The 69,217-nt window shown below is 59.3% G+C and overlaps 2 protein-coding genes and 1 pseudogene across 2 annotated transcripts in view; 1 reads left to right on the top strand and 2 right to left on the bottom strand.

Annotated features, from left to right (window-relative positions):
• Positions 1-6,862, top strand: part of FHIP1B (FHF complex subunit HOOK interacting protein 1B) — a gene marked incomplete at its 5' end in the record, with an annotated part of 7,575 nt that extends 713 nt beyond the window's left edge. Inside the window, 11 exon segments of the mRNA XM_078851862.1 lie at positions 409-578; positions 898-1,042; positions 1,044-1,206; positions 1,209-1,439; positions 1,441-1,806; positions 1,808-1,862; positions 4,340-4,518; positions 4,840-4,906; positions 4,909-4,967; positions 4,969-5,002; positions 6,443-6,862. Of these exon segments, the coding sequence (XP_078707988.1) occupies positions 409-578; positions 898-1,042; positions 1,044-1,206; positions 1,209-1,439; positions 1,441-1,806; positions 1,808-1,862; positions 4,340-4,518; positions 4,840-4,906; positions 4,909-4,967; positions 4,969-5,002; positions 6,443-6,699 (1,726 nt within the window).
• An 11,736-nt stretch (positions 6,863-18,598) lies between these two features.
• C1H11orf42 (chromosome 1 C11orf42 homolog) lies at positions 18,599-21,922 on the bottom strand. The gene is made up of 3 exons (XM_078852200.1): positions 21,851-21,922; positions 19,224-19,893; positions 18,599-18,723 (listed from the first exon to the last, which is right to left on the bottom strand). The coding sequence occupies exons 1-3, from the start codon at positions 21,920-21,922 to the stop codon at positions 18,599-18,601; spliced, it is 867 nt and encodes a 288-aa protein (XP_078708326.1).
• A 1,887-nt stretch (positions 21,923-23,809) lies between these two features.
• LOC144930424 (uncharacterized) lies at positions 23,810-32,494 on the bottom strand (annotated as a pseudogene).
• Between the last annotated feature and the right edge of the window lie 36,723 nt (positions 32,495-69,217).

Below are 69,217 nucleotides of genomic sequence, written 5' to 3' on the forward strand. Positions count from 1 at the left end.
AGCCAGCGGCGTGGGGGGCCAGGGCAGTCTGAGGGGGCCCGGAGCTGGCCGAGGCTGGGGGCCCTGGAGAGCCCCCAAGCTCCTGTTGGCGCCCCGAGCCCTTCGGGGCTGGTGGACAGGGCTGGAGGCGCTTCACCCGCGGGCACCTGGAGGGGAAGCTTGGAGCACAGCACCCCCTAGAGCCCACTCCTGGCATGGCTCTGCTCTGGCTGCCCAGGCAGCCTGGCCCTGGAGTGCCTGGGAACAGCGGGCGCGCTGCCCCCCGATAGGCTGGGAGCGGAGCCAGGTGAGCCTGGGGAAGCTGGAGGCAGTCTTGAGGCCTCTGCCCAGCCCTGGTGGGGAGCTGGGTCCCTGGCGGAGGGGGGCGGGCGGGGCCTGGTGTGACAGGGCTGCTCCCCGTGCCCCCAGGTACCTGATCCCCTGCAGCCACGTCATGCTGAGCCAGAAGCGGGCGGTGAAGGACCTGGACATCTACGGCAAGTCGGCCGACAAGTTCCTGTCGCTAATCCCGCGGTGCTGCCGGGCCGAGAGCCTGCCCGTGCCTGACCGGGAGGAGGAGCACGCCACCTGGGCCAAAGGTGGGCCGCCCCTGGCCCTACCAGAGCCGCCCGGCACTGGGCCAGTCAGGCTTCCTGCGGGGAAGGGGGGCACCGTCACCCCAGCAACTCGGGGGCCCCGGCGCAGTCTCTGGGGGTGCCTGTTGGCGGCTGGCACGCGGGAGTCAGGTGGGCGGGAGGTGCTGTCTGGCCTCACCTGGGGCCGTGCCCCCACCCGGGAGACAGGGGGGCTGCTTAGGGCGCCCAGCGGGTAGGTGTCCATTCCCCCAACCTGGGGCTGGGGTGCTCCGGGTCGGGGCCAGGCCCGCGGTAACGCTCCCTCTCGGCTCTCCTCTCGCAGCCCACGGGAGCCCCACCGTGGACACCTCCTCCGTGGTCACCGTGCCCAAGCCTTCCACGCCCTCCCGTCTCGCCTTCTTCATGCGCCAGCAGAGCTGCAGCTCGGAGGCGGGGAGCCCGGCGCCCCGCTCGCCCGGCCTGGCCACGCCCGGCGGGAGCCCCTGCCACCACCCCGGCCAGGTGGGAGGAGGTGGCGGAGCTGGACGGGAACTACCTGGAGTACCTGCGGGATGCGCAGCTCGGCGTGGAGCAGTGCGTGCGGGCCTGCCGTGTCTGGTCGGCCCCCTATGACGGGGAGCGGCCGAGCGCCGCCAGCCTGGCCCCCTCCCAGCCCGCCGGCCCCCGGGCCCCGCCACCCCGCGCACGAAGAAGAGGGGCCTGGCAGAGGAGAGGGTGGGGCTGGCCGGGGCCCCCAGCAGCAGTGAGCCCAGCACTGGCCCCTCCACGCCCGACGTCGAGGACTCAACCCCGCTCCTCAACGGGGCCCCTGGGGTGGAGTCGAGCCGGGCCGGCAGGCCAGCCGGGGCCGTGGCGGTGAAGAAGGTGCGCCGGGGTCCCCCCTCTGCCAGCTCGGAGCGGAGCGGAGAGGGCTCAAGGCCGAGGCGGAGAACGGCTCCCCCACCGCCCCGGCCCCGGCCCCGGCCTGGGAGCAGCCGTCCGTGGACTCCCTGATCGACGAGCTGCTGGCCCGGGCCCCAGCGAGCCCAACGGCGCCAGCCTGAGCATCGAGAGCTTCTCGCGGGAGCTGCGGGAGCTGGAGGCTGAGCTGCAGAGCGGAGCTGAGCAGCCCCCCGCCTCGTCCGCCGAGCCCCTCTCCCAGGAGGAGGAGGAGGCCTACGAGCGGTTCGCCTCGCCCCCCGAGCGCCTGGCTCTGGCCGCCTCCGGGGGGGGCCCCGGGCCCCCGGGCCCAACTCGTCAGCAGCCCCCTGTGTGCCCTAGGACAGCCGCCCAGCCAGCCCTTCACAGGTGAGTGTGGGCGGGGGAGCCCCTGGCCCAGCCAGCCGGCACCCGGCCTTCCCGGGGCGCCCACACCAGGGCATATCCCGGGTCCCAACGCCAGCCACCCGAGCCAGGGACACCTAGCTAATGGCCTTCGATGGACCTGCCCCCTCGCATCCGGGCCAGGGCGGGACTGGCTGGGGGGGGAGCGGGGCACTGGCTTCATGAAGCTCCCTCCTCTCTACTGAGAAGAGGAAGAGTGAGTGGGGGGCTGGAGGGCGGGACAGGGCTGAAGCCTCCAGTGGGCAGAGTGGGGGCCGGTGTGGGGTGGGGCTGGTGCCCCACTGGGAAGGGCAGAGTGGGGCAGGGGGACGGCCGGCGCCTGGCGGGCAGGGCAGGGGGGCGGCCAGCAGGCGCCGGCGGGCAGGGCAGGGCAGGGGGGCGGCCGGCGGGCGCCCGGCGGGCAGGGCAGGGCAGGGGGGCGGCCGGCGGGCGCCCGGCGGGCAGGGCAGGGCAGGGGGGCGGCCGGCGGGCGCCCGGCGGGCAGGGCAGGGCAGGGGGGCGGCAGGCGGGCGCCCGGCGGGCAGGGCAGGGCAGGGGGGCGGCCGGCGGGCGGCCGGCGGGCAGGGCAGGGCAGGGGGGCGGCCGGCGGGCGCCCGGCGGGCAGGGCAGGGCAGGGGGGCGGCCGGCGGGCGGCCGGCGGGCGGGCAGGGCAGGGCAGGGGGGCGGCCGGCGGGCGGGCAGGGCAGGGCAGGGCAGGGGGGCGGCCGGCAGGCGCCCGGCGGGCGGGGCAGGGCAGGGGGGCGCCCGGCGGGCGGGGCAGGGCAGGGGGGCGCCCGGCGGGCGGGGCAGGGCAGGTGGCCGGCGGGCGGGGCGGGGCAGGGCAGGGCAGGGGGGCGGCCGGCGGGGCAGGGCAGGGCAGCGGGGCGGCCGGCGGGCAGGGCAGGGGGGCGGCCGGCCGGCGCCCGGCGGGCAGGGCAGGCAGGGGGGCGGGGCCGGCGGGCGGCCGGCGGGCGGGCAGGGCAGGGGGGCGGCCGGCGGGCGGGCAGGCAGGGCAGGGCAGGGCAGGGGGGCGGCCGGCGGGCGGGCAGGGCAGGGCAGGGCAGGGGGGCGGCCGGCAGGCGCCCGGCGGGCGGGGCAGGGCAGGGGGGCGGCCGGCGGGCGGGGCAGGGCAGGGCAGGTGGCCGGTGGGCGGGGCGGGGCAGGGCAGGGCAGGGGGGCGGCCGGCGGGGCAGGGCAGGGCAGCGGGGCGGCCGCGGGCAGGGCAGGGGTGCGGCCGGCCGGCGCCCGGCGGGCAGGGCAGGGCAGGGGGGCGGCCCGGCGGGCAGGGCAGGGCAGGGCAGCGGGCGCCCGGCGGCCAGGGCAGGGCAGGGCAGGGGGGCGGCCGGCGGGCAGGGCAGGGCAGGGGGGCGGCCGGCAGGCGGCGGGCAGGGCAGGGCAGGGTAGGGGGCGGCCGGCAGGCGGCCGGCGGGCAGGGGCAGGGCAGGGGGGGGGCGGCCGGCGGCAGGGCAGGGCAGGGGGGCGCCGGCGGGCAGGCAGGCAGGGGGCGCGGCCGGCGGGCAGGGCAGGGCAGGCGGCCGGCGGGCAGGGCAGGGCAGGCGGCCGGCGGGCAGGGCAGGGCAGGGGGGCGGCCGGCGGGCGCCCGGCGGGCAGGACAGGGCAGGGGGCGGCCGGCGGGCAGGGCAGGGCAGGGGGGCGGCCGGCGGGCAGGGCAGGGCAGGGCAGGCGGCCGGCGGGCAGGGCAGGCGGCCGGCGGGCAGGGCAGGGCAGGGCAGGGGGGCGGCCGGCGGGCAGGGCAGGGCAGGGCAGGGGGGGCGGCCGGCGGGCAGGGCAGGGCAGGGCAGGGCAGGGGGGCGGCCGGCGGGCAGGGCAGGGCAGGGCAGGGGGGCGGCCGGCGGGCAGGGGGGCGGCCGGCGGGCAGGGCAGGGCAGGGCAGGGGGCGGCCGGCAGGCGGCCGGCGGGCAGGGCAGGGCAGGGGGGCGGCCGGCGGGCAGGGCAGGGCAGGGCAGGGGGGGCGGCGGCGGGCAGGGCAAGGCAGGGGGGCGGCGGCGGGCAGGCAGGGCAGGGCAGGGCGGCCGGCGGGCAGGGCAGGGCAGGCAGGGGGCGGCCGGCAGGCGGCCGGCGGGCAGGGCAGGGCAGGGGGGCGGCTGGCGGGCAGGGCAGGGCAGGGGGGCGGCCGGCGGGCGCCCGGCGGGCAGGGCAGGGCAGGGGGGTGGCCGGCGGGCGCCCGGCGGGCAGGGCAGGGCAGGGGGGCGGCCGGCGGGCAGGGCAGGGCAGGGCAGGGGGGGCGGCCGGCGGGCAGGGCAGGGCAGGGGGGGCGGCCGGCGGGCAGGGCAGGGCAGGGTAGGGGGCGGCCGGCAGGCGGCCGGCGGGCAGGGCAGGGCAGGGGGGCGGCGGGCAGGGCAGGGCAGGGGGGCGGCCGGCGGGCAGGGCAGGGCAGGGGGGCGGCCGGCGGGCAGGGCAGGGCAGGGCAGGGGGCCCGGGTGACGCCGCTCCCCGCGCAGGTCCCTTCGTGGCCGTGCTGCTGGCCAAGCTGGAGAACATGGTGCAGAACTCGCTGTATGTGAACGTGCTGGTGACTGGGCTGGTGGCGCGACTGGCCTGCTACCCGCAGCCCCTGCTCCGCTCCTTCCTGCTCAACACCAACCTGGTTTTCCAGCCCAGCGTCAAGTCCCTGCTGCAGGTACGGCCCGGGGCGTCTGTGTGTGCCAGCCGGGGGGTGACGGCAGCCCGGGCATGGCCCCTGCCCGCTCCCGCTGGGCCTGGCTGGCAGCTCCTGTTCCCTCTGGGCCTCTCAGCTCGGTGGCACAGCAGTGACCCACGGGCGGGGGTGCCCAGATTGCTGGGGGGGTCACAGGGTTCAGGCTGAGCCAGCAGGGAGCCCTGGCCCCAGGCCTGCATGCTCTGGGGTCCCCCCTACGCTGCCCCTTGGCATCTCGGCAGCTCCCCTGCAGCCTGGCCGGGCCCCCTGCCCTCGGTGGGCACTGACCCACCTGCCTTGCAGGTCCTGGGCTCGGTGAAGAACAAGATCGAGAGCTTCGCCGCCAGGCAGGAGGACTTCCCCACCCTGCTCTTCAAGCCCGCAAGTACCTGCTCGCCCGCGGCCAGCTGGACTGGGCCGACACCCCCGAATGCCGCGCCTGCCCTGCGCCGCTCGGAGACGCTGGGTAGGGCCAGGGGCACAGGGGGAGGGGCCCTGGCAGGGGGCTGCCGCCTGCTTCGGGCCTGCCTGGCACCGCGCTCAGCCTGCATGTAGCAGGGTGTCCCGGAGTCCCCGGCGACGCTCTGGAACAGCTCCCTGCGGAGCCAGGCAGGGCTCGGGGAGCCTCCTCTCCCCAGTGCAAGAAGCTCACACAACTTCCACCATCCTGGGGCTGACCTCGGAGATTCAGCATCCCCGTCCACACCGTGCGCTTCCCACCGCAAGTCCGTCCAGGCGGGGTCCTGGGGGGGGGCCAGAGGGCCCTGCCCCCCAACTCCGCAGTCAGACCTGATTCTTAGCCAGCCAGTAAAACAGATGGTTTATTAGATGACAGGAACATGGTCCAAACTGGAGTTTGTAGGTACAGAGACCAGGACTCCTCAGTCAGGTTTGTCTTGGGGGTAGGGAGCCCAGAGCCCCATCTGGGCCTCCCTCTATTTCCCCGGCCAGCTCCAAACTGAAACTCTCCAGCCCCTCCTGTGGCCTTTCTCTCTCTCCCGGGCCCGGAGGCCACCTGATCTCTCTGTTCTCCAACCTCTCCAACCTCCAACCTTTGCAGAGGAGGGGCCCAGGCCACCAGTGGCCAGGAAACAGGGTGTCGCCCATTCTCTGTGCAGATGGCATCACACCTGCCCTCTCGGGCTCTGCAACAATCACACACCCTGATCCCACCACCTAGAGACTTAAGAACTGCCTAGGGGAAACTGAGGCACCCCCACAGTATTCAGAGAGAACATTAAGAACATTCCCACTTCATCACAGAGGGCTGCCAAGCGGGCCCTGCCTCCGGCCGCTGTGCCCCCAGATCCCTCGCCTGCTTTCGGGACAGTCCCTGGCAGGCCCCCTGCAGGCATCAGCCCCCTCCGGGTCACACTCGCCGTGGTCAGCCCCTCGGCTCCCCCCCTCCTGGGACTGACCCTCGGAGCCCCCAGCCCCCGCCTCACGCTGGGAGCTCCCTCGGCAAGTCCCCCTGGGTGGGGCCCCCGTGGGAGACTTGTACCCCAAGGGAGCCAGGCACCCCCCTGCCTGACTCTGCAGTGACTCAGCCAGCGGGTAACAGCAGGGGGGTGCCTGGGGGTCTGGATCCAGCGCAGAGAGTTAGAGCCTGGGCCAGCCGGGTCGGATCAGAGCCCAGAGCCCCCCGGCCCCTCTGTAATCCCTGTCCAGGAGTGTGTGTCCAGCTGCCTACACTAGTCATACCCAGGGCCCCTCATGTCTTCTGGGCTTATCATGGGCGCGGGGCCCTGGCCCGCCTGGTGTCAGTCACACCCGGGTCCCTACGAAGAATAACCACCTCCCCCAGTAGCCAGGCAGCGCATGGGGGACACTGAGGCACACACAGCATTTCCCTGTGCTCTCTGCCCCCCGGGAGCCGGGCCCGGCTGACTCCACTCTCTGCCCGCAGTGAAGAGCCGGAAGCCGTCCATCGGGGAGCTGATCCTGCGGCATGCCAACAGCCCGACGCGGGCGCGGCAGGCGGCCCAGCTGGCCCTGCAGCAGGTGCGGGAGGCCCCGGTGGGCGCAGAGAAGCAGAGCGAGGCGCTGCGGGTGAGGAACGCCGTGTACAGCGCCGTGATCTTCAGCGAGTTCCTCAAGGAGCTGGCGGCCATTGCCCAGGCCCATGGGGTCACCTCGCCCTTCCTGCTGGAGCCTGAGGAGTGAGGGGCGCTGGGCCGCACCCCCTGCCCACCGGCCCCGTCCTCCCGCTGGCCGGGCGCTGCCGGGACTCGCCTTTTTAACCTGCCCTCGGGACACGGACCTTAATTTATTGGGGGTGCGGGGGGGAGGGGGGGCTGCACTGTGGATAAAGGAGAGTGTCCCTCTGGCTGGTGTGTGTGTGTAGGGCCCCCGCGACCTCTGGGCTGTCCCCACTGTCCCCTGCCCTTCAGCTGCTCCTGTGATCCCCTGCCCCACGGGCTGCCCCCTGCGACCCCCTGCCCCCCAGGCTGCCACCCACAACCCCCTGCTGCAGGCTGCCCCCCCCATCTACCCCCATGACCCCCTGCCTTCAGCTGCCCCCTGCTCTGCAGGCTGCCTCCCCACAACCTCCTGCTGCAGGGCTCTCTCATCTACCCCACGACTCCCCTGCCCCACAGGCTGCTCCACCACTGCCCCTCATGACCCCCTGCTACTGGCAGCCCCCTCTGTCTACCACCATGACCTGCAGTCTTTTGGCTGCCCCCATGACCCCCTGTCTCACAAAGGGCCTGGCAGCTTAGAAAGGGACCCAGAAGAGCGGCAGGAACATTGGGGGGCTGGACCCTGCTTGGCAGTGGGGGGTGCTCTGTGCCCAGGCCTGGTCTGCCCAGTGAAGGCTAAGGGGCGCTGGGTCACCGGCTAAAGGTTCCTGATTCCTGCGGGCAGCTGGCAGTGCCAGGCCAAGGCAGGGTGAGCCCCAGTGGGATTGTGTGGGGCAGGGTCAGCTCAGCCCCCTCACCCTTCATCTCCGCTGCCCACCCTGTGGCAAGGTGCCTGGCTGGGCCCTGCGCTGCCCGCCGTCTGCTCCCCCGCCTCAGGCTTTCGCTCCCCCGCCAGGGGGACCACGAGGAGGGGCTCAGGACTCTTGGGTTCTTCTTCAAGGGCTTGCTCATATCGATTCCAATTCGGTGTGCGCGCCGCGTGCCCCGTCAGCGGAGAATTTTTACCCTAGCAGCACCCGGTGGGTCGGCCGTGGAGCCCCCTGGCGTGGCGCCTTCATGGCGTTGGATGTGTGCCCCAGCTGGCCCAGCGCCCCCCCAGTTCCTTCTTGCCGCCCGGGACGGCCGTTGGGACTGTGCAGCGCGGCGTAGCTGTCCTCCACGCCCCCTAGCTTTCCCCTTCCCTTTCTTCCGCAGTTCTCATAGCTGCAGCACTTGTTATAGAGATAGTGATAAGTTTAGACTTAATTTAGTGGGTTGGAAGGGGTCCTTCCCCTCCTCCCTTCCCGCCGCTTGGGCTCATGCCCAAGGCTCTGGGTTTCAAGCCTTGCTCAGCCTGCCAACGGGAGACCCCCACGACTCCTGTCTGAAGTGCCTCGGGGAGTCTCACCAGGCTGACAAGTGTAGGATCTGTACGGCGTTCAGACCTTGGTCCAAAAAGGAGCAGGACTTTAGACTCAAGCCGCTCCTTACGGAGGCGGCCCTTAGCCCGGGCCCTCCATCGGCGCGCCAAGTCCCGGCACCGGGCGCTTCGGTGCGCAGCGCCCCGGCGGCAGCATCAGGTACTGCACCGCGGTTGGACTCTGAGAGAGGCCCGCGGCACCGGACCTCTCCGGCAGCACAGCCGGTACAAGTGACCCGGCGCCGTTCTCTGCCTCCAGGCCAGAAGAGACCGCGCAAGCCGGAGACGACTGTCCCACCTCAGCAGTCGCCAGCACCTCCCATACCAGCCTCGGAGTCGCGTCCAGCGCCGGAGCGACTGATATCGGCGCCGTTGACTCTGGCACCGAGAGAGGAGCTGTTGAGTCCGGTGCGCACAGGCTCCCCGACCCGGACCGTGGTTGAGCCCCAGCTTCCGTCAACGCCGGAGACGTTCGCAGCGGCGCGAGAGCTCATCGCCCTCACAGAGCCGGCATCATCGCAGACCACTGCACCGCCTCCGACTCGTGCGGTACCGTCTAGGGGCAAGCCAACCCTAATAGGTCCGCCATCGCCGCGCGTGCAAACACGGCACCGCTCCCGCAGGCGGTCGTCGTCATGGTCCAGATCTGGATCCAGGTACCAGCCTGGTCATCGGCACCGATCTCAATCCCAGCACCACTCTCCCGCGACCCGGTACCGATCCGCACCACGCCCCGGAGAGTCGACGCAGGCACGCTCCTCACCACCTTGGCCCTCGCGCTCTGCCTCATGGTCGTCACAGTCCAAGGGCAGCTCGCGCTCAGCCTACCCTGCTCCAAGCCACGGCGAGGGTGATGTGGGTCACTGGCAGGAGGAAGGCCTAGACCCTAATCAGGAGCTTTCACAATGGTCCTTCTGGACCCGTGGGCGTACCACCAAGCCCAAGGAGTGCCGTCAGGGGCCTCCCGCTCAGCCCACTGAGAACCCCAGGTACCAGAGGCCACCATAAGTCGTTCTCCTCCGTGGGGTAGGGAAGCGACTGCACCTACCCTAGTGCAGGCCCCAGACCCCAGTGTAGCGGATCCTGGGCAACAGGACCCTTCACAGCAGGTTCTGCCACAGGATCCCCTGGCCCCTGTGGCATCCTTCTCGTCCTCTCCAGAAGAGGCAGTGGCAGGGACAACAATCTCGGGTCCTCCCCCGATAGACCTTCATGCCCACCAAGACCTTCTACGTAGGGTGGCATGTAATATGAACCTCCCAGCTGAGGAGGCAGTGGAGTTGGAGGACTCAGTGGTGGACATCCTTTCAGCGGAGGCCCCATCCGAGTGGCTTTGCCCATTATCTGCACCATCCCAGACCAATGGCAAGACAATCTGGCAAACCCCTGCCTCCATCCCACCGACGGCCAGAGGAGTGGAGAGGAAATACTTTGTCCCCTCCAAGTTGTATGAGTATCTTTATACTCACTCTCAGCCCTGTTCACTAGTGGTGGCCTCGGTGAATGAAAGGGAGCAGCATGGTCAACAGGCTCTGGCACCCAAATCGAAAGACACCAGACGTCTCGATTTGTTCGGGCGCAAGATTTACTCCTCAGGGGGGCTATAGCTCAGGGTCGTGAACCAACAGGTGCTCCTGGCCGTTATGACTATAATCATGGAGCTCCTTGTTGAAATTTAAGGAGTTAGTTCCTCAGGAATCCAGGGCTGAGTTTGGGGCCTTAGTGGAAGAGGGCAAAAAGGGGGCTAGGACCTCCTTGCCGGCCTCCTTAGATGTGGTAGACGCTGCGGCTAGGACCCTTGCATCGGGCACAGCCATGCAACGCATCCCATGGCTGCAGGTCTGCCTTGCCGCCAGAGCTACAACAGACTCTGCAGGACCTTCCATTTGATGGGCAGGGCCTGTTTTCGGACAAAACGGACTCTAGACTACAGAGCCTGAAAGATTCCAGGGCTACCATGCGCTCCCTGGAATGCACACGCCAATTACCCAGCGCAGACCCTTCGAGCCGCAGCCTCAACGGTCCTACCCCCCCATCCTCAACCGAGGCAGGACTTCTATAGATGGTGCGGGCGAGGAGGTAGGAAGAGATCTGCCGGCCACCAACCCGGTCAGAATCGGGGCCCTCCCAAACCACCGGCGGGGCCGAAGCAAAACTTTTGAAGGTGCGCCCGACTATCCAGGATCTTTCCCCTCCATTTCGAATCGTCTCTCCTATTTCCACTGTGCATGGTGCCGTATAACTTCAGACCATTGGGTTCTTCGCACGTGGAAAAGGGATATTCTCTTCAGTTTTCTTTCTCCCCTCCCTCCCATCCTCCCTCCCCATCCCTCTTCAGGGACCCTTCTCACAAGCAACTCCTTACAAGTCCTCCTTTTCTTTTTGTGGATACAGACTAACACGGCTGCTACTCTGAAACAGGCGGTCCAAATGCTCCTGACCATGGGAGCGATCGAGGAGGTTCCAAGGGAGCTAAGGGGCAGGGGTTTTTACTCCCATTACTTCCTAATCCCCAAGGCCAAGGCGGGCTTCGACCCATCCTAGATCTGCGCAGACTCAACAAATTCATGGTAAAGTTGAAGTTCTGCATAGTTTAACTGGGGACCATTAGTCCTTCCCTGGATCCTGGAGACTGGTACGCTGCCCTCGACATGAAGGACGCGTACTTCCACATAGCAATTCATCCAGCGCACAGATGTTTCCTTCGCTTTGTGGTCAATCACGAACACTACCAATTTACTGTCCTTCCCTTCGGCCTGTCCACGACTCCCAGGGTGTTCACCAAGCATGTGGCCATTGTGTCAGCCTCCCTTCATCAACAGTGGATCCAAGTGTTTCCGTATCTCGACGACTGGCTTATTCGGGGCCGCACCAGGGGACCAAGTACAATCCCACGTTCGACTTACCACAGACATGTTCCATCAGCTGGGCCTCCTGCTCAACACCGAAAAATTGTCTCTGGAACCAACCCAGAGAATAGAGTTTATTGGGGCAGTCATAGAATCATAGAATATCAGGTTTGGAAGGGACCTCAGGAGGTCATCTAGTCCAACCCCCTACTCAAAGCAGGACCAATCCCCAATTAAATCATCCCAGCCAGGGCTTTGTCAAGCCGGGCCTTAAAAACCTCTACGGAAGGAGATTCCACCACCTCCCTAGGTAACACATTCCAGTGTTTCACCACCCTCCTAGTGAAAAGGTTTTCCTAATATCCAACTAAACCTCCCCCACTGCAACTTGAGACCATTACTCCTTGTCCTGTCCTCTTCCCCACTGAGACTGTTTAGATCCATCCTCTTTGGAACGCCCTTTCAGGTAGTTGAAAGCAGCTATCAAATCCCCCCTCATTCTTCTCTTCCGCAGACTAAACAATCCCAGTTCCCTCAGCCTCTCATAAGTCATGTGCTCCAGTCCCCTAATCATTTTTGTTGCCCTCCGCGGGACTCTTTCCAATTTTTCCACATCCTTCCTGTAGTGTGGGGCCCAAAACTGGACACAGTACTCCAGATGAGGCCTCACAATGTCGACTAGAGGGGAACGATCACGTCCCTCGATCTGCTGGCAATGCCCCTACTTATACATCCCAAAATGCCATTGGTCTTCTTGGCAACAAGGGCACACTGTTGACTCCTATCCAGCTTCTCGTCCACTGTAACCCCTAGGTCCTTTTCTGCAGAACTGCTGCCGAGCCATTCGGTCCCTAGTCAGTAGCGGTGCATTGGGTTCTTCCGTCCTAAGTGCAGGACCCTGCACTTGTCCTTGTTGAACCTCATCAAATTTCTTTTGGCCCAATGCTCTAATTTGTCTAGATCCCTCTGTATCCTATCCCTACCCTCCAGTGTATCTACCTCTCCTCTCAGTTTGGTGTCATCAGCAAACTTGCTGAGGGTGCCATCCACACCATCCTCAAGATCATTTATGAAGATATTGAACAAAACTGGCCCCAGGACTGACCCTTGGGGCACTCGCTTGATACTGGCTTCCAGCTAGACATGGAGCCATTGATCACTACCCATTGAGCCCGACAATCTAGCCAACTTTCTATCCACCTTATAGTCCGTCCATTCATCCAGCCCATACTTCTTTAACTTGCTGGCAAGAATACTGTGGGAGACAATGTCAAAAGCTTGCTAAAGTCAAGGAACAACACGTCCACTGCTTTCCCCTCATCCACAGAGCCAGTATCTCATCATAGAAGGCAATTAATTAGTCAGGCATGACTTGCCCTTGGTGAATCCATGCTGACTGTTCCGATCACTTTCCTCTCCTCTAGGTGCTTCAGAATTGGGGACCTGCTCCATGATTTTTGCAGGGACTGAGGTGAGGCTGACTGGCCTGTAGTTCCCAGGATCCTCCTCCTTCCCTTTTTTAAAGATGAGCCCTACATTGCCTTTTTCCAGTTGTCTGGACTTCCCCGGATTGCCATGAGTTTTCAAAGATGATGGCCAATGGCTCTGCAATCACATAGAATCATACAATCATAGAATATCAGGGTTGAGAAGGGACCCCAGAAGGTCATCTAGTCCAACCCCCTGCTCGAAGCAGGACCAATTCCCAGTTAAATCATCCCAGCCAGGGCTTTGTCAAGCCTGACCTTTAAAAACCTCTAAGGAGGAGATTCTACCACCTCCCTAGGTAACGCATTCCAGTGTTTCACCACCCTCTTAGTGAAAAAGTTTTTCCTAATATCCAATCTAAACCTCCCCCACTGCAACTTGAGACCCATTACTCCTCGTTCTGTCATCTGCTACCATTTAGAACAGTCTAGAGCCATCCTCTTTGGAACCCCCTTTCAGGTAGTTGAAAGCAGCTGTCAAATCCCCCCTCATTCTTCTCTTCTGCAGGCTAAACAATCCCACCTCCCTCAGCCTCTCCTCATAAGTCATGTGTTCCAGTCCCCTAATCATTTTTGTTGCCCTTCGCTGGACTCTCTCCAATTTATCCACATCCTTCTTGAGTGTGGGGCCCAAAACTGGACACAGTACTCCAGATGAGGCTCACCAATGTCGAATAGAGGGGAACGATCACGTCCCTCGATCTGCTCGCTATGCCCTACTTATACATCCCAAAATGCCATTGGCCTTCTTGGCAACAAGGGCACACTGCTGACTCCTATCCAGCTTCTCGTCACTGTCACCCTAGGTCCTTTTCCGCAGAACTGCTGCCTAGCCATTCGGTCCCTAGTCTGTAGCTGTGCATTGGGTTCTTCCGTCCTAAGTGCAGGACCCTGCACTTATCCTTATTGAACCTCATCAGATTCCTTTTGGCCCAATCTTCAATTGGTCTAGGTCCTTCTGTATCCTATCCCTCCCCTCTAGCATATCTACCACTCCTCCCAGTTTAGTATCATCCGCAAATTTGCTGAGAGTGCAATCCACACCATCCTCCAGATCATTTATGAAGATATTGAATAAAACCGGCCCCAGGACCGACCCCTGGGGCACTCCACTTGATACCGGCTGCCAACTAGACATGAGCCATTGATCACCACCCGTTGAACCCGACAATCTAGCCAGCTTTCTACCACCTTATAGTGCATTCATCCAGCCCATACTTCCTTAACTTGGTGACAAGAATACTATGGGAGACCGTGTCAAAAGCTTTGCTAAAGTCAAGAAACAATACATCCACTGCTTTCCCTTCATCCACAGAAGCAGTAATCTCATCATAAAAGGCGATTAGATTAGTCAGCATGACCTTTCCCTTGGTGAATCCATGCTGGCTGTTCCTGATCACTTTCCTCTCATGCAAGTGCTTCAGGATTGATTCTTTGAGGACCTGCTCCATGATTTTTCCAGGGACTGAGGTGAGGCTGACTGGCCTGTAGTTCCCAGGATCTTCCTCTTCCCTTTTTTAAAGATTGGCACTACATTAGCCTTTTTCCGAAGTCATCCGGGACTTCCCCGGTTTACTCTGAGATAGCGCGTGGTTTGCCACGAGTTTTCAAAGATAATGGCCAATGGCTCTGCAATCACAGCCGCCAACTCCTTCAGCACTCTCGGATGCAACTCGTCCGGCCCCATGGACTTGTGCACGTCCAGCTTTTCTAAATAGTCCCTAACCGCCTCTATCTCCACAGAGGGCTGGCCATCTCTTCCGCATTTTGTGATGCCCAGCGCAGCAGTCTGGGAGCTGACCTTGTTAGTGAAAACAGAGGCAAAAAAAGCATTGAGTACATTAGCTTTTTCCACATCCTCTGTCACTAGGTTGCCTCCCTCATTCAGTAAGGGGCCCACACATTCCTTGGCTTTCTTCTTGTTGCCAACATACCTGAAGAAACCCTTCTTGTTACTCTTGACATCTCTGGCTAGCTGCAGCTCCAGGTGCGATTTGGCCCTCCTGATATCATTCCTACATGCCCGAGCAATATTTTTATACTCTTCCCTGGTCATATGTCATCTGCCAACTCCTTTAGCACTCTCGGATGCAACGCGTCCGGCCTCATGGACTTGTGCTTGTCCAGCTTTTCTAAATAGTCCCGAACCACTTCTTTCTCCACAGAGGGCTGGTCACCTCCTCCCCATGCTGTGCTGCCCAGTGCAGTAGTCTGGGAGCTGACCTTGTTTGTGAAGACAGAGGCAAAAAAAGCATTGAGTACATTAGCTTTTCCCACATCCTCTGTCACTAGGTTGCCTCCCTCATTCAGTAAGGGGCCCACACTTTCCTTGACTTTCTTCTTGTTGCTTACATACCTGAAGAAACCCTTCTTGTTACTCTTCACATCTCTTGCTAGCAGTCTTAGACTCCAGACTCGCCCAAGCTCTCCTACCGGACGCCCGCTTTCAGTCGCTGGCGAACATCGTCCACAGCCTTCAACACTTCCCGACTTCAACAGTAAAGACATGCCCGAGCCTTCTGGGGCACATGGCTTCATGCGTGTACGTAGCCAGGTATGCCAGACTTCAGCTTTGCCCACTTCAGGCCTGGCTGCCAACAGTATATCGGCTAGGTAGAGTCAGCTTGAGCATGGTGGTCACTGTCTCAGAAGCGGTTTTAACCTCCTTCCACTGGTGGTTGGACCCCAAGTTAGTGTGCGAAGGGGTACCATTTCACGCCCCACAACCCTCCTTGTCCCTAGTTACAGATGCGTCATCTCTGGGGTGGGGCACTGTCACGGAGTCCCTGGGCGATGCTCTGGAGCTGCTCCCCATGAAGCCAGTCAGGACTCTGGGGCCGTCGCCTTCCTGTGAGCAGCCTGTCTGCAGGACACACAGCTTACCCGGCTTCCACCTTCCTGGGTCTGACCTTGGAGCCTTCAGCCTCCTCTGCCCCTCCGTGCGCTTCCCACAGCGAGTCTGCCCAGGCGGGGTCCTGGGGAAGCCAGAGGGTCCTGCCCCCCAACTCCACAGGCAGACGTGACTCTCAGCCCGCCAGTAAAACAGAAGGTTTATTAGACGACAGGAGCATGGTCTAACACAGAGCTTGTAGGTGCAGAGAACAGGACCCCTCAGCTGGGTCCATTTTGGGGGGCAATGAGCCAGACAACCCCGTCTGCCCTTCACTCCATGTCTCCAGCCAGCCCCCAACTGAAACTCCCCCCAGCCCCTCCTCCTCTGGGCTTTGTCCCTTTCCCCGGGCCAGGAAGTCACCTGATTCCTTTGTTCTCCAACCCTTTAGCTCTCACCTTGCAGGGGGGAAGGGCCCAGGCCATCAGTTGCCAGGAAACAGGGTGTTGGCCATTCTCTGTGTCCAGACCCCTGCACACACCTGCCCTCTAGGGCTTTGCAACGATCATACATCCTTACCCCACTACGTAGATACTTAAGAATTGCATAGGGGAAACTGAGGCACCCCCACAATATTCAGAGGAAATGTTAAGAACAGTCACACTTCGTCACAGGCACCCACTCGGGGACCTCCGAACGCAGGGTTTATGGACCACATCCGAGCTATCTCTTCACATCAATGTGCGAGAGCTGATGGCAGTGTGCTTGGTGCGTCAGGCGTTTCGCAGGCACCTACATGGCCGTTGTGTGCCGGTCCTCACAGACAACACCACGGCCGTGTTCTACATCAGCAAGCAAGGGGGAGCCCGGTCATCCCCCCTCTGTCAGGAAGCCATTCGCCTGTGGGAGTTCTGCATAGCCCACTTGATCCATCTGGTGGTGTCGTTTTTCTGGGGGGTTCAGAACACGGTGGCGGATCGCCTCAGCAGGTCCTTCCAGTCTCACGAGTGGTCGGTTCGCCCAGATGTCATCCACTCCATCTCCCTGAGGTGGGGGTTTCCCCAGATCGACCTGTTCACCTCGCGCAACAATCGGAAGTGCCAAGTGTTCTGTTCTCTCCAGGGACGTTCCCTGGGTTCCCTATCAGACGCCTTCCTACTTCCGTGGAAAGACCTTCCCTCCGTTCCCGCTAGTCCACAGGGTCCTGCTCAAGTTACGCAGGGACAGAGCACGCCTGATTCTGGTCGCCCCGGCACGTCCCAGGCAGCACTGGTATACCACGCTTCTGGAGTTACTGGTAGACGCTCTGATCACACTCCTGCTGTGGCTGAACCTGATCTCACAAGACCATGGCCGCCTCTGTCACCCCAACCTGCAATCTCTCCACCTCACGGCGTGGATGTTGCATGGCTAACTCGGTCAGAGCTGCTCTGCTCACCCTCGGTGCAGCAGGTACCGCTAGGTAGCAGGAAACCCTCCACCCGAGCCATGTACCTGGCCAAAGGGAAACTGTTTTCCTGCTGGTGTGCTCCAAACGGCACGCCCCCGCTGCAGACTTCGGTGCCTTTCATCCCGGATTCCCTCCTGTCCTTAAAACAACAAGGTTTGGCTGTATCGTCGATCAGGATGCACCTGGCAGCCATTTGGGCTTTCCATTTGGGGCAACATGGTCACTCGGTCTTCTCCAACCCTATGGTCGGCAGATTCCTTAAGGGACTGGACTGTCTGTATCCGCAGGTGTGACAACCGGTTCCCACGTGGGACCTTAACTTGGTCCTCTCCAGGCTTATGGGGGCCCTGTTTGAGCCAATGGCCACCTGCTCGCTCCTGTACCTCTCCGGGAAGACAGCCTCCCTTGTGGCTATCACCTCTGCGAGGTGTGAGTCCGAGCTCAGAGCCCTCCTGTGGGAACCACCATATACGGTGTTGCACAAAGACCAGGTACAGCTGCGACCTCACCCTGCCCTTCTTCCCGAAGGTAGCGTCAGCCTTTCACGTCAACCAGGACCTCTTCCTTCCGACCTTCGTTCTGGCACCGATCCTGGGTAAGGCTTGGGAGTCACCTGATTGGAATCGATATGAGCAAGCGCTCGAAGAGGAACAGACGGTTACTTACCTTTGTAACTGTTGTTCTTCGAGGTGTGTTGCTCACGTCCATTGCACACCCGCCCCCCTCCCCCTGTCGGAGTAGCCGGCAAGAAGGAACTGGGGGGGTGCTGGGCCGGCTGGGGCACACATCCAGCGCCATGAAGGCGCCACGCCAGGGGGCTCCACGGCCGACCCACCGGGTGCTGCTAGGGTAAAAATTCTCCGCTGACGGGGCACGCGGCGCGCACACCGAATTGGAATGGACGTGAGCAGCACATCTGGAAGAACACCGGTTACAAGGGTGAGTAACTGCTGCAGCGGGCTCACCCCAGGCCCGGCTCCGGGCACAATTCCAGGGGCGGCCAAACCTGGAGCCGGCCCTGGCTAACCCCCAGGCTGGGAGCGGGAAGGTGACTGGCTCCCCATGCACCCAGCCTGGCCACGGGCACCGGACTCAGCCGGCGTCGCCCGGGCTGGGGACCGCGGCCCCCCACCCCCCCGCCCCAGGGAAAGGGGCCTGTGGCAGCAGGGGGAGATGAGAGCCGTGGGCTCAGCTGCTGCAACGCCAGGGCAGACACAGGGCCCTCCCCCGCAGCTGGGGTTGAAGGGGGGCTGCCAGGCGGGGAGGAAAGGGCCTGGCCTGAGGGAGCTGCCACGGGCAGCCCCCCCCCACCGTGTGTGTGTGTGCGGGGGAGGGGGGGCGGGACGACGACGACACATTGGCCTAGGGCCCTGCCCGGCCCTACCCTGAGCCCTCAGCTCGGTCCCACCCTGCCCTGGGTCCTGCCCTGCCCTGAGCCCTGCCCAGCCCTGAGCTCGGCCCCACCCTGCCCTGGGTCCTGCGCTGCCCTGAGCTTGGCCCTGCCCTGCCCTGCCCTGAGCCCTGCCCAGCCCTGAGCTCGGCCCAGCCCTGGGTCTTGCCCTGCCATGCCCTGCCCTGAGCCCTGATCTCGGCCCTGCCCTGCCTTGGGTCCTGCCCTGCCGTGCCCTGGGTCCTGCCCTGCCCTGAGCCCTGATCTTGGCCCTGCCCTGCCTTGGGTCCTGCCCTGCCGTGCCCTGGGTCCTGCCCTGCCCTGAGCTGGGCCGAGCCCTGCCCAGCCCTGAGCTGGGTCCCGCCCTGCCCTGAGTCCTGCCCTGCCCTAGGCCCTGCTGTGCCTTGGGTCCTGCCCTGGCCAGAGCCCTGCCCTGGCCAGGAGCCCCCCAGGAGACTCAGACGCTCAGCTGGGTTCAGTGCAGATGCCGTGTTGCATGGCGGGTTGGGGCCCGGTTCAGCCGTCGCTCTCGGACTCGGTGCTCAGGCTCTGCAGCAGTGGCAGGGACATGGCGTGCCGGTCCGGGTCCCCGCGGCTGGGGGCGGCTGGCTGGGCGCGGTTCCTGGTGAACGGCCACTTCCCTGGGGACAGAGAGGGGGCTGGCGTTGCAGTGCCCTTGTGGGTCCCTATTGCCCTAGGGTGGGCACTAGCTGGGCACGCTCCGGCACAGAGCTAAGGGGAGCTGAGCCAGGCTGCCGAGGGGTACCGCGGAGCCCCAGGGTCACGCTGCCCTGGCTGGACCTGCAGGGGGCTCCCTGAGACTCCCAGAATCCCCCACCCATGGGCCGCCCTAAATGACCTCCCAAATTGGCAGATGTCCCCCAGACCGGGCAGGGTCAATGTTTGGGGCCTGTCTGCCCATGACCCCCCAGCCCCCAAGCCAGGAGACCCCCAGGGCTGGCCTCAGTCCAGTGCTGCCTGCCCCAGAGTGAGGGCCAAGGCTCCCCAGTGCCCACAGCCCCCAGTTACCTGTCCCCAGGTGGTGGCCAAGGCTGGGGCTGGCCCTATGAACCCCACGGCCCCCCCCAAGGCCCATGGCCCCCCAGCGCCTCCCGGCCTCTGCCCACGCCAGCCCCCTTACCTCTCCTGGAGGCCCGGCGGAAGGGGCTCTGGCCCTTGGGGCTGCTGTTGGTGGGAGGCACCGGGGGCTCCAGCGACGCCAGCTTGAGCCAGGCCACCCTGGCGGGCAGCGCGGGGCCCACGGGCTTCTGGGGCCCGAGGAGGCCGTGGGGGCCGAGGCCGAACTTGAGGCAGCCGAAGGCGACGGGGCAGGGCCCCGGCAGGTGCAGGGCGTGCTGGGCCTGCCCCCGGGTGACGGCCAGCACCAGGCCGGAGCAGCAGAAGACCTCGTGCAGGAGGTAGAGGCTGCGCAGGCCCCGGAGCCAGGGCAGGTCGGGGCGCAGGGCCACCTGGCCGGGGCGCAGGGCCAGGAAGGCGACCTTCTTGTGCACATTGGCCAGCTGCAGGCGGATGTGGCAAGGGGCGCCCTCCACCAGCCGCGTCTCCTCGTAGCGCGCCTCGCCCCGCGCCCGGGCGCTGTATTCCTGCGTGCAGCACGCCAGCTCCGCCGGCTCCACCCCCCGCTCTGCCAGCTGTGGCAGCCCCCCCACCGGCACCAGGGGCCGGGCCCGCCCCAGCAGCCGAGCCGCCCGGCCCGGCCTCCTCACCAGCACGCTCAGCAGGTCGTAGGCCGCGGCGTCCTCCAGGAAGGGCACGGGCACCACGGCGGGGCCAAAGCACTCCTCCACCACCTGGCGGGACGGCGCGCTTAGAGGGGCTGGGGACGGGGACCCCCCATGGGCCACCGAGCCACGTGCAGCCTGAAGGCCGTATGGCTGAACCCCCCGGCCTGGCCCGGAGCGTGGGGCAGGGGGCTGGTTGTGCAGGGACTGGCCACGCCCGGAGCTGGGGCTGGCTCTGGGGCAGGGCGGCGGGCGGGTTGTGCAGGGACTGGCCTGGCCCGCAGCTGCGGCCAGCTCTGGGGTGGGGCGGGGGGTGGGGCGGGTTGTGCGGGGACTGGCCAGGCCTGGAGATGCGGCTGGCTCTGGGGTGGGGCGGGGGGCTGGTTGTGCAGGGACTGGCCACGCACGGAGATGCGGCTGGCTCTGGGGTGGGGCGGGGGGCTGGTTGTGCAGGGACTGGCCATGCACGGAGATGCGGCTGGCTCTGGGGTGGGGCGGGGGGCTGGTTGTGCAGGGACTGGCCATGCACGGAGATGCGGCTGGCTCTGGGGTGGGGCAGGGGGCTGGTTGTGCAGAGACTGGCCATGCCCAGAGATGCGGCTGGCTCTGGGGTGGGGCAGGGGGCTGGTTGTGCAGGGACTTGCCACGCCCGGAGATGCGGCTGGCTCTGGGGCAGGGCGGGGGGCTGGTTGTGCAGGGACTGGCCAGGCCCAGAGATGCGGCCGGCTCTGGGGCGGGGCGGGGGGCGGGTCGTGCAGGGACTGGCCCGGTCCGGAGATGCGGCCGGCTCTGGGGCGGGGTGGGGGGGCGGGGCGGGTCGTGTGGGGACTGGCCCGGCCCGAAGATGCGGCTGGCTCTAGGGTGGGGCGGGGCGGGTGGCGGGTCGTGCGGCGACTGGCCGGGCCCGGAGATGTGGCTGGCTCTGGGGTGGGGCGGGGCGGGTGGCGGGTCGTGCGGCGACTGGCCCGGCCCGGAGATGCGGCTGGCTCTGGGGCGGAGCGGGTCGTGCGGGGACTGGCCTGGCCCGGAGATGCGGCTGGCTCTGGGGTGGGGTGGGGTGGGGTGGGTGGCGGGTCGTGCGGCGACTGGCCCGGCCCGGAGATGCGGCTGGTTCTGGGGCGGGGCAGGTCGTGCGGGGACTGGCCCTGCCCGGAGATGTGGCTGGCTCTGGGGTGGGGCGGGGGGCGGGTCGTGCGGGGACTGGCCCGGCCCGGAGCTGTGGCCAGCTCTGGGGTGTGGCGGGGTGGGGGGCGGGTTGTGCGGGGACTGGCCCGGCCTGGAGATGCGGCCGGCTCTGGGGTGGGGCGGGGGGGTGGGTTGTGCGGGGACTGGCCCGGCCTGGAGATGCGGCCGGCTCTGGGGTGGGGCGGGGGGCGGGTCGTGAGGGGACTGGCCCGGCCGGCTCTGGGGCGGGGCGGGGCGGGTGGCGGGTCGTGCGGGGACTGGCCCAGCCCGGAGCTGTGGCTGGCTCTGGGGTGGGGCGGGGGGCGGGTCGTGCGGGGACTGGCCCGGCCTGGAGATGCGGCCGGCTCTGGGGCGGGGCGGGGTGGGGGGTGGGTCGTGCGGCGACTGGCCCGGCCCGGAGATGCGGCTGGCTCTGGGGCGGGGCGTGGTGGGGACGGGTCGTGCGGGGACTGGCCCGGCCCGGAGATGCGGCTGGCTCTGGGGCGGGGCGGGGGGTGGGTCGTGCGGGGACTGGCCCGGCCCGGAGATGCGGCCGGCTCTGGGGCGGGGCGTGGTGGGGACGGGTCGTGCGGGGACTGGCCCGGCCCGGAGATGCGGCCGGCTCTGGGGTGGGGTGGGGGGCGGGTCGTGCAGGGACTGGCCCGGCCTGGAGATGCGGCCGGCTCTGGGGCCTACCCCCAGCACTGGAGGGGTGCTGTGGTCGCAGCACATCTCAGGGGCTCCCTTCCCAGCCCTGATTAGCCCTGGCCTGGGCTGCCCCCGGGGTGGACATGGGGCAGGGCATGTGACCCCCTGCAGGAACCCCCCGGAACCCCACGCCCCACACCGGCCCTGCTCCCACCTTGTCTTTGATCAGTGCCCAGTTGGTATCGGCCTCTCCGATGTCCAGCGCCGAGGCCCCACCGTCCGCCATGTTCAGGGGCCGGCGTGGGGGCTGCACTGGCCCTGCCCGGAGAGCCCAGGCCTGGGGCCCCAGCTGGGCATGGGGCCCGGCTGTGAGGTCACAAAGCCACTGGCTCCATCAGCCCCCTCCCCTGGCCAGTCCCACCCTCCTGCCTCACGGCCACAGCCCAGGGCTCGCCCAGGACCAGCACCCCCGGCCCTGGGGTGCCCCCTGGGGGGACGTGGCTGCGCCCCGGCCCTGGGGTGCCCCCTGGGGGGACGTGGCTGCGCCCCGGCCCTGGGGTGCCCCCTGGGGGGACGTGGCTGGCGCCCCTGGCAGGGGGTGTGTGTCAGACCCTGCTAGTCACCCCCCTGGGCCTGCTCGGTGCCTGGCTGGGGGGACCTGGCGGTGGGGACCGTTGTGCAGTGGGTACGGCACTGGGGTAGTGGGTGGGGCTGCAGCCAGTCTCCCGGCCCCCGTCGGTGCAGGCCTGTCAGCACAGGGTCTGCATTCCCCCGGGGGGTGCCGGCGAACGGAGCGGGGCGGGCAGGGTCACCGCGTCACCGCCCCACGGCTTGGGGGCTGCAGCCGGCGCCAGGCCCTGAGCCCAGACCTTGGCCTGGAGCTCTGCCCCATCCCATGGCACTGCTGCAGGGGTGGGGCACAGCAGGTGGGGGGCAGAAAGGGAGGGGGGCAGCGGCGGGCGAGGGGGTCCCTGTATAACCAGCCCCCCATGCCCCACCCCAGAGGTGGCTGCCCTGTCCCAGCGGCGGGCGAGGGGGTCCCTGTATAACCAGCCCCCCTGCCCCACCCCAGAGGTGGCTGCCCTGTCCCAGCGGCGGGCGAGGGGGTCCCTGTATAACCAGCCCCCCCCCGCCCCACCCCAGAGGTGGCTGCCCTGTCCCAGCGGCGGGCGAGGGGGTCCCTGTATAACCAGCCCCCCCCCCGCCCCACCCCAGAGGTGGCTGCGTCCCAGCGGCGGGCGAGGGGGTCCCTGTATAACCAGCCCCCCCGCCCCACCCCAGAGGTGGCTGCCCTGTCCCAGCGGTGGGCGAGGGGGTCCCTGTATAACCAGCCCCCCCGCCCCACCCCAGAGGTGGCTGCCCTGTCCCAGCGGCGGGCGAGGGGGTCCCTGTATAACCAGCCCCCCCGCCCCACCCCAGAGGTGGCTGCGTCCCAGCGCTTTAAGGCCCATTTCCAGCAGGTGAAGGGGGTTGCTGGTGCTGGTGTGGGGGCTCCCAGGCTGCCCCCACAGGCTGGCGCTGGGTGCAGAGGACACAAGCAGGGGCGCTGCCCGCAGGGGGCCGGTGTGGGGCTGGCGGAGGGGCCTGGGGCGCAGCAGGGGGCAGGCCCAGGCCTCCGGGTCTGGGGGCAGTACCTGGAACCTGGCAGGAGGGAAGAGTCGGTGCCCGGTCAGCAGCCCCCCTGCCCTCGGGGCCCCTGCGTGGGGCAATGCCAGGTGTGACCAGGGCTTGGGCTCCCCCTGGCCTGGGGCGGTGATGGGACAGCGGGGGGGGGGCACTCAGAGCCAGGGCCCAGCTCCCCCCCGGGGTCCTGGGGCTCCTCATCCCACCCCTCCCCATTCCGGGGTCCCCCCCAGCAGCCTGTCCAGGCCATGGTGGCGGAGGGGGCTGGGCAGGCGGTGGCCACCCTGGGCTCCCACCAACCTTTGGGCGGCTCCTGGCCCCTGCCAGGTGGGCCCCCCACCCTGTGTCCCCGCAGCAGCATCGGGCAGGGAGGGACCCTGCTCCCAGGGGCCTGGCCCCAGACCCTGCAGGCCACTCCCCGTGCTGCCCCCGGCCGTGGGGCCCGTCCAGGGGGGCACAGCTGGGCCGACATGGGGACAGCGCAGGGGCCAGGTCAGGGATGTGACCTGGCCAGCGGGAGAGAGCTTGGCTCCCCCAGCACCAGGGGCCTCTAGCCGGCTCCCACCCCCCTGCGAACGGCCACCTGGGGCTGGGCCCCCATTCCGGCCGGTTCCTGCCCCGTCACCCTCGGGCGCCAGCCGAACCCACCGGCCCCGTGACGCGTCTGTCTCTGTGCTCTGCCCTGACTCGAGCCCAGGCCCCCCGCGTGGGGCTGGCGCGAGCCGGGGGCAATCGGGGCTGATGGGCCTGTTGCGTGGAGAGGGGGGATTCGGGGTCCATGAGCCCATTGCATGGGGGGGGCGGGGAGTGCCCAGCGGGCTGAGGGAGGGGAGGCTTGGGGGGCTCTGGCCCCCCACCCAGGGTGCAGCCCCCCCACCCCACAACGCCCTCTGGCCCCACGGGGCAGAAGCTGAGAATAACCCAGGTTCCGTACGGACCCCCAGCCAGGGGGCTGGTACCAGGGGAGCTGCCCCACAGCTGCCTCGGCCCCCTCATTCCCGTGCCAACATGCCAGAGCAATGTGGGGGGTATTTATTATCGTTATGCAAATATATGCAAATTAAGTGCAGCCCACAGCCTCCTGAGACATTGTAACAGCACCAGGTACAGCCCCCAATTGAGCAGGACCCAGGCAAGGAGGGGAGAGGAAGGGGGCGAAACGGCCCCAGCCCCCCGGCCTGGCTTCAGCGGCTGCTTCCAGTCACTGACACTGCCAAAATAACAACCCCCCAGCCCCCCCACTCCCGACCTGCAGCCTCCCGGGCTCCCCCTGGCTCCCCCAGCGCCCCCACTCCCGACCCGCAGCCCCCTGGGCTCCCCCCGGCTCCTCCGGTGCCCCTCACTCCCGACCCGCAGCCCCCCGGGCTCCCCCCAGCCCCCCAGCGCCCCTCACTCCCGACCCGCAGCCCCCTGGGCTCCCCCCAGCGCCCCTCACTCCCGACCCGCAGCCCCCTGGGCTCCCCCCGGCTCCTCCGGTGCCCCTCACTCCCGACCCGCAGCCCCCCGGGCTCCCCCCAGCCCCCCAGCGCCCCTCACTCCCGACCTGCAGCCCCCCGGGCTCCCCCATAGAATCATAGAATCATAGAATATCAGGGTTGGAAGGGACCCCAGAAGGTCATCTAGTCCCACCCCCTGCTCAAAGCAGGACCAATTCCCAGTTAAATCATCCCAGCCAGGGCTTTGTCAAGCCTGACCTTAAAACCTCTAAGGAAGGAGATTCTACCACCTCCCTAGGTAACGCATTCCAGTGTTTCACCACCCTCTTAGTGAAAAAGTTTTTCCTAATATCCAATCTAAACCTCCCCCACTGCAACTTGAGACCATTACTCCTCGTTCTGTCATCTGCTACCATTGAGAACAGTCTAGAGCCATCCTCTTTGGAACCCCCTTTCAGGTAGTTGAAAGCAGCTATCAAATCCCCCCTCATTCTTCTCTTCTGCAGGCTAAACAATCCCAGCTCCCTCAGCCTCTCCTCATAACTCATGTGTTCCATTCCCCTAATCATTTTTGTTGCCCTTCGCTGGACTCTCTCCAATTTATCCACATCCTTCTTGAAGTGTGGGGCCCAAAACTGGACACAGGACTCCAGATGAGGCCTCACCAATGTCGAATAGAGGGGAACGATCACGTCCCTCGATCTGCTCGCTATGCCCCTACTTATACATCCCAAAATGCCATTGGCCTTCTTGGCAACAAGGGCACACTGCTGACTCATATCCAGCTTCTCGTCCACTGTCACCCCTAGGTCCTTTTCCGCAAAACTGCTGCCTAGCCATTCGGTCCCTAGTCTGTAGCTGTGCATTGGGTTCTTCCGTCCTAAGTGCAGGACCCTGCACTTATCCTTATTGAACCTCATCAGATTTCTTTTGGCCCAATCCTCCAATTTGTCTAGGTCTTTCTGTATCCTATCCCTCCCCTCCAGCGTATCTACCACTCCTCCCAGTTTAGTATCATCCGCAAATTTGCTGAGAGTGCAATCCACATCATCCTCCAGATCATTTATGAAGATATTGAACAAAACCGGCCCCAGGACCGACCCTTGGGGCACTCCACTTGATACCGGCTGCCAACTAGACATGGAGCCATTGATCACTACCCGTTGAGCCCGACAATCTAGCCAGCTTTCTACCCACCTTGTAGTGCATTCATCCAGCCCATACTTCCTTAACTTGCTGACAAGAATACTGTGGGAGACCGTGTCAAAAGCTTTGCTAAAGTCAAGAAACAATACATCCACTGCTTTCCCTTCATCCACAGAACCAGTAATCTCATCATAAAAGGCGATTAGATTAGTCAGGCATGACCTTCCCTTGGTGAATCCATGCTGGCTGTTCCTGATCACTTTCCTCTCATGCAAGTGCTTCAGGATTGATTCTTTGAGGACCTGCTCCATGATTTTTCCAGGGACTGAAGTGAGGCTGACTGGCCTGTAGTTCCCAGGATCCTCCTTCTACCCTTTTTTAAAGATTGGCACTACATTAGCCTTTTTCCAGTCATCCGGGACTTCCCCCATTCGCCACGAGTTTTCAAAGATAATGGCCAGTGGCTCTGCAATCACAGCCGCCAATTCCTTCAGCACTCTCGGATGCAACTCGTCCGGCCCCATGGACTTGTGCACGTCCAGCTTTTCTAAATAGTCCCTAACCGCCTCTATCTCCACAGAGGGCTGGCCATCTCTTCCCCATTTTGTGATGCCCAGCGCAGCAGTCTGGGAGCTGACCTTGTTAGTGAAAACAGAGGCAAAAAAAGCATTGAGTACATTAGCTTTTTCCACATCCTCTGTCACTAGGTTGCCTCCCTCATTCAGTAAGGGGCCCACACATTCCTTGGCTTTCTTCTTGTTGCCAACATACCTGAAGAAACCCTTCTTGTTACTCTTAACGTCTCTCGCTAGCTGCAGCTCCAGGTGCGATTTGGCCCTCCTGATTTCATTCGTACATGCCCGAGCAATATTTTTATACTCTTCCCTGGTCATAAGTCCAACCTTCCACTTCTTGTAAGCTTCTTTTTTATGTTTAAGATCCGCTAGGATTTCACCATTAAGCCAAGCTGGTCGCCTGCCATATTTACTATTCTTTCGACTCATCGGGATGGTTTGTCCCTGTAACCTCAACAGGGATTCCTTGAAATACAGCCAGCGCCCCCACTCCCAACCCGCAGCCCCCCGGGCTCCCCCCAGCCCCCCAGCGCCCCTCACTCCCGACCCGCAGCCCCCTGGGCTCCCCCCAGCACCCCCTCACTCCCAACCCGCAGCCCCCTGGGCTCCCCCCAGCACCCCCCCACTCCCGACCCGCAGCCCCCCGGGCTCCCCCCAGCCCCCCCGGTGCCCCTCACTCCTGACCCGCAGCCCCCTGGGCTCCCCCCAGCGCCCCTCACTCCTGACCCGCAGGCCCCTGGGCTCCCCCCGGCCCCCCCACTCCCGACCCGCAGCCCCCCAGGCTCCCCCCGGCCCCCCCACTCCCGACCCGCAGCCCCCCAGGCTCCCCCCAGCCCCTCGGCGCCCCTCACTCCCGACCCGCAGCCCCCTGGGCTCCCCCCGGCCCTGCCAGTGCCCCTCCCCTCATTTTGCTTAGGGGAGCAGTCTCTGCCTCATCGCCCCATCTGTGCCGAGGACCCCCTGCCCTGGGGTGCAGCCCTCCTCCCCAGTCCATGGCAGCTTGTGCCAGCCAGCAGCTGCTGCAGGTCCTGTCCCTGCTCGGCCTCGTCTCCGGCCCATGGGGCTGTTCTCCGTGGGTGGCTCTGCCTGCAAAGGCAATGGAGGTGGGGGGCCCCTGCGGCCCCCACCCAGAATAATCTCCCCCCAGCAGCACAGCTGCCCCCTGGCTGGAACCGGCTCCTGATGCTGCCAGGGGCCCCCACAGATAACCCAGCCCGGTGCTGCCCCTCCCTTGTGACCCCCAGCCCGGTGCTGCCCCCGCCCCCCAGCCCCTGTGGGGGTGGCCCTGCTCCCTTCACCTTCACAGCGGCGTCTCCTTTCGGGGGTCGCTGCAGCAGGTGGCCCCTCGAAGCGCAGCTTGACGGCTCGCTGGAGGCGCAGCTGGGGGTCCGGCGTGGCGAGGGAGGTGAGAGGGAGGGGCCGCGTCGGCCCCTGCCTGGTCAGGGCAGGAGGCCGTTGGGCTTGATGTCCCACTCGGGGGATGGCTCCTCCCGCCCTGGGCGGGCTGCCTGCGGCTGGGGGTTCCTGGGGGCCGGGGCTGGGGGGCCGGGCCTGCGGCTGGGGGCTCTTGGGGCTGGGGGTTCCTGGGGGCCAGGGCCTGGGGTTCCTGGGGGCCGGGGCCGGGGGGCCGGGGCTGGGGGTTCCTGGGGGCTGGGGGTTCCTGGGGGCCGGGCCTGCAGCTGGGGGCTCCTGAGGGCTGGGGCCAGGGCTGGGGGGCTGGGGCTGGGGGTTCCTGGGGGCCGGGGGGCCAGGGCCGGGGCTGGGGGGCTGGGGCTGGGGGTTCCTGGGGGCTGGGGGTTCCTGGGGGCCGGGCCTGCGGCTGGGGGCTCCTGGGGGCTGGGGCTGGGGGTTCCTGGGGGCCGGGGGGCCGCGCCTGCAGCTGCTGGGTGAAGGTCGGGCGGCCGGCCGGCACCGTCTGTGCCGTGGCCAGCGAGTGGCAGGTGGAGACACGGGAGCCGTGCAGGGAGGCGTCGGGCAGCTGGCCACGCTGGGTCACAGACTCTGGCAAGGCCGAGCCGGGACCCTGGCTGGGGGCGGGGGGCCGCCGGGGGGCTGCTGCCGGAGCTGCCGGAGGAGCGGCTGGAGGCGCCCAGCGGGGAGCTCTGCAGCAGGTGCAGGATGGCGGCGTGGCCCGGGCGGGCGGCCACGGGGCTGGGCGTGCGCCCGTCCCGGTCGGTGTGGGTGGGGTCGGCGCCCTTCTCCAGCGGCGCCCACGCCACCTCGCAACGGCCCTCCTGGGCGGCGATGCCCAGCGCCGTGGCGCCCTGGATGCAGGCCTGGTCCACGTGGGCCCCACACTCCAGCAGGAAGGCCACGGTGCCGGCGTGGCCCTGCCAGGCGGCCGAGTGCAGGGCTGAGCGCCGCTCCGTGTCCGGCGCATTGACATTGGCGCCGTGGTGCACCAGAGCCCGCGCCGCCTCCAGCCGCCCCTCCAGCAGGAGACGTGCAGCACCGTGCACCCGGGCACCCCGCGCCTCCAGGTCACTGCCGCTTGCCAGGAGCAGCTCCAGCAGGTAGGCCAGGGGCCGCCCCTTGGCATCCAGCAGGTTGGGGGCGGCCCTGTGGCGCAGCAGCAGCTGAGCTGTGGCACGGTGCCCCCCCAGTGCAGCCGTGCCCAGCGCTGTGCCCCCATCATGGTCCCAGTGATCCACGGGTGAGCCGCTCTCCAGCACCAGCTGCACGCACTCGCCGCAGCCCCCCTGGGCTGCCAGGAGGAGGGGGGTGCGGCCGTCCCGGTCCTACTGGGCCAGGCGGGCGCCATGCTTGGCCAGTGCCCCACAGGCCCCCGCGTGCCCCTCGCTGGCGGCCAGGTGTAGCGGGCTCCAGCCCATGGCGTCCTGGTGGTTCTCGTCCAACCCGCGCTCCAGCAGGGCCCGCACCACGTCCTGATTGCCCTGGGCAGCCGCCAGGCTCAGAGCTGTCCGGCCCTCGCCGTCCTCGGCACCCGTGGCCGCGCCCCACAGCAGCAGGGTCTGCACCACGGCGCCGTGCCCCATGGCAGCGGCCGCCAGCAGTGGGCTGCGCCCCACGGTGTCCACCGGCTCCATGTCGGCCCCGTGCTCCAGCAGCAGGCTCACCATCTCGAGGTGGCCGCGGCTGGCCGGCACGCACAGGGCCGCCAGGAACAGGGCCGAGCGCCCGTCCACATCGGCGTGGTTGATGTCGGTGCCGTAACGGAGCAGCTGCTCCGCAATCTCACGGCGCCCCATGCAGGCGGCAGCGATCAGGGCCGTGCGCCCCTTGGTGTCGGCCCGGTTCACCTGGGCACCGTGCGCCAGCAGCATCCGCCCGATGTCCTCGTGGCTCCCCCAGGCGGCTGCCCACAGCGCCGTGCGGTCCTCCGTGTCCTGGCTGTCCACGTCCGTGCCCGCCACGGTCTCGGCGTGCCCACCCCAGGCAGCCGAGCGCAGCGCTGTCCAGCCCTTCCGGTCAGCGTGGTTGACATTGGCGCCATGGGCTAGCAGGCAGTGCAGGACCTTAGCGTGGCCCTGGTGTGCGGCCAGTGTCAGCGGGGTCTGCCCGTGCCAGTCAGGGGCCTCCACCTGTGGGCAGCACTGGCCAGCCGGGTGCACCCGTTGGCATCCCGCTGGCTGGCACTGGCCCCGTTCTCCAGCAGCATGCGGACCGAGTCCTCCCGCTCCAGCGCCTGGTGCAGCAGGGCCCCCACGCCGGCCTCCCGCTCGCCCAGGCCTGCCCCCGCCAGCACCAGCAGCTGCAGCACCTCCATCTCAGGGGCAGTGTCGGCAGGTCAGCCTGCAGGCAGTGGGCCACGGGCACGTCCTGCCACACCACCCAGAGCGCCAGCTGGCAGGGCGGCAGGTGCAGGCCGGCGCCCAGCAGGTGGGGGGCCAGGCCGTGCACCTCGTGGGGGCGCGGCCGGCGGCGCTGATGGCCAGCAGGCCGTGGCCCTCGGCCGCGCTGCACAGGGAGCGCTGGGTGCAGAACTTCACGTCCAGCAGCCACTCGGCGAAGCTGGCGTGGAAGAGGATCCGGGTGCCGCCTGGGCCGTCCAGCAGCAGCGTGGCCAGGCTGTCTGTCGAGCTGGCACTGGAGCTCCTCCCAGCTGGGTCTGGGGCCGGCCTGGCGCGCCCAGAGGGTGGCGTGGAGCTGGTGGGGGTGCAGCGGGCGGGGCGCAGCCAGCAGCATGTTGAGCAGCGGCCGCAGGCGGGCGAAGAGCTCGGCAGTGACGAGGCGCTGGCAGAGCCACAGGTAGAGGCCGTTGAGCCTGCCGGGGATGTGGCGGGTCTCCCGCAGCGCCACCGACCCTTCAGCCACCCCGTCCAGCACCCGCTCCAGGTACAGGATGCAGCCATTGCTCTTGATGTGAGCAATCTAGTTGAGCATCGCGGCCGTCTCGTGGGTCTGCTCCAGCCGGCCCAGGACGTATCGCTGCCGGCCCCACACCGCCGGCGCCCCCCGCAGGTCGTCCAGGCCGATCCGCCGGAACCCTGGGGGCAGGCGGGGGGGGGGGTCAGCCGGGGGGTGCCACAGGCCTCCCCCGCCGCGTGCAACCAGCCTCCCCCTGTGTGCAACCGCCACCCCCCCAGCGTGCTGCCGGCCCCCATCTGAATCCAGCCCCCACCCCCATCCCAGCCGGGCCAAGCAGACGAGCAGCAGCCAGGGGGGCAGCAGCCGGGCGTGGGTGGCGCTGCGCCCCCCCGGCTGTCACGCGCTGGCCCCCCAGGGTGCTGCCCGTGTCCACCAGCAGCAGTCGCCTCTGGGGAGACCCAGGGGTCAGAGGGGAGACCAGACCCCCAGGGCGACAGGAGGGGTTACAGGGGCAGCCCCCCGAGATGTGGTTGGGGAGAGTCTCTGCCCCCCCAAGATGATGTGAACTCCCCTACAGCTCCCCCCCATCCTCACTGGGCCTCACTGGCCCTCTTCAGCTCAGGGATGGGGGCCCATCTCCCCCCACCACCCAGGGGCTCAGCCCAGCCCAGCCCCACAGGCAGATCTGCAGAGAGGGTACCACGTGGTCTCGGGTGTACTAAGGGGACAGGTGTGCCATGGGGTTTGGGAGTATCAGGGTGCTGGGGGGCTCATGGGGCAGTCTGGGGGCGCTGGGGGCACAGGGCACAGTCTGGGGGGTGCTGGGGGCTCAGTCTGGGGGTACAGGGTGCAGTCTGGGGGTGCTGGGGACACAGGGCGCAGGCTGGGGGCGCTGGGGGTGCAGGGCACAGTCTGGAGGTGCTGGGGGCACAGTCTGAGGGCGCTGGGGGCGCAGGGCACAGTCTGGGGGTGCTGGGGGTACAGGGCGCAGTCTGGGGGTGCTGGGGACACAGGGCGCAGTCTGGGAGTGCTGGAGGCGCAGTCTGAGGGCGCTGGGGGTACAGGGTGCAGTCTGGGGGTACAGGGCACAGTCAGGGGGCGCTGGGGGTGCAGGGCACAGTCTGGGGGCGCTGGGGGCGCAGGGCGCAGTCTGGGGCGCTGGGGGCTCAGGGCAGAGTCTGGGGGCTACTGGGAGTGCAGGGCACAGTCTGGGGGTACAGGGCGCAGTCTGGGGGCGCTGGGGGTGCAGGGCGCAGTCTGGGGGCGCTGGGTGCACAGGGCACAGTTGGGGGGCGCTGGGGGTGCAGGGCACAGTCTGGGGGTGCTGGGGGCGCAGGGCGCAGTCTGGGGCGCTGGGGGCTCAGGGCGCAGTCTGGGGGCTACTGGGAGTGCAGGGCACAGTCTGGGGGTACAGGGCACAGTCTGGGGGTGCTGGGGGCACAGGGCGCAGTCTGGGGGCGCTGGGGGTGCAGGGCACAGTCTGGGGGCGCTGGGTGCACAGGGCACAGTTGGGGGGCGCTAGGGGTGCAGGGCACAGTCTAGGGGGTGCTGGGGGTGCAGGGCACAGTCTGGGGGCGCTGGGGGTACAGGGCGCAGTCTGGAGTTACTGGGGGTGCAGGGCGCAGCCTGGGGGCGCTGCTCCGACGTGGGCCACAGCAGCTCCATGCACAGCGCCGTCTTACCGCTGCCGGCCCCCCGTGAGCAGCAGCCCCCCGGCCTGTCCCACGCCAGCCCCCGTGCCAGCCGCTGCAGCGCCCACTCCCGGCAGTGGAAGGGTTTGCCCCGCAGCAGGCTCTCCCCCCCCGCCATGCTGCCCCACGCCGGGCCCAGATCCGGGCAGCCGCGCCCTGGCCACCGTGTTCCGCGGGGGCAGCACGGCCGGGCTCGGGCAGACCTGTGGGGGGACAGGAGACTTCACCCAGCGATGCCACGACTGCCCAAGTGTGCTCCTGCCACGGCCCCACGCCCACCCTGCCATGGCCCCATGCCCACCCCCCATGCCCGTCCCCTGCCCTACCATGGTGCCATCTGCCCTGCCACGGCCCCACGCCCACCCCCTACCCCGCCACGGTGTCATCTGCCCTGCCACGGCCCCACGCCCACGTCCCACACCCCCCACGCCCATCCCCTGCCCTGCCACGGTGCCGCCTGCCCTGCCCTGGCCCCACCCCCACGCCCATTCCCTGCCCCACCGCGGTGCCATAGAATCATAGAATATCAGGGTTGGAAGGGACCCCAGAAGGTCATCTAGTCCAACCCCCTGCTCAAAGCAGGACCGATCCCCAACTAAATCATCCCAGCCAGGGCTTTGTCAAGCCTGACCTTAAAAACCTCTAAGGAAGGAGATTCTACCACCTCCCTAGGCAACGCATTCCAGTGTTTCACCACCCTCCTAGTGAAAAAGTTTTTCCTAACATCCAACCTAAACCTCCCCCACTGCAACTTGAGACCATTACTCCTCGTTCTGTCATCTGCTACCATTGAGAACAGTCTAGAGCCATCCTCTTTGGAACCCCCTTTCAGGTAGTTGAAAGCAGCTATCAAATCCCCCCTCATTCTTCTCTTCTGCAGGCTAAACAATCCCAGCTCCCTCAGCCTCTCCTCATAAGTCATGTGTTCCAGTCCCCTAATCATTTTTGTTGCCCTTCGCTGGACTCTCTCCAATTTATCCACATCCTTCTTGTAGTGTGGGGCCCAAAACTGGACACAGTACTCCAGATGAGGCCTCACCAATGTCGAATAGAGGGGAACGATCACGTCCCTCGATCTGCTCGCTATGCCCCTACTTATACATCCCAAAATGCCATTGGTCTTCTTGGCAACAAGGGCACACTGCTGGCTCATATCCAGCTTCTCGTCCACTGTCACCCCTAGGTCCTTTTCCGCAGAACTGCTGCCGAGCCATTCGGTCCCTAGTCTGTAGCTGTGCATTGGGTTCTTCCGTCCTAAGTGCAGGACCCTGCACTTATCCTTATTGAACCTCATCAGATTTCTTTTGGCCCAATCCTCCAATTTGTCTAGGTCCCTCTGTATCCTATCCCTCCCCTCCAGCGTATCTACCACTCCTCCCAGTTTAGTGTCCTCTGCAAACTTGCTCAGGGTGCAATCCACACCATCCTCCAGATCATTAATGACAGGTTTCAGAGTAACAGCCGTGTTAGTCTGTATTCGCAAAAAGAAAAGGAGGACTTGTGGCACCTTAGAGACTAACCAATTTATTAGAGCATAAGCTTTCGTGAGCTACAGCTCACTTCCTCAGATGCATATCGTGGAAACTGCAGCAGGCTTTATATATACACAGAGAATATGAAACAATACCTCCTCCCACCCCACTGTCCTGCTGGTAATAGCTTATCTAAAGTGATTTCCAGCACAAATCCAGGTTTTCTCACCCTCCACCCCCCCCCCCCACAAATTCACTCTCCTGCTGGTGATAGCCCATCCAAAGTGATAACTCTTTACACAATGTGCATGACAATTAAGCTGGGCTATTTCCTGCATAAATCCAGGTTCTCACATCCCCCCCACCCCCATACACACACAAACTCACTCTCCTGCTGGTAATAGCTCATCTAAACTGACCACTCTTCAAGTTAAAATCCAAGTTAAACCAGAACATCTGGGGGGGGGGGTAGGAAAAAACAAGAGGAAACAGGCTACCTTGCATAATGACTTAGCCACTCCAAGTCTCTATTTAAGCCTAAATTAATAGTATCCAATTTGCAAATGAATTCCAATTCAGCAGTTTCTCGCTGGAGTCTGGATTTGAAGTTTTTTTGTTTTAAGATAGCGACCTTCATGTCTGTGATCGCGTGACCAGAGAGATTGAAGTGTTCTCCGACTGGTTTATGAATGTTATAATTCTTGACATCTGATTTGTGTCCATTTATTCTTTTACGTAGAGACTGTCCAGTTTGACCAATGTACATGGCAGAGGGGCATTGCTGGCACATGATGGCATATATCACATTGGTGGATGTGCAGGTGAACGAGCCTCTGATACTTTGTGACTTTGTCCTTACCCATAACTACTTCACATTTGGGGACAATGTATACCTGGATTTGTGCTGGAAATCACTTTAGATAAGCTATTACCAGCAGGACAGTGGGGTGGGAGGAGGTATTGTTTCATGGTCTCTGTGTGTATATAAAGCCTGCTGCAGTTTCCACGATATGCATCCGATGAAGTGAGCTGTAGCTCACGAAAGCTCATGCTCAAATAAATTGGTTAGTCTCTAAGGTGCCACAAGTACTCCTTTTCTTTTTGCAGATCATTAATGAAGATATGGAACAAAACCGGCCCCAGGACCGACCCTTGGGGCACTCCACTTGACACCGGCTGCCAACTAGACATGGAGCCATTGATCACTACCCGTTGAGCCCGACAATCTAGCCAACTTTCTACCCACCTTATAGTGCATTCATCCAGCCCATACTTCCTTAACTTGCTGACAAGAATACTGTGGGAGACCGTGTCAAAAGCTTTGCTAAAGTCAAGGAATAACATGTCCACTGCTTTCCCCTCATCCACAGAGCCAGTTACCTCATCATAGAAGGCGATTAGATTAGTCAGGCATGACCTTCCCTTGGTGAATCCATGCTGACTGTTCCTGATCACTTTCCTCTCCTCTAAGTGCTTCAGAATTGATTCTTTGAGGACCTGCTCCATGATTTTTCCGGGGACTGAAGTGAGGCTGACTGGCCTGTAGTTCCCCAGGTTCTCTTCTTTCTCCACAGAGGGCTGGTCACCTCCTCCCCATGCTGTGTTGCCCAGCGCAGCAGTCTGGGAGCTGACCTTTTTCGTGAAGACAGAGGCAAAAAAAGCATTGAGTACATTAGCTTTTTCCACATCCTCTGTCACTAGGTTGCCTCCCTCATTCAGTAAGGGGCCCACACTTTCCTTGGCTTTCTTCTTGTTGCCAACATACCTGAAGAAACCCTTCTTGTTACTCTTAACATCTCTCGCTAGCTGCAGCTCCAGGTGTGATTTGGCCCTCCTGATTTCATTCCTACATGCCCGAGCAATATTTTTATACTCTTCCCTGGTCATATGTCCAAACTTCCACTTCTTGTAAGCCTCTTTTTTATGCTTAAGATCCGCTAGGATTTCACCGTTAAGCCAAGCTGGTCGCCTGCCATATTTACTATTCTTTCGACTCATCAAAAAGACCCCATCTGCCCTGCCACGGCCCCACGCCCACCCCCACCCGCTACCCCGCCATGGTGCCATCTACCCTGCGATGGCCCCATGCCCACCTCCCACACCCACCACGCCCACCCCCTGCCCTGCCACGGTGCTGCCTGCTCTGCCACGGCCCCATGCCCACCCCACACACTGCCGCCTGCCCTGCCCTCCCCTTCTTTTCTACGCTGAGAAATCCCAGTCTGATTAATCTCTCCTCATACGGAAGCTTTTCCAGACCCCTCATTGTTTCTGTTGCCCTTTTCTGAACCTTTTCCAATATATCATTCTTGAGAGGGGGCGACCACATCTGCGCGCAGTATTCAAGCTGTGGGTGGACCAGGGATTTCTAGAGAGGGAACACGACGTTTTCCATCTCATTATCTCTCCCTTTCCTAATGATCCCCAGCACTCTGTTCGCTTTTTGGCTGCTGCTGCCCATTGAGTGGATGCTTTCAGAGAACTGCCCACAATGACTCCAAGATCTCTCTCGAGTGGTAACAGCTAATTCAGACCCCATCATTGTATAGTATACTTGGGATGATGTTTTCCCATGTGCGTTACTTTGCATTTATCAACATTGAATTTCATCTGCCATTCTGTTGTCCAGTCACCCAGTTTTGAGAGACCCTTTTGTAGCTCTTCGCAGTCTGTCTGAGACTTAACTATTTTGATTAATTTTGTAACATCTGCAAAGTTTGCCACCTCACAGTTTACCCCTTTTTCCAGATCGTTTATGAATATGTTGAATAGGACTGGGCCCAGGACAGACCCCTGGAGGACACCACTATTTACCTCTCTCCATTCTGAAAACTGACCATTGATTTCTACCCTTTGTTTCCTCTTTTAACCAGTTACCGATCCACGAGAGAACCTTCCCTCTTATCCCATGACAGCTTACTTTGCTTAGTCTCTAAGGTGCCACAAGTACTCCTCATTCTTTTACTTTGCTTAAGAGCCTTTGGTGTGGGGCCTTGTCAAAGACTTTCTGAAAATGTACGCTAGATCCACTGGATCCCCTTTGTCCACATGCTTGTTGACCCCCTTAAAGAATTCTAGCAGATTGGTGAGGCGTGATTTCCCTTTGCAAAAACCATGTTGACTCTTCCCCAACAAATTATGTTCATCCATATGTCTGACAATTTTGTTCTTTACGATAGTTTCAACCAGTTTGCCCAGTACTGAAGTGAGGCTTACCAGCCTGTAATTGCCGGGATCACCTCTGGAGCCCTTTTTAAAAATTGGCATCACATTAGCTATCCTCCAGCCATCTGGGACAGAAGCTGATTTAAATGATAGGTTATAGTCTACAGTCAGTAGTCCTGCAATTTCACATTTGAGTTCCTTCAGATCTCTTGGGTGAATCCCATCGGGTCCTGGTGACTTGTTACTGTTTAGTTTATCAATTTGTTCCCAAATCTTCTCTAATGACACTTCAATCTGGGACAGTTCCGCAGATTTGTCACCTAAAAAGAACGGCTCAGGTTTGGGAATCTCCCTCATATCCTTGGCCGTGAAGACCGACGCAAAGAGTTCAGGGAGTTTCTCCGTAGTGGCCTTATCGTCCTTGAGTCTCCTCCTGCAGCTCGCTCCTTGTTTAACGGCTTCCTGCTTCTGATGCACGTGAACAATCACTGCTGCTTCCAGCTACTTGCTCTTGGAATTGTGCCCTGGCCCCCGAGTCACAGACCTACAATCCTAGAGCTGCCCGCCCACCCCCCGCCACACAGCGCCCGCTGCCCCGTCTACCTCCCCCTCCCCCGCGGCTCCACCTTCCCTCCCATGCTCCTCCCCCTCCTCCACCACGTCTACCTCCCCCCACGGCTCCCCCTCCCCTGCCCCCGCCACGCTCCTTCCCCTCCCGCGCCATGTCCCTCCCCCTCCCCTCCCCACCACACCCCCCCCATGGCTCCCCCTCCCCCTCCATGCCCCTGCCCCTCCCCCGCCCCGTCTACCTCCCCCTCCCCCGTAGCTCCCCCCCTCCTCCACCACGCCCCTTCCCCTCCCCCTATGGTTCCCCCTCCCCCTCCATGTCCCGCCTCTCCCCCGCCACACCCCTGCCCCTCCCCCGCCCCGTCTACCTCCCCCTCCCCCGTAGCTCCCCCCTCCTCCGCCACGCCCCTCCCCCTCCCCCTCCCCTATGGCTCCCCCTCCCCCTCCACGCCTCTGCCCCTCCCCTGCCTCGTCTACCTCCCCCTCCCCTCCCCCACCGACCTCCCCCTCCCCCGCGGCTCCCCCCTCCCCCGCCACGCCCCTCTCCCATGTCTCCCCCTCCCCCTCCACGCCCCTGCCCCTCCCCCACCCCATCTACCTCCCCCTCCCCCTCCACGCTGTGACGATGTGAGGCAGCAGGGAGGGGGGAGTGTTGACCTGGGAATGTGCCCTGGGGAGGGGAGACCTGAGAGCCTGTCCCCTGAGCCGGGAGGGGGGAGGGGGAGGTAACACCTCTGCCAGGAATGTGAACAGAGGCTGCAGCAGGGAACCTGCTGGGTGGGTTTAGTTTCAGTTTGGGGCTGGGGAGAGGAACACAGGGAACCCCAGGGCTGGGGTCTAAGCTCCCTGCTCCCCCAGAAGGACGTGACTGAGGGGTCCTGGTTGTACCCACAAGCTCTGTTGTGGACTGTGTTCCTGTTGTCCAATAAACCTTCTGTTTTACTGGCTGGCTGAGAGTCTCAGTGGATCCCAGGAAGAGGGGTGCAGGGCCTGGACTCCCCCACACTCCGTGACAACTGGTGGCAGCGGTGGGATCTACTGCACCCCGTGAACGGCGCTTCCTGCAGTAAGTGACTGGGGAGCAGTAAAACGAAGGGGAATTGACGGGGACCAGGCGTGCTGAAGATTCAGAGAGAGACGGTTTCGGGGGGCGGTTAACCCCTGGGAATGTGTGACCAGAGAGAAAGACTTTTGCAGTAACAGGGTCCCCCAGGGGATTGCAGCGAGTGGTCCCAGGGGCGGAGGAGTCTGCAGCTCGACCCTGGCAAAGAGTCGGTGACCTCAAGAAGGACTGGCACACAAGGGGCTTTTCCTGGAAACCGTGGGAAGCTGCCCGGCCTGCGAGGGGCCAGCAGGGAGATGTACGCTAAACGCCTGAAGAGCGACCTGGTGGAGCTGTGCAGGCAGAGGGGGCTGCACATCGGGAGGTCCATCAAGGAACAGCTGATTGCCCAGCTGGAGGAGAGGGATCGCTTGGATGACCCGATCCCTGTCCCGGAGGGAAGCTGCCCGGGGGACGCAGCGTGGGCCTTGGGGCCTGACCGGGCTGGGAGGGGTCAGACTGCTGCTGAGGACATCCCGAGACCCTTCCTACCTATGTCCGGGGGAGGGGTTGGGGGAAGCCCAGCGAATACCGAGGGCACCCTGACCCCGGCACCCAGCAGGGGATCCTCCCGGCGGAGAGAGGGGCACGGCTCAGAGAGGCGGAGGCCTCAGACCCAGCCAGTGAGAGGGAACCGGGCCCCGTCCCTTCCCCAGCCGCTGAGTTCCAGGCCGAGTTGAGGAAAGACCCCTCCTTGCGGAAGCTCAGGGACCTGGCTGACCTCAGTGTGGGACGGACCATGAGGAGAGGCTGCCAGGAGAGGTTCCTGTGGGAGAAGGGGTTCCTGTACCGAGAATGGGCTCCCACAAGGGAAGTAGAGTCCTGTGGGGTCAGGAGGCAGCTGGTGGTCCCCCAGAAGTATCGCCGCAGGCTCCTGTCCACTGGCCCACGACATCCCCCTCGCAGGGCACCAGGGAATCCGGCGCACCCGGCAGAGGTTGCTACAGAACTTTTACTGGCCTGGGGTCTTTACCACGGTCCGGCAGTATTGCCGATCCTGTGACCCCCTGTCAGAGGGTGGGGAAGGCCCGGGACAAGGGGAAAGCGGCTTTGAGACCTTTGCCCATCATAGAGGAGCCTTTCCAGAAGGTGGCCATGGACATCGTGGGGCCTCTCAGCAGGACGACCTGGTCGGGGAAGAAATACATTCTGGTGGTAGTAGATTTTGCCACCCGCTACCCCGAGGCAGTGCCCTTAGCTTCCATTGAAGCAGACACCGTGGCCGATGCGCTCCTGACCATTTTCAGCCGAGTGGGGTTCCCCAAGGAAGTCTTGACAGACCAAGGCTCCAACTTCATGTCGGCCCTGCTCCGGTGCTTGTGGGAGAAATGTGGGGTCCGGCACGACTGGGCCTCAGCGTATCACCCCCAGTCCAATGGGCTGGTGGAGAGGTTCAATGGGACGCTAAAGATGATGCTGAAAACCTTTATGAACCAGCACCCGCAGGACTGGGACAAGTACTTACCTCACCTGCTGTTCGCGTACAGGGAGGTGCCCCAGGAGTCGACCGGATTTTCGCCTTTCGAACTGTTATATGGCAGGAGGGTGAGGGGCCCCCTGGACCTGATGAGAGACGAGTGGGAGGGGAAGGCCACTCCCGATGGAGAGTCAGTGGTGGAGTATGTCCTGATCTTCCGAGAGAGACTGGCTGAACTCATGGGCCTGGCCAGGGAGAATCTGGCCAGAGCCCAGAGGAAGCAGAAGGTCTGGTATGACCGCACGGCACGGGCCCGTGCCTACGCCACCGGGGATCAGGTGATGGTTCTCATCCCAGTGAGAAAGAACAAACTACAGGCCGCCTGGGAGGGCCCTTTCAAGGTCGTCAAGCAGCTCAATGAGGTAAACTCTGTGGTGGAGCTGTCAAACCGGGCGCACCACCGCCGGGGGTACCATGTGAATATGATGAAGCCATATTATGCCAGGGGGAATGTGGTGTTGGCCGTGTGTGGACAGTGGGAGGAGCAGGGAGATGACCCTTTAGTAGATCTATTCCCTGGGACCAGAGCTGGTTTCCCCCTGGAAACAATTCCCCTCTCGGATCAGCTAACCCCTGCCCAGCAAGCTGAGGTCAGGGAGGTGCTGCATCCGTACCGACAGCTGTTTTCCAACCAGCCTGGACGCACTAATCTGACTGTCCACCGGGTGCAGACAGGGTCGCACCCGCCGATAAGATGCTCCCCCTTCCGAGTCACAGGGAAAACTGCTCAGGACCTGGAAAGAGAGGTCCGGGACATGCTGGCTTTGGGGGTGATCCAGCCATCTGCCAGCCCTTGGGCCTCGCCGGTGGTGCTGGTCCCCAAAAAGGATGGGTTGGTCTGGTTCTATGTGGACTATCGGAAGCTCAATGCCATCACTGTATCTGATGCCTACCCCATGTCCAGGCCAGACGAGCTCCTAGACAAGCTGGGAGGAGCTCGGTACCTTACCACCATGGACCTTACAAAAGGCTACTGGCAAGTGCCGCTGGATGCAGATGCCCGGCTGAAATCGGCCTTTATCACCCCTCTGGGGCTCTAGGAGTTCCTGACCCTGCCTTTCGGCCTCAAGGGAGCGCCGGCCACCTTCCAGCGCCTAGTGGACCAGCTCCTGAGGGGGATGGAGAGTTTTGCCGTGGCGTATATTGATGACATCTGTGTCTTTAGCCAGACCTGGGAGGACCACGTGTCCCAGGTTAGACAAGTGCTGGACCGACTCCAGGGGGCTGGGCTGACTGTAAAAGCGGAGAAGTGCAAGGTGGGGATGGCGGAAGTATCTTACCTGGGCCATCGGGTGGGGAGCGGCCGCCTAAAGCCGGAACCAGCCAAGGTGGAGGTGATCAGAGACTGGCCCGCTCCCCACACCAAAAAGCAGGTCCAAGCCTTTATTGGGATGGCCGGATACTACCGAAGATTTGTGCCCCACTTTAGCGCCATCACCACCCCCATCACGGAGCTATGCAAGAAGGGGAAGCCAGACAAGGTGGTCTGGACCGAGCAGTGCCAGGAGGCTTTCCGGGCGCTGAAGGAGGCTCTGGTCAGTGGCCCAGTTCTGGCAAACCCAGACTTTGACAAGCCCTTTGTGGTATTCACCGACGCCTCCGACACGGGACTGGGGGCGGTGTTAATGCAGGAGGATGAAAAGGGGGAGAGACACCCCATCGTGTACCTGAGCAAGAAGTTGCTACCCCGGGAGCAACACTACGCGGCCATCGAGAAGGAGTGCCTGGCCATGGTGTGGGCCCTCAAGAAACTAGAGCCCTATCTCTTCGGGCGACACTTCACCGTGTACACCGACCACTCTCCCCTGACCTGGCTGCACCCGATGAAAGGAGCCAACGCCAAGCTCCTGAGATGGAGCCTGCTCCTGCAGGATTACGACATGGACGTGGTCCACGTGAAGGGCCCAGTGCGGCACCAGGGGGCGCTGTGCTGTGGGGCAGGGGCTCAGCAGGCGGCGCTGTGCTGTGGGGCAGGGGCTCACCAGGGGGCGCTGTGCTGTGTGGCAGGGGCTCAGCAGGGGGCGCTCTCCCCGGAAGTCGGGGAGGCCCCAGTGCGGCACCAGGGGGCGCTGTGCTGTGGGGCAGGGGCTCAGCAGGGGGCGCTGTGCTGTGGGGCAGGGGCTCACCAGGGGGCGCTGTGCTGTGTGGCAGGGGCTCAGCAGGGGGCGCTCTCCCCGGAAGTCGGGGAGGCCCCAGTGCGGCACCAGGGGGCGCTGTGCTGTGGGGCAGGGGCTCAGCAGGGGGCGCTGTGCTGTGGGGCAGGGGCTCACCAGGGGGTGCTGTGCTGTGGGGCAGGGGCTCAGCAGCTGGGAGATGGGCGCAGGTTCCCAGGGCTGGCGCCAGGGCTGGGAACGGGAAACTTGTGGTTCACCTCGTCACGGAGAGATGGCAACTCCTGTAGCCCCGCGACCCCCAGCGCCACGGGTCAGCACCCCCCACACCACTCCCTGCATCCCTGCCCCCTGCTGACCCCCCACCGCACCCCCTGCTGCGCAGTGCCCCCCACTGAGTGCGCCCCCCCTGCAGCCCGCCTGACTGAGCCCTCACCCCGCCCTCTGCAGCCCACTCCCCTGCCCTGCCCCCCAGAGGCACAGGGGGACACTGGGGCCAGCTCGGGGGGGGGCCAGGCCCGCAGCTCCGTGGGGCGGGGCCGTGACGCTGGTGCCAGAGGCTGGTTCCGGCCCGTCGGGCCCTGACCTGCTGGCGCTGGGCCTGGGGCCGGTTTCCTGGGGACCGGACCTTGGCAGTGGCCCCCGTTCCCGGCCCTGCCCGTGGGTATCGCTTCCCCGAGCGGGCAGGGCGAGGCCTGGCAAAGGGCGGCTCCCGCTCCAGCCCATCCCTGCTCTGCTGCCCGCATGGGCCCGGAGCTGGCCAGCGCCCACAAGCCTGGGGCAGGGAACCAGAGAGGGCGGGACCCCTCCTGGAAAGGGGTGCCGGGGATGTGTGAGGGGCACCGGCGGGGCTGGGGGGAACAGGGGGCTGCGGGTCGGGAGTGAGGGGCACCGGCAGAGGTAGGGGGGCAGGGCTGAGGGGGGGGCTGCTGGTGGCGAGTGAGGGGCACCGGCAGGCCTGGGGGGCAAGGCTGAGGGGGGTGACGGTGGGTGGGGAGTGAGGGGCACTGGCAGAGGTGGGGGGCAGCGCTGGGCTAGTGGGGGGCTGCGGGTCGGGAGTGAGGGGCACCGGCAGCGCTGGGCTAGTGGGGGGCTGCGGGTCGGGAGTGAGGGGCACCGGCAGGGCTGGGCTCCGATGCCATCCCCAGTAACAAAGTTCCCCGCCTCGTTTCCGGGCCCCTCCCGGCAGGGGGCAGAGCCAGGGGGCCACAGGGAAGGGTGAGGGGGTGGGTGACTGGAACTTGGGGCTTTTCCCCTCTGGGGGGCGCCGGCCCCGATCCAGCCAGCTGCGCCCCTGGAGTTTGGTGCCGGGCGCTGCGTTCCCCGGGGGGGGGGTCTGAGCGGCTGCCAGGTGGGGCCGGGCTGGGGGCCAGGCGCAGGGCTGGGGCTCCCCCCCAGGAGCAGCTCCGCCCCCCACCCCGTCCCCCGAGACCCTGGCGCGGGCCGTGGCCCCGCAGGACGTGTACCGGGCTGGGGGGCCCCGTTGGTTGCGACCCGAGACCCCACCCCGTAGCCCCGGGGACCCCGGCTGCCCCCCAGCCTAGCAGCCCCGCGAGCGGCCCCCCACTAGCCCAGCCCTGCTCCCCCCCAGCCCCGGGCCCTTTCCCCTCCATGGGGTGCCAGATCCCGCCCGGCCCCGGGCCCTTTCCCCGGGCAGGACCCTCAGCTGAGCCGGGCTCTGGGGAGAGACGGAGAGTGAACCCCCCCGACACCCCTAGGCAGGGCTGCACCCCCCGCCCCACGATGCGCCACGCGCCCCCGGCATGGGGCTCACGGGGGGCTGCGATTGGCCCCGCACCCACGCTGCCCCGGCTCGCTCCTGCCCAGGAGGAGGGTGCGGGGGGGCCACGTGGCTCCAGGGCCAGCACCCAGCACAGGCCGGGCCGGGGGAGGAGCCCAGCCGCGGAGAAGGGAAGGAAACGAGCTCCCTGGGGCCAGAAACAGCTTCACACCGAGTGCGAGCCACACTGGCGCGGGGCCTTTCCCCTCCAGGGGGCGCCAGATCCCGCCCGGCCCTGGGCCCTTTCCCCGCCAGGGGGCGCCAGATCCCGCACGGCCCCGGGCCCTTTCCCCTCCAGGGGGCGCCCGATCCCGCCCGGCCCCGGGCCCTTTCCCCTCCAGGGGGCGCCCGATCCCGCCCGGCCCCGGGCCCTTCCCCTCCAGGGGGCGCCCGATCCCGCCCGGCCCCGGGCCCTTTCCCCTCCAGGGGGCGCCCGATCCCGCCCGGCCCCGGGCCCTTTCCCCTCCAGGGGGCGCCCGATCCCGCCCGGCCCCGGGCCCTTCCCCTCCAGGGGGCGCCCGATCCCGCCCGGCCCCGGGCCCTTTCCCCTCCACGGGGGCGCCAGATCCCGCACGGCCCCGGGCCTGTTCCCCGCCGGGGGGCGCCAGATCCCGCACGGCCCCGGGCCCGTTCCCCTCCAGGGGGCGCCAGATCCCGCCCGGCCCCGGGCCCTTTCCCTCCAGGGGGCGCCCGATCCCTCCCGGCCCCGGGCCCTTTCCCCTCCACGGGGTGCCAGATCCCACCCGGCCCCGGGCCCTTTCCCCGCCAGGGGGCGCCAGATCCCGCCCGGCCCCGGGCCTGTTCCCCGCCACGGGGCGCCCGATCCCGCCCGGCCCCAGGCCCTTTCCCCTCCAGGGGGCGCCAGATCCCGCCCGGCCCCGGGCCCTTTCCCCTCCAGGGGGCGCCAGATCCCGCCCGGCCCCGGGCCCTTTCCCCTCCAGGGGGCGCCAGATCCCGCCCGGACCCGGGCCCTTTCCCCTCCAGGGGTCGCCAGATCCCGCCCGGCCCCGGGCCCTTCCCCTCCAGGGGGCGCCCGATCCCGCCCGGCCCCGGGCCCTTTCCCCTCCACGGGGCGCCAGATCCCGCCCGGCCCCGGGCCCTTTCCCCGCCAGGGGGCGCCAGATCCCGCCCGGCCCCGGGCCCTTTCCCCTCCACGGGGCGCCAGATCCCGCCCGGCCCCGGGACCTTTCCCCTCCAGGGGGTGCCCGATCCCGCCCGGACCCGGGCCCTTTCCCCGCCAGGGGGCGCCCGATCCCGCCCGGCCCCAGGGCAGGCCAAATATGGGCCTCAGAAATTGATGCATGTGGTTTCACCAATGCCCTGTGCAGAGGTAAAATCCTTCCCCTGCTCGCACTCACCACTCCCCTCTTTATGCAGCCAAGGGTCACATCAGCCCTTTTGGCCGCAGCGTCACACTGGGAGCTCACAACGAGCTGGTTTTACACAGTGACGTCTAAATCCTGATCAGGACCCTCGCATTGCATAATACAGCGTCCAAGACTGCGGGTCAGGCCTGCGTTGCCTGTTACGAAGGATACGTTTGGATCTGACTGTATTAAAACATTGCGTTTGCATGGGACACTCTTACCAATGCTCCAGATCAGTCGGTATGCCTGCCCTGTCCTCCTCATTTTCACCACTCTGCCAATCTTTGGGTCGTCTGAACATTTTATCTGCCGTGATTTTCTGTGTCCTCTCAGATCCTTGATGAAAATACTGCCTAGCATTGGATCTAGAACTGATCCCTTCAGAATGCCACTAGAAACAGACCCGTTCACTGGCAATAGCCGATTAACAATTGATTTCTGAGATCTGTCAGTTCACCAGTTTTAGTCTATTTTATTTGTGCACGACTGATATTGTAGAGTGTTAATTATTTTATCTCAGAGTTTTCCCTGATATATCAAATGCCTCAGGAAAATCAAAGCTGATTACATCTGCATGGTTCCCTTGCTCAGCCAAACGTGTGCTCTATTAAAGGGATGGAATCCGGTGTATTTGACAAGACTGGCTTTGCATAAACCATGTTGTTGAATGGCATGACTTATATTATCGAATTTTTTTCTTGAACTACTTCCATACCAGCTTTTCCATTGCTTCCTAACCTTCGCAAATCTTTGTTTTAAATAGTACCTTAATTTTTTTTAATACTTTACATATAACAAAGGAATTTCCCTAAAACTTTTCTAGGATTCCTTTTGTTCTTAATATACTTAATAACCTCCTTTTTGTAATCCTCAGCCTGCCAGCTTTGGATTTTCCCCTGATGTCTTCAGTGTCCCTTATCAGTTTTCATAACTTCCATTATGTGTTGCTGGCTATTTTCCCTTTTCCCCATTGATATTGTTACGAACACTCCTCCTGGTGCATGATGTGCTTGCTTTTAGACAATGGTGGGCCCCAAACCAAAATGGAGTCACATGTGCTAATTTTTCCTTAACAATATACATATATCTTCCCCACCCTAATTACTGCCTTCACTTTGCAACTGGACCGGCTTTTTAGCCAAAGGTTTTCAGCATCTTGACGGAGCAATCATGCCTTTCTTGCTATCTCATGATCTCTTTTTAAAAAACACTCTCAATTTGCATTCCCATTTTTTGTCTAATTATTTCCTTCCAATCAGTTTTGATGAGAGTTTTCCTCAGCTTTGGGGAATTAGCACTTTAAAAGCACCAAGTGTCTATAGAAAGTACTGGTTTGGTGTTCTTCTCTGTTTCTCCATTTGAATGTAATCAGTTCCGTTCTTTATTTTGCTGTCCTCTATTATATGCCCCCTTGTTTGTCTCTTCTCTAAGCAGCCTCAGAGTTTTCAGTCTGTCCACATATGGCAGCCTCCCCATTCTCAGAGCCTGTCTTGGAATCCCCTTTTTATTTGCTAGATCATTTATAGAGACCAGGTAACCAAAACTGAGCACATATCCAGAGCAGGTTTGTTTCCATTCCATTCCGAAGGCATCCAGATATTGTTTTTCTTTTGGCCACTGCTGTGAAGGAGCGGGTGTTTCTCCGGAGCTGTTATCAATGATGCCCAGGCCCTTTCTCTGAGGTGTTTTCTAGTTGGGATGTTTCCCCTGGCACGTCTTGGCAAAGGTTTGGGTTTTCTCTCTTCTCATATTTTAAGCAACCAGATGACAAATGGGAACAGCCTACATGGATTCTCTAGCCTGGCTTTCATTGTGTTAAGGAACAATGATTGATAACCAATATTCACACTCGTGTTTCCTGTTGGTGCCTCTTAAGGTTTCCCCACTAAGACATGTAAGAATTATTGATGCATGGAGCATCATCATATATTGAATTGGCATAAGGAAGGTCAGTTGTTCAAAATTCATTTATTTAAATAATAAGAATGTCATTTCTCAGTGTATGAAGAGCAACCAATCTACTTCACTCGCAAGAACAGTCTCCGCTAGTGTATGCAGTGTCTCATATTCACATTGTCTCTCCACCCAGGCATTTGTAAAGCGACCATCACCCTGCACCCTACGTTACACGCAGGAGACACCGTTCTGCCTCAGAGTTGGACACGTTCTCCCTGCCTCCATGTCAGAGTCCAACACAACCGACTTCACCAGCCCCTCCACCTTCATCCTGCTGGGCATTCCTGGCCTAGAGGCGGCCCACGTCTGGATCTCCATCCCCTTCTGTGCCATGTACACCGCAGCCGTGTTGGGGAACTTCACCATCCTGTTCATCGTGAAGACAGAACCAAGCCTCCGTGGGCCCATGTACTATTTCCTCTGCATGCTGGCCGTCACCGACCTGGGCCTGTCCACGTCCTGCCTCTGAAAAAAGAACAGGAGGACTTGTGGCACCTTAGAGACGAACCAATTTATTTGAGCATGAGCTTTCGTGAGCTACAGCTCACTTCATCCGATGAAGTGAGCTGTAGCTCACAAAAGCTCATGCTCAAATAAATTGGTTCGTCTCTAAGGTGCCACAAGTCCTCCTTTTCTTTTTGCGAATACAGACTAAACACGGCTGCTCCTCTGAAACCTGAAAAAAGAAAGTGTGTGTGTCTGTGGGGGGGCGTGGGTGGGTAGCTCCCTTTGATGGACACCCAGCCAGCCAGTTCGCTGTAAAATCCCTCTTGGTCTGTCTCTCTCCTTGCTTTACCTGTAAAGGGTTCAGCGTCCCCCAGGTAAAGGGAAAAAGTGGCAGCTGAGCAAAGGAGCCAGTGGGAAGGTACAAGCGGGAGGACGTGGGGCACTCAGAGACTCAGCGGCTTATTAGAGCAGAAGCTTTCATGAGCTACAGCTCCCTTCGTCGGACGCCTGCAGTGGAAAATGGGAAGGAACTTTTTAAAATGGGGAAAGAAACTTTCCCTTTGTCTGTTGTTCTCGGGCTGCAGGGACTCGGGCAGCTGTGCTGTACGCAGCGTCAGCCGGGGCTGATTACAGCCCATCGCTTCTGCCTCCAACCGACTTATCTGGAGCCCCAGCTATGTACGTAAAACTCGGGAATGGCTAGAAAGACGCAATCAGGGCTTGTGGACACCTCTGTGCTAACCCCAGATGCTTTTGTTTGCTTGTAACCTTTAAGCTGGACCCCCAAGAAAGCTAGTTTGGGTGCTTGATTTTTGGAATTGCTCTTTTAAAATCTAGCAAAAGCCTAAGGTCCAGATGGATTTTCTTCCTTTTTGTTTTTAATAAAATGTACCGTTTTGAAGAACAGGACTGGATTTTTGGTGTCCTAAGAGGCTTGTGCAGGTTGTTTGATTAGCTGGTAGCCACAGCTGATTTCCTTTGTTTTCTTTCTCTGCTCTTCCCCGGAGGGGCAGGGGTGAAAGGGCTTGAGGGTGCCCCACAGGGAGGAATTCCCAAGTGTTCCTTCCTGGGTCCAAGGGGTTTTTTGCATTTGGCTGGTGGCAGCGTTTACCAAGCCAAGGTCACAGAGAAGCTGTAACCTTGGGAGTTTAATACAAGCCTGGAGTGGCCAGTATTAATTTTTGAAATCCTTGTGGGCCCCCATCTTCTGCACTCAGAGTGCCAGAGTGGGGATTCAGCCTTGACAGGGGCCTTTTCCCTCTAGGGGACACCGGCTCTGATCCAGCCCCCGGGCCGGCCACTGGGACACAACCCTTTCCTCTCTAAGGGTCTCAGGCTCCCATCCATCGACAGGGCCGGCCACTGGGACATGGGGCCTTTCCCCACCCATGTCTGGCCACTGGGATATGGGGCCTTTCTCCTCTCGGAGGTGCCTGCTCCCATCCAGCCCCAGGGCTGGCCGCAATACTCCTTTTCTTTTTGTGAATACAGACTAACACGGCTGCTACTCTGAAACCTACATTTCAAGGATGATTTTAACTAGTTGATTCTGGGAAACTTTCACGGGAGAGTGCATCAGCCACTTCGTAAGGAGCGCCTGAAATGTGTTGGATGTCAAAATCAAAATCTTGGAGAGCTAAACTCCACCAAAGAGGTTTCTTGTTATTTCCCTTGGTGGTATGCAACCAATTCAGCTCAGCATGGTCGGTTTGCAGGTGGAAACGCTGTCCCCAAACATAGGGGCGTAGCTTTTCCAGAGCGTAGACAATGGCGTAACATTCTTTTTCACTGACTGGCCAGTGGCTTTCCCTCTCAGACAGCTTCTTGCTGAGAAACATTCTTGATCCGGTCCTTTCTGCATTAAAACTGCTCCCACACCATGCTCGGACGCATCTGTGGTTACTAGGAACGGTTTGTCAAAGTCTGGGACCCTTAGTACAGGGTCAGACATGAATGTCGCTTGAAGCTGGTTAAAGGCCTTCTGACACTCTTCAGTCCACTGAACGGCATTTGGCTGTTTCTTTTTGGTTAGGTCTGTCAGTGGGGCGGTGATTTCGCTGTAGTGCGGTACAAATCGCCTGTAATACACGGCCAAGAAGGATTGGACCTGTTTCCTTGACTTTGGGACAGGCCACTTTTGGATAGCATCCACTTTCACCTGTACGGGGTTAATAGTTCCTTGGCCCACCTGGTGTCCAAGGTAAGTCACTCTGTTTAGGCCTATTTGACACTTCTTAGCCTTAACAGTTAGTCTTGCCTCTTTTATGCGCTTGAAGACTTTTTGTAGATGCTCCAGGTTTTCTGCCCAGGAATCTGAAAATATGGCCACATCATCAAGGTAGGCGACTGCATATTCTCCTAATCCCGCCAGGAGACCATCTACAAGTCTTTGGAAGGTGGTGGGGGCATTTCGCAGCCCGAAAGGGAGTACATTAATTCATACAGCCCGAGAGGTGTGGTGAAGGCTGACCTTTCCTTGGCGGATTCATCTAGCGGTACCTGCCAGTACCCCTTGGTTAAGTCCAAGGTAGAGATGAACTGGGCCCGTCCCAGTTTCTCTAATAGTTCATCAGTGCGTGGCATTGGATAGTTGTCTGGGTGAGTTACAGCATTTAGCTTACGGTAGTCCACGCAAAAACGTATCTCCCCATCTGGTTTGGGAACTAGAACCACTGGAGATGCCCATGCACTGCCGGAGGGGCAGATTACACCCATCTGTGGAATATCCTGGATCTCCCGTTCTCTAGCAGTTTTAGCTTGAGGAGACACCCGGTAAGGTTGGACCCTAATTGGGTGAGCATTACCTGTGTCAATGGAGTGGTATGCCCGTTCAGTCAGTCCTGGGGTGGCTGAGAATGTCGGCGCGTAGCTAGTGCACAGCTCCTGGATCTGCTGTCGCTGCATATGCCCAAGGGTCATGGAGAGGTTCACCTCTTCCACACCATCAGCACTTTTCCCTTCGTAGTAGACACCTTTGGGCCACTGAGCATCGTCTCCTCCCTGGGCTGTAAACTGACAAACCTTTAACTTTAGTGGAAGGTTGGACATATGACCAGGGAAGAGTATAAAAATATTGCTCGGGCATGTAGGAATGTTATCAGGAGGGCCAAATCGCACCTGGAGCTGCAGCTAGCCAGAGATGTCAAGAGTAACAAGAAGGGTTTCTTCAGGTATGTTGGCAACAAGAAGAAAGCCAAGGAATGTGTGGGCCCCTTACTGAATGAGGGAGGCAACCTAGTGACAGAGGATGTGGAAAAAGCTAATGTACTCAATGCTTTTTCGCCTCTGTTTTCACTAACAAGGTCAGCTCCCAGACTGCTACGCTGGGCATCACAAAATGGGGAAGAGATGGCCAGCCCTCTGTGGAGATAGAGGTGGTTAGGGACTATTTAGAAAAGCTGGACGTGCACAAGTCCATGGGGCCGGACGAGTTGCATCCGAGAGTGCTGAAGGAATTGGCGGCTGTGATTGCAGAGCCGTTGGCCATTATCTTTGAAAACTCGTGGCGAACCGGGGAAGTCCCGGATGACTGGAAAAAGGCTAATGTAGTGCCAATCTTTAAAAAAGGGAAGAAGGAGGATCCTGGGAACTACAGGCCAGTCAGCCTCACTTCAGTCCCTGGAAAAATCATGGAGCAGGCCCTCAAAGAATCAATCCTGAAGCACTTGCATGAGAGGAAAGTGATCAGGAACAGCCAGCATGGATTCACCAAGGGAAGGTCATGCCTGACTAATCTAATCGCCTTTTAGGATGAGATTACTGGTTCTGTGGATGAAGGGAAAGCAGTGGATGTATTGTTTCTTGACTTTAGCAAAGCTTTTGACACGGTCTCCCACAGTATTCTTGTCAGCAAGTTAAGGAAGTATGGGCTGGATGAATGCACTACAAGGTGGGTAGAAAGCTGGCTAGATTGTCGGGCTCAACGGGTAGTGATCAATGGCTCCATGTCTAGTTGGCGGCCGGTATCAGGTGGAGTGCCCCAAGGGTCGGTCCTGGGGCCGATTTTGTTCAATATCTTCATAAATGATCTGGAGGATGGTGTGGATTGCACTCTCAGCAAATTTGCGGATGATACTAAACTGGGAGGAGTGGTAGATACGCTGGAGGGGAGGGATAGGATACAGAAAGACCTAGACAAATTGGAGGATTGGGCCAAAAGAAATCTGATGAGGTTCAATAAGGATAAGTGCAGGGTCCTGCACTTAGGATGGAAGAACCCAATGCACAGCTACAGACTAGGGACCGAATGGCTAGGCAGCAGTTCTGCGGAAAAGGACCTAGGGGTGACAGTGGACGAGAAGCTGGCTATGAGTCAGCAGTGTGCCCTTGTTGCCAAGAAGGCCAATGGCATTTTGGGATGTATAAGTAGGGGCATAGCGAGCAGATCGAGGGACGTGATCGTTCCCCTCTATTCGACATTGGTGAGGCCTCATCTGGAGTACTGTGTCCAATTTTGGGCCCCACACTTCAAGAAGGATGTGGATAAATTGGAGAGAGTCCAGCGAAGGGCAACAAAAATGATTAGGGGTCTAGAACACATGACTTATGAGGAGAGGCTGAGGGAACTGGGATTGTTTAGCCTGCAGAAGAGAAGAATGAGGGGGGATTTGATAGCTGCTTTCAACTACCTGAAAGGGGGTTCCAAAGAGGATGGCTCTAGACTGTTCTCAATGGTAGCAGATGACAGAACGAGGAGTAATGGTCTCAAGTTGCAGTGGGGGAGGTTTAGATTGGATATTAGGAAAAACTTTTTCACTAAGAGGGTGGTGAAACACTGGAATGCGTTACCTAGGGAGGTGGTAGAATCTCCTTCCTTAGAGGTTTTTAAGGTCAGGCTTGACAAAGCCCTGGCTGGGATGATTTAACTGGGAATTGGTCCTGCTTCGAGCAGGGGGTTGGACTAGATGACCTTCTGGGGTCCCTTCCAACCCTGATATTCTATGATTCTATGATTGTGCACAGCCACTCCTGACTGCCCCAGAGTGTCCCTCGGGTCTCTGGTCGAACGAAGCTGCTTCCTCCCGCTCCGCCCTGTCAAGAAAATGCAAAACCCTTGAAACTGGACAGTGGGGGAGGGGTAAATCTCAGCCTTTCCTCTGCTCCCAAGTGAGTTGACAGCTTGGACAGCAGCTGGGCGACCAGAAAGAGCTGTGGAAGTGACCCAGGTACCTGTGAAACAGGCTAGATCCTCAGCGGTGTGAGCCAGCGTCGCTCCTGTGGAAGGATGCTTGCTTATTGACACCAGCGGGGAAGCTGGCCCGTAGCATTTTTCTCAAACGTCATTTCCCTCCAATAAGAGCCAAATGTTAAGTCTCCACTGAGCTCCAAAGCAAGGTGCCTGGTGCGGTCTCTGTCGCCCTGAGCTCCTGTTTCACACTGTAGTTATAAAGACCATCTCGACATAAGCTTTTCTACAAGTTCAAACACTCTCCTAACAGCCAGCTCACTTCCTCCAGCTCTTTCCCTCTCCTGCTATTTGTTTTAGCAAGCCAGCAGGGTAAGAGATTTCACAGATCTGCTGAAAATGTAGAGAAAGTCCATGGCTTGGGTCTGGCAGCAGCCTTAATTCTTCTGCATATAATTCCATCAACAGCTGCATGCAGCAGAGCAAAATACTATGGCTGCCAATGGAAGGGGTTTGAAATGCTGAAAACCTCCCGGTGCCAATGGGATTTCAAAGCCATGGAATTAGAGGCCTGTCTGCCATAGCTAATGCCGCTGCCCCCCTACCCCACTCACTGGTGGACTAACAAAACTCCTGTTTTATTGTGTCTGTCTGCAGCACAAAGCCGGCGCATGAAAAAGCAGCTTCCCTGAAGAGCTCTGAGCTCATGCGCAGCCGGGAGAAACTGGAGGCGTCTCATAAGGAGAAGAGCTTGGATGCCCTGGATGGCAGGTGAGCTCTGAAATGGTTTGGATTTGTAGGGTCTGATGCCAGATTAAAGTCTGGAACCATGTTGGTTGTGATCAGCTAATTAGTTCTCTGACACGCACAGGATGGGGTTTTCTTTTCACTACTGGTTGTGAACAGCTTCCCGAGATGTGCTGGCCCTCTTAGTGCAGCATATCTCCCCCAGTGTGACACATCGCCTCTTCCTCTCCCACGGACGCAGCCACTTTCCTGCATGTTACAGCAGCACCATGCTGAGGACAGAGCTCCTGGTCTAAGTCCTTAGGGCTGTCTGGGCTGGATGTGGGGAATTTCTTGGAATGGGGAGTGGTACCTGGAGAAGGACTGTTAGGGTTACCTGCTGGACCCAGCTTAGCCCTTTCCAGCTCTATGTGTTTTACCTCTAACTCCACCTCCAAGCGCTTCTCCTCTCTGCTCTCTTCCTCCTCCAAGTGCTTTGCCTCTCTTTCCGCTTCCACCTCCAAGCGTTTCGCCTCTCTTCTTGCCTTGCTTCCAACGCCAGGGCTGGCCACTGGGACACAGGGTCTTTCCCCACAATGGGGTGCCGGCTCTGATCCAACCCCATGGCTGGCCACAGGGACATGGGGCCTTTCCCCTCTTTGAGGCACCAGCTCCCAGCCAGCCACAGGGCTGGCCACTGGGTCACAGGAGCTTTCCCCTCCAGGGGGTGCCGGCTCCCATCTGGCCTCAGTGCTGTCCACTGGAACACTGTGATGGGTTGGATCACAGAAACCCTCTTTGGGACTGCCACCTGATGTGCTTTGACTACCTCTGAGTCTGTTTTCCCTGCCAGCTTAGGACTTCAGTACCCTGCCTTGTTGAGCCAGACACACTAGCCTGCTACAAACCCATACCCAGGTCTGAACAATGTCCCCTAAAAGGCTGCAGGCTTAACTGAAAACAGCTTAAGAAATGTTCCTGTCTCCAACGCTCAGATGCCCAGCTCCCAGTGGGCTCCAAACCCCAACTAAATCCTTTTTACTCTGTATAAAGCTTATACAGGGTAAACTCATAAATTGTTCTCTCTCTACAGCACTGATAGATATGCACAGCTGTTTCCCCCTCTCCCTCGGTATTAATACATACTCTGGGTTCATTAATAGGTAAAAAGTGATTTTATTAAATACGAGAAGTAGGATTTAAGTGATTCCAAGCAATAACAGAAAGATGAACTCTCACCCTCAGAGATGTTCCAGTAAGCTTCTTTTACAGACTAGTCTCCTTCTAGTCTGGGTCCAGCAATCACTCACACCCCCTGTGGTTATTGTCCTTTGTTCCAGTTTTTTTCAGGTATCCTTGGGGGTGGAGAGGCTATCTCTTGAGCCAGCTGAAGACAAAAACAGAGTGGTCTCTTGTTGGTGGAGACCCCCTCCTCTCTCCCATGCAAAATCCAGCTCCAAGATGGAATTTTGGAGTCACATGGGCAAGTCACATGTCCATGCATGACTCAGTTTTTACAGGCAGCAGCCATCACCCACATGCTGTCTTGAATGTCTCCAGGAAGACTTCTTATGTGGATTGGAGTGTTCCAATCTCCTTCCTTAGATATTTTTAAGGTCAGGCTTGACAAAGCCCTGGCTGGGATGATTTAGTTGGGGATTGGTCCTGCTTTGAGCAGGGGGTTGGACTAGATGACCTCCTGAGGGCCCTTCCAACCCTGATCTTCTATGATTCTATGCCATTATGTGCCAGCAATGCCCCTCTGCCATGTACATTGGCCAAACCGGACAGTCTCTATGCAAAAGAATAAATGGACACAAATCTGACATCAGGAATCATAACATTCAAAAACCGGTAGGAGAACACTTCAAACTCTCTGGCCACTCAGTAAAAGACGTAAGGGTGGCAATTCTTCAACAGAAAAGATTCAAAAACAGACTCCAACAAGAAACTGCTGAGCTTGAATTAATATGCAAACTAGATACCATTAACCTGGGTTTCAATAGAGACTGGGAGTGCCTGGGTCATTACACATATTGAATCTATTTCCACATGTTAGGTATCCTCACACCTTCTTGTCAACTGTCTAAATGGGCCATCTTGATTATCACTACAAAAGTTTTTTTTCTCCTGCTGATCATAGAATCATAGAATATCAGGGTTGGAAGGGACCTCAGGAGGTCATCGAGTCCAACCCCCTGTTCAAAGCAGGACCGATCCCCAATTAAATCATCCCAGCCAGGGCTTTGTCAAGCTTGACCTTAAAAACTTCTAAGGAAGGAGATTCCACCACCTCCCTAGGTAAAGCATTCCAGTGTTTCACCACCTTCCTAGTGAAAAAGTTTTTCCTAATATCCAACCTAAACCTCCCCCACTGCAACATGAGACCATTACTCCTCATTCTGTCATCTGCTACCACTGAGAACAGTCTAGATCCAGTCTCTTTGGAACCCCCTTTCAGGTACTTGAAAGCAGCTATCAAATCTCCCCTCATTCTTCTCTTCTGCAGACTAAACAATCCCAGTTCCCTCAGCCTCTCCTCAGAAGTCATATGTTCCAGTCCCCTAATCATTTTTGCTGCCCTCCGCTGGACGTTTTCCAATTTTTCCACATCCTTCTTCTAGTGTGGGGCTCAAAAACTGGACACAGAACTGCAGATGAGGCCTCACCAATGCCTAATAGAGGGGAATGATCACGTCCCTCAATCTGCTGGCAATGCCCCTACTTATACATCCCAAAATGCCATTGGCCTTCTTGGCAACAAGGGCACACTGTTGACTCCTATCCAGCTTCTCGTCCACTGTCACCCCTAGGTCCTTTTCTGCAGAACTGCTGCCGAGCCATTCGGTCCCTAGTCTGTAGCAGTGCATTGGATTCTTCCTTCCTAAGTGCAGGACTCTGCACTTGTCTTTGTTGAACCTCATCCGATTTCTTTTAGCCCAATCCTCTAATTTGTCTAGGGCCCTCTGTATCCTATCCCTACCCTCCAGCACATCTACTTCTCCTCCCAATTTAGTGTCATCTGCAAACTTGCTGAGGGTGCAATCTACACCATCCTCCAGATCATTAATGAAGATATTTAACAAAACCGGCTCCAGGACTGACCCTTGGGGCACTCCACTTGATACCGGCTGCCAACTAGATATGGAGCCATTGATCACTACTCGTTGAGCCTGACAATCTAGCCAGCTTTCTATCTACCTTATTGTCCATTCATCCAGCCCATACTTCTTTAACTTGCTGGGAAGAATAATAGCTCATCTTAACTAATTAGCCTCTTACAGTTTGTGTGGCAAATTCAACCTTCTCTGTATGTGTATATATATCTTCTTACAATATGTTCCATTCAATGCATCCGATGAAGTGGGCTGTAGCCCACGAAAGCTTATGCTCTAATAAATTTGTTCATCTCTAAGGTGCCACACGTACTCCTGTTTTTATTGTAAGTTAAGTGTTTCTTGATTGGGCACTTAACTTGCACTTTCCTTTCTCAAGAAGCTGACCAAATACTTCACTAAGGCTACTTAAACTCAAACAAGTACACAGCCAATATTCATAACTTCAAATACAAAAATGACACATGCATACAAATAGGATGAATATATTCAGTCGATCATAACCTTTACAGAGATATGTTACATGGCATATGTAGCATAAAACGTATTCCAGTTATGTCATATATAAGTTCATAAGCGTATTTCCATAAAGAATTATGGGGTGCAAAGAAACGAGTCTTTCCCCCTCTATGGGGTGCTTGCTCTGATCCAGCGTCAGGGCCAGTCACTGGGACACGGGGCCTTTCCCCTGTAAGTAGTGCCAGCTTCCATCCAGACCCAGGTCTGGCTACTAGGACATGGGGCCTTTCCCCTCTCTGGGGCACTGGCTCTTATTTAGCTCCCAGTCTGGCCACTGGGACATGGGACCTTTCTCCTCAGGGGGTGCCTGCTCCCATCCAGCCTCAGGGCTGGCCACTGGGACACAGGGTGTGTCATAAATACAAAGGGACGGGTAACCACCTTTCTGTGTACAGTGCTGTAAAATCCCTCCTGGCCACAGGCAAGGTCCTTTTACCTGGAAAGGGTTAAGAAACTCAGGTTACCTGGCTGGCACCTGACCCAAAATGACCAATGAGGGGACAAGATACTTTCATACCTGGAGGCGGGGGGGAGGGGGTGGGGAGAATTTTTTGTCTGTCTATGTGATACCTTTGCTGGGAACAGATCAAGGATGCAAGCCTTCCAACTCCTGTAAAGTTAGTAAGTAATCTAGCTAGAAAATGCGTTAGGTTTTCTTTGTTTTTTGGCTTGTGAAATTCGCTGTGCTGGAGGAAATGTGTATTCCTGTTTTTGTGTCTTTTTGTAACTTACGGTTTTGCCCAGAGGGATTCTCTGTGTTTTGAATCTGACTGCCTGTAAGATTATCTTCCATTCTGCTCTTACAGAGTTCTTCTCTTATCTTTTTTTGTTCTTCAAATAAAGTCTGTTTTTTAAGAATCTGATTGGGTTTTTTGGGTCTTAAAAATCTAAGGCTGGTCTGTGCTCATCTTGTTTATTTGCAAGCCTCCCCAGGAAAGGGGGCATAACGGCTTGGGGGGATATTTTGGGGAAATAGGAACTCCAAGTGGTCCTTTCCCTGTTCTTTGTCTAAGTCACTTGGTGGTGGAAGTGTACTGTTCAAGGACAAGGTGGAATTTTTGCCTTGGGAAAACTTTTACCCTAAGCTGATTAAAATAAGCTTAGAGGGTCTTTCATGTGGGTCCTCACATCTGTACCCTATAGTTCAGAGTGGGGAGGGAACCCTGACATGGTGGCAGAGCGGTGGGATCATTTTGAACCAAAAGCACAGACCTGAAGAGGTTTTTTTTTTAAAACTGAAAGCAGCAAGAGCTTTTTCTGTCTCATTGTCTGGAGGCAGAGGTGTTAGTTTTGTTAACAAAAGGATTTTTCTGTTGGCTGGGAACAGCTATCCGAGGCAAAGGTATCAGCTTACAGCACAGCAAATTGGGAATTCACAAGCAGGTTTTTTTTTCTTTCTAATTCTTGGGTATAGCTGGGTTAAACACAGAGAGGCTAGGATGACAGAAAGCAATGTCCAACTGAAACTGGAATTAGCCAGATTTGAAGCTGAGGAAAGACAGAAGGAACATGAAAGACAGGTAGAACTCAGACAGATGGAGATTGATGCACAAGTGGCCAGAGAAAAAGCTGCTAGGGAGGCAGAAATGGCCTGAGAAGAGGCTCCCCACCAGAGAGCTATGGAGGGAAAAGAAAAAGAAATGGAGGAGAGGGTAAAAGAGAGGAAGCATGCACTATAGATAGAGAAGGCAAGGGCTCAGCAGAATATACCAAATATCCCTAACAATCCTTCCCCAACAATCACCAAATGGGAGCGACTATGTCCACAGTATGATGAATCCAGTGATATTGCTGAATATTTTCTTACCTTTGAGAGACTGTGCATACTCCATCAAATTCCTGATGCTCACCAGATGACCACATTGGTCGCAAAATTGACTGGAAGAGCTCTGGACTTATTCAATAAAATGCCAACTGATGAGGGGTCTGACTATAATATATTTAAGGATTTGGTTTTAAAACAATTTCAAGTTACACCTGAAACTTACAGAGTAAAATTTAGAGCCCTTAAGAGAGGGCCTGGGCTAAGTAATGTGGCTTATGTAAACCAGATAACAGATCTGTTTGATGAATGGCTGAAAGGACGGGATGTAACTAGCTTTGGAGGAATGCGGGATTTGATGATACAGGAGCAATTCCTGAATATGTCCCAGGATGATATAAAACAGTGTGTATGGAATAAGAAAATGGACTCAGCAGAAAATCTTGTTTCTTATGCTGATCAATACGAGCAGTCCCAGACCACCAGAGAGGTGGGGCAAACCAGAACAAAATGGGTGGAGGGAGGAGAGAGGAACAACCCTGGTCACAGTTTGAGCGGATACCAGAAGGGACACCCTCAGACCACACCGTACTACTGGGGGCAGCCCAAGGCTCCAACTACACACCAAGGAGCACACCAGACACCTTATCGTCCCACCACACTGTTCTCCATCAACGCACCTCGGCCCAGTGACCAGTCAGCTGGGAGATGTTTTAAATGTAACGAGAGGGGGCATGTAAAGGCCAACTGCCCCAAGAACCCCAACGGATTACAGTTCATTGCACCAGGGTCACACCAAAGGTCCTCAGGCCCAGATGCCTCCCAGATACCCTCAGAGAGGAGGGAAACTGTGAGTGTGGGTGGGAAGAAGGTTACAGCGTGAAGGGACACCGGAGCACAAGTGTTGGCTATCCATGCTTCCTTAGTGGACCCCAAATTCATCGACCCAGAGGTCCAAGTGATGATTCAACCCTTCAAGTCAACCTCTTTTGACTTGCTACAGCCAAGTTGCCGGACTAGTACAAGGGCTGGTCAGGAACGTGGACATCTGCAGTCTATAATGATTATCCCACCCCCATGCTGCTAGGGGAAGACTTGGCCAGTCATGTGAAGTTAGCCAAGAGGGTGGGAATGGTCACCCGCAGCCAGGCTAAGCAAGCCTACACACCTCTCCTTCTTCCTGCGATTTCTACCAGGGCCCAGTCTGTGTTACCAGAGACCCAGCCAGAGGTGATGGAACCGGACCCCAGGCCAACGTCTGCAACAGCAGTAGTGGATCCAGTCACAGAGACCCAGACAGAGTCAGTCCCAGAACCGGAACCAGCAGAACAACCAGCACCAGAACCATTGCCAGCACTGAATCCAATACTTGCAACCCCAACACCAGAGGGCCCCACCGAACCTGAACAGGCAGCAGCCCATAACCCTACACGAGAGGCTCAGCCGGAGCCTGAATCCCAACATAGGGCACCAGTGGAGAGCGGTTCACAGTCAACAAAAACAGCCCCATCCCCTACATCGCTTCCAGAGGGACCAAGCATAGGTCCACAATCCAATGAGGAACTGATGTCTCCAGCATCAAGGGAACAGTTTCAGACTGAACAGGAAGCAGATGAAAGTCTCTAGAGAGCTTGGACAGCGGCACGGAGCAACCCACTGCCTCTCAGCTCTTCTAATCGATCCAGGTTTGCTGTAGAAAAAGGACTTTTATACAAGGAAACTCTTTCTGGTGGACACCAGGAAGACTGGCATCCTCAGAGACAGTTGGTAGTTCCAACTAAGTACCGGGAAAAGCTCTTGAACTTAGCCCACGATCATCCTAGTGGCCATGCTGGGGTGAACAGAACCAAAAACCATTTGGGGAAGTCCTTCCACTGGGAGGGAATGGGCAAGGATGTCTCTATCTATGTCCGGTCTTGTGAGGTGTGCCAAAGAGTGGGAAAACCCCAAGACCAGGTCAAAGCCCCTCTCCAGCCACTCCCCATCACTGAGGTTCCCTTTCAGCGAGTAGCTGTGGATATTCTGGGTCCTTTTTTGTAAAAAGACACCCAGAGGAAAGCAGTACATACTGACTTCCATGGATTTTGCCACCTGTTGGCCGGAAGCAGTAGCTCTAAGCAGCACCAGGGCTAAAAGTGTGTGCCTCCGACATCCTCACAGATGCAGGAACTAATTTCATGGCAGGAACTATGGAAAGCCTTTCGGAAGCTCATGGGGTAAGTCACTTGGTTGCCACTCCTTACCACCATCAAACAAATGGCCTGGTGGAGAAGTTTAATGGAACTTTGGGGGCCATGATACGCAAATTCATAAATGAGCACTCCAATGATTGGGACCTAGTATTGCAGCAGTTGCTCTTTGCCTACAGAGCTGTACCACACCCCAGTTTAGGGTTTTCCCCATTTGAACTTGTATATGGCCGTGAGGTTAAGGGGCCATTACAGTTGGTGAAGCAGCAATGGGAGGGATTTACACCTTCTCCAGGAACTAACATTCTGGACTTTGTAACCAACCTACAAAACACCCTTCGAACCTCTCTATCCCTTGCTAAAGAAAACTTACAAGATGCTCAAAAAGAGCAAAAATCCTGGTATGATAAGCATGCCAGAGAGCATTCCTTCCAAGTAGAAGACCAGGTCATGGTCTTAAAGGCGCTCCAGACCCATAAAATGGAAGCATCGTGGGAAGGGCCATTCACGGTCCAGGAGAACCTGGGAGCTGTTAATTATCTCATTGCATCCCCCACCTCCAATCGAAAGCCAAAGGTGTACCCTATTAATTCTCTAAAGCCCTTTTATTGCAGAGAATTAAAGGTTTCTCAGTTTACAGCCCAGGGAGGAGACGACGCTGAGTGGCCTGAAGGTGTCTACTACGAAGGGAAATGTGGTGGTGGTGTGGAAGAGGTGAACCTCTCCATGACCCTTGGGCGTATGCAGCGACAGCAGATCCAGGAGCTGTGCACTAGCTACGCGCCGACGTTCTCAGCCACCCCAGGACTGATTGAACGGGCATACCACTCCATTGACACAGGGAATGCTCACCCAATTAGAGTCCAACCTTACCGGGTGTCTCCTCAAGCTAAAACTTCTAGAGAACGGGAGATCCAGGATATGTTACAGCTGGGTGTAATGCGCCCCTCTGGAAGTGCATGGGCATCTCCAGTGGTTTTAGTTTCCAAACCAGATGGGGAGAGACATTTTTGCGTGGACTACCATAAGCTAAATGCTGTAACTCGCCCAGACAACTATCCAATGCCACGCACAGATGAACTATTAGAGAAACTGGGATGGGCCCAGTTCATCTCTACCTTGGACTTAACCAAGGGGTACTGGCAGGTACCGCTAGATGAATCCGCCAAGGAAAGGTCAGCCTTCACCACCCAGCTCGGGCTCTATGAATTTAATGTCCTCCCTTTCGGGCTGCGAAATGCCCCCGCCACCTTCCAAAGACTTGTAGATGGTCTCCTAGTGGGATTAGGAGAATATGCAGTCGCCTACCTTGACGATGTGGCCATATTTTCGGATTCCTGGGCAGACCACCTGGAACATCTACAAAAAGTCTTTGAGCGCATAAGGGAGGCAGGACTAACTGTTAAGGCTAAGAAGTGTCAAATAGGCCTAAACAGAGTGACTTACCTTGGACACCAGGTGGGTCAAGGAACTATCAGCCCCCTACAGGCCAAAGTGGATGCCATCCAAAAGTGGCCTGTCCCAAAGTCAAGGAAACGGGTCCAATCCTTCTTAGACTTGGCTGAATATTACAGGCAATTTGTACTGCACTGCAGCCAAATCGCCGCCCCACTGACAGACCTAACCAAAAAGAAACAGCCAAATGCCGTTCAGTGGACTGAAGAGTGTCAGAAGGCCTTTAACCAGCTTCAAGCAACACTCATGTCTGACCCTGTCCTAAGGGCCCCAGACTTTGACAAACCGTTCCTAGTAACCACAGATGCGTCCGAGCGTGGTGTGGGAGCAGTTTTAATGCAGAAAGGACCGGATCAAGAATTCCATCCTGTCGTGTTTCTCAGCAAGAAGCTGTCTGAGAGGGAAAGCCACTGGTCAGTCAGTGAAAAAGAATGTTATGCCATTGTCTACGCCCTGGAAAAGCTAAGGCCATATGTTTGGGGACAGCGTTTCCACCTGCAAACCGACCATGCTGCACTACGGTGGCTTCATACCGCCATGGGAAATAACAAAAAACTTATTCAGTGGAGTTTAGCTCTCCAAGATTTTGATTTCGACATCCAGCATATCTCAAGAGCTTCTAACAAAGTGGCTGATGCACTCTCCCGTGAAAGTTCGGCAGAATCAACTGGTTAAAATCGTCCTTGAAATGTGGGAAATATTGTTAGTTTTTATATAGTCAGTAGTATATCTGTTGATATTGATATCTGTATATCAATAGTATATCTAAAGGTGCATGTGTCTTATTAATTTTGTCCTCCTAGAGCTCCAGGAAGAAATCACAGCAAGTGTGGAACAGGCTGTCCAGCATCGTCTGTGATTTGGGGTGTGTGTCATAAATATAAAGGGAAGGGTAACCACCTTTCTGTGTACAGTGCTATAAAATCCCTCCTGGCCAGAGGCAAAGTCCTTTTACCTGTAAAGGGTTAAGAAACTCAGGTTACCTGGCTGGCACCTGACACAAAATGACCAATGAGGGATCAATATACTTTCAAATCTGGATGGGGGGAAAAGGCTTTTGTCTGTCTGTGTGATACCCTTGCTGGGAACAGATCAAGGATGCAAGCCCTCCAACTCCTGTAAAGTTAGTAAGTAATCTAGCTAGAAAATGCGTTAGGTTTTCTTTGTTTTTTGGCTTGTGAAATTCGCTGTGCTGGAGGAAATGTGTATTCCTGTTTTTGTGTCTTTTTGTAACTTACGGTTTTGCCTAGAGGGATTCTCTATGTTTTGAATCTGACTGCCTGTAAGATTATCTTCCATTCTGCTCTTACAGAGTTCTTCTCTTATCTTTTTTTGTTCTTCAAATAAAGTCTGTTTTTTAAGAATCTGATTGGGTTTTTTGGGTCTTAAAAATCTAAGGCTGGTCTGTGCTCATCTTGTTTATTTGCAAGCCTCCCCAGGAAAGGGGGCATAACGGCTTGGGGGGGATATTTTGGGGAAATAGGAACTCCAAGTGGTCCTTTCCCTGTATTTGGTCTAAATCATTTGGTGGTGGCAGCGTACCCTCCAAGGGCAAAGAATTTGTGCCTTGGGGAAGTTTTAACCTAAGCTGGTAGAAATAAGCTGGCGGGGTCTTTTATGTGGGTCCCCACATCTGTACCCTATAGTTCAGAGTGGGGAGGGAACCCTGACGCAGACTAAACAATCCCAGTTCCCTCAGAAGTCATGTGTTCCAGCCCCCTAATCATTTTTGTTGCCCTCCGCTGGACTCTTTCCAATTTTTCCACATCCTTCTTCTAGTGTGGGGCCCAAAACTGGTCACAATACTCCAGATGAGGCCTCACCAATGTCGAATAGAGGGGAACAAACACGTCCCTCGATCTGCTGGCAATGGCCCTACTTATACATCCCAAAATGCCATTGGCTTTCTTGGCAACAAGGGCACACTGCTGACTCATATCCAGCTTCTCGTCCACAGTCACCCCTAGGTCCTTTTCCGTAGAATTGCTGCCTAGCCATTCGGTCCCTAGTCTGTAGCGGTGCATGGGATTCTTCCGTCCTAAGTGCAGGACTCTGCACTTGCCCTTGTTGAACCTCATCAGATTTCTTTTAGCCCAATCCTCCAATTTGTCTAGGTCCTTCTGTATCCTATCCCTTCCCTCCAGCGTATCTACCACTCTTCCCAGTTTAGTGTTATCTGCAATCCACACCATCCTCCAGATCATTAATGAAGAAATAGAACAAAACCGGCTCCAGGACCGACCCTTAGAATCAATCATAGAATATCAGGGTTGGAAGGGACCCCAGAAGGTCATCTAGTCCAACGCCCTGCTCGAAGCAGGACCAATTCCCAGTTAAATCATCCCAGCCAGGGCTTTGTCAAGCCTGACCTTAAAAACCTCTAAGGAAGGAGATTCTACCACCTCCCTAGGTAACGCATTCCAGTGTTTCACCACCCTCTTAGTGAAAAAGTTTTTCCTAATATCCAATCTAAACCTCCCGCACTGCAACTTGAGACCATTACTCCTCGTTCTGTCATCTGCTACCATTGAGAACAGTCTAGAGCCATCCTCTTTGGAACCCCCTTTCAGGTAGTTGAAAGCAGCTATCAAATCCCCCCTCATTCTTCTCTTCTGCAGGCTAAACAATCCCAGCTCCCTCAGCCTCTCCTCATAACTCATGTGTTCCAGTCCCCTAATCATTTTTGTTGCCCTTCGCTGGACTCTCTCCAATTTATCCACATCCTTCTTGTAGTGTGGGGCCCAAAACTGGACACAGTACTCCAGATGAGGCCTCACCAATGTCAAATAGAGGGGAACGATCACGTCCCTCGATCTGCTCGCTATGCCCCTATTTATACATCCCAAAATGCCATTGGCCTTCTTGGCAACAAGGGCACACTGCTGACTCATATCCAGCTTCTCGTCCACAGTCACCCCTAGGTCCTTTTCCGCAGAACTGCTGCCTAGCCATTCGGTCCCTAGTCCGTAGCTGTGCATTGGGTTCTTCCGTCCTAAGTGCAGGACCCTGCACTTATCCTTATTGAACCTCATCAGATTTCTTTTGGCCCAATCCTCCAATTTGTCTAGGTCCTTCTGTATCCTATCCCTCCCCTCCAGCGTATCTACCACTCCTCCCAGTTTAGTATCATCCGCAAATTTGCTGAGAGTGCAATCCACACCATCCTCCAGATCATTTATGAAGATATTGAATAAAACCGGCCCCAGGACCGACCCTTGGGGCACTCCACTTGATACCGGCTGCCAACTAGACATGGAGACATTGATCACTACCCGTTGAGCCCGACAATCTAGCCAACTTTCTACCCACCTTATAGTGCATTCATCCAGCCCATACTTCCTTAACTTGCTGACCAGAATACTATGGGAGACCGTGTCAAAAGCTTTGCTAAAGTCAAGAAACAATACATCCACTGCTTTCCCTTCATCCACAGAACCAGTAATCTCATCATAAAAGGCGATTAGATTAGTCAGGCATGACCTTCCCTTGGTGAATCCATGCTGGCTGTTCCTGATCACTTTCCTCTCATGCAAGTGCTTCAGGATTGATTCTTTGAGGACCTGCTCCATGATTTTTCCAGGGACTGAGGTGAGGCTGACTGGCCTGTAGTTCCCAGGATCTTCCTTCTTCCCTTTTTTAAAGATTGGCACTACATTAGCCTTTTTCCAGTCATCCGGGACTTCCCCGGTTTGCCACGAGTTTTCAAAGATAATGGCCAGTGGCTCTGCAATCACAGCTGCCAATTCCTTCAGCACTCTCGGATGCAACTCGTCCGGCCCCATGGACTTGTGCACGTCCAGCTTTTCTAAATAGTCCCTAACCGCCTCTATCTCCACAGAGGGCTGGCCATCTCTTCCGCATTTTGTGATGCCCAGCGCAGCAGTCTGGGAGCTGACCTTGTTAGTGAAAACAGAGGCAAAAAAAGCATTGAGTACATTAGCTTTTTCCACATCCTCTTTCACTAGGTTGCCTCCCTCATTCAGTAAGGGGCCCACACATTCCTTGGCTTTCTTCTTGTTGCCAACATACCTGAAGAAACCCTTCTTGTTACTCTTAACGTCTCTGGCTAGCTGCAGCTCCAGGTGCGATTTGGCCCTCCTGATAACATTCCTACATGCCCGAGCAATATTTTTATACTCTTCCCTGGTCATAAGTCCAACCTTCCACTTCTTGGGGCACTTCATTTGATACCGGCTGCCAACTAGACATGGAGCCATTGATCACTACCCGTTGAGCCCAACAATCTAGCCAGCTTTCTATCCACCTTATAGTGCATTCATCCAGCCCATACTTCTTTAACTTGCTGGCAAGAATACTGTGGGAGACAGTGTCAAAAGCTTTGCTAAAGCCAAGGAACAACACGTCCACTGCTTTCCTCTCATCCACAGAGCCAGTTATCTCGTCATAGAAGGCAATTAGATTAGTCAGGCATGACTTGCCTTTGGTGAATTCATGCTGACTCTTCCTGATCACTTTCCTCTCCTCTAAGTGCTTCAGGATTGATTCCTTGAGGACCTGCTCCATGATTTTTCCAGGGACGTTCTGATGGAATTGCTTTTACTGAGTTTGTTCCCCCAAAGTGACCTAGTGACTGTGATGCGTTGGCAAGTTTCTGAGCAGGAGCAGAAGTGGAGTCCCGGAGTTCACACCTCACAGGAGTGGGGAGCTCACAAACTCCAGCTAGTTCTGAAAACCTCAGATTCACCTTCAGAGGATGGCGAAGTCTCAAGCTCCCTCTTCTGGCCTTTCCTCTATATCCCTCCCAATGGACAGCTCCTACCAGAGCGGGAGTCCATTTCCCTCTTGGCGTGACGGAGAGACTGTGGTTATGTTGGGGAAGTCAGGACTCCTGGGTTCTGCCTGTCATCCTGCCACTCAATCTCTGTGAGACCTTGGCCAAATCACCTCTCCCTGTGCCTCAGTTTACCTATCTGTATAATGGGGACATGTCCATAGTGACTTTCCTTTGCTTGGAGTTTTGAAGATCCTTCAGTGAAAGGTGCTGCACAACATGATGATCATTACTGATGAGAATTACAGGTCTCTGATGCCTTAGATACAGCCCCGTGTGCCAACAGAAAGTGCTTGTGTCTCCCCTCAGTCATCTGTCTCCAGATCTGTCTGTCTACTCTCTACCCCTCCACCCTGGGCATTCACAGTGTTTCAGACCCTATGCAGACCTTGGCATTATCCTTAGTTTCCTAATCAACTATAATTTTTAAATATACACAAATACACAGGGCAGCCAATTCCTCTGTCCCTCGGCGCAGAGCCCAGGAGTTCTCATCTCCCTTTAGGAACGTCCCTTAATTACTGTTTACTCCTAAAGGTGGATAAATAGCACAGAAGTGCAGACAGGCCTGTCTCCAGCCTGTTTACATCCGGATGCTGCTTCTCCTCTCGAGGCTGAGCGAAGCCCCCTGGGATTGCACAGAGCTCTATTATAAACGGTGCTCAGCCCTGTGTCGGCTCTCGGCATGGGATGTTGCTGCGGATGCTGGGGTGAGAGGGGTTTGGGACACGGCTACCGGAGGGGGATTCCCAGGGAGGACACTTCCGTCTCAGGATTCACAGGTACCATCTCTTGCTGAGGAGCTTGCCTGCTCGACAAACCCAGGGCAATAGGGGAATGATGGGCTAGAGAGCAAGTCTAGGGTCCTTTCCGATCTGCACAGCCCGTAAACATTCCAGGGCCCTGGCCAAAGGGGAGGAATTGTTCCAGTGTCACTGGCCAAAATGTCCCTCTCTGTGCACTTCCTCCCACCCCAGCTGATGGCCCCTAGCCCTGAGGTGGCTGCATTTGAGTGGCACAGGGATCCTTCAGGAGGAAAGGTGTCAGTAGATGGACAATACGAGGCCAAATTCTGAGGCCATGGCCCATGATTTGCTCAGGCCCCGGCCCATGATTTGCTCAGGCCCCATTAAGGGAGAACTCCCTTTGAAGTAAAAATTGATTAAAGACCTCAGGAGCCAGCTGTGTGTTAAAGCAGACACACTGTCACCTCCTGCTTTTGCATTTCAGGGCTCTGGCTGTTAACGGGGGTGGGGGGGGGAGGGGAGAGGGCTGTTACCTGACTTTTATCTGCTGGAAAGCATAGAGGTGCTAGGGCACCTCACTTGAACAATGCCAAGAATTTTTCAACATGGGCAAGACATCACCTCTCCTCACTTCATTCGAGAAGTCGGCTGAGCTGTTACGGCTGAAACCTTCAGAAAACAATTCAGCCGGCAGCAGACACCCAGGGTGGGAAATTTCAGTCCAAACAGTTAAAATTTGGCAAACTTATAAGCAAATGAAACTTAGGTCTTCTAATGGAAGGTGTCAGAGAGACTTAACTCACCATGATGCCACCAGCACCACCGACAATGGCCCATCCGTTTCTGAATCCCATTCAGCTGAGCTCTGTGCTCCAATAATGTCAGTGGCAAGGAGTTCCACAGGGCAAACATGGATTATGAATTTTTTTTCTTTTCTCCTTGTTATATGTTTAGATTTTCAATGTAA

This window comes from Lepidochelys kempii, chromosome 1 (assembly GCF_965140285.1).
Source record: "Lepidochelys kempii isolate rLepKem1 chromosome 1, rLepKem1.hap1, whole genome shotgun sequence".
Taxonomy (NCBI): domain Eukaryota; kingdom Metazoa; phylum Chordata; order Testudines; family Cheloniidae; genus Lepidochelys; species Lepidochelys kempii.

Excerpts from the sequence above, each read along its gene's own strand:
- C1H11orf42 (XM_078852200.1), bottom strand. The coding sequence starts at position 21,922 with ATGGCGGACGGTGGGGCCTCGGCGCTGGACATCGGAGAGGCCGATACC. Across the intron at positions 19,894-21,850 it reads GGGCACTGATCAAAGACAAG|GTGGTGGAGGAGTGCTTTGG; the intron begins GTGGGAGCAGGG and ends CCGTCCCGCCAG. Across the intron at positions 18,724-19,223 it reads CCGCCGGGCCTCCAGGAGAG|GGAAGTGGCCGTTCACCAGG; the intron begins GTAAGGGGGCTG and ends CTCTGTCCCCAG.